Source organism: Pistacia vera, unplaced genomic scaffold (assembly GCF_008641045.1).
Source record: "Pistacia vera cultivar Batoury unplaced genomic scaffold, PisVer_v2 Contig733, whole genome shotgun sequence".
Lineage (NCBI taxonomy): Eukaryota > Viridiplantae > Streptophyta > Magnoliopsida > Sapindales > Anacardiaceae > Pistacia > Pistacia vera.
Window position 1 is genome coordinate 126,853 of NW_022196594.1, and position 65,501 is coordinate 192,353.

At 37.1% G+C, this 65,501-nt stretch overlaps 3 protein-coding genes, 1 non-coding gene and 1 pseudogene across 4 annotated transcripts in view; all 5 read left to right on the plus strand.

Annotated features, from left to right (window-relative positions):
- LOC116115213 (trans-resveratrol di-O-methyltransferase-like) overlaps positions 1-1,262 on the plus strand; it is a 1,342-nt gene extending 80 nt beyond the window's left edge. Inside the window, exons 1-2 of the mRNA XM_031401373.1 lie at positions 1-725; positions 803-1,262. The exon at positions 1-725 is cut by the window's left edge and continues 80 nt beyond it. Coding sequence (XP_031257233.1) covers positions 1-725; positions 803-1,108 — 1,031 coding nt within the window. The 3' untranslated portion in view covers positions 1,109-1,262. The remainder of the gene's footprint in view (positions 726-802) is intronic.
- Positions 1,263-19,248: 17,986 nt separating this feature from the next.
- LOC116115220 lies at positions 19,249-19,355 on the plus strand. Its single transcript, XR_004125638.1, has one exon. It is a non-coding gene; the product is annotated as a small nucleolar RNA R71 (small nucleolar RNA).
- Positions 19,356-32,827: 13,472 nt separating this feature from the next.
- On the plus strand, positions 32,828-48,760 carry LOC116115211 (annotated as a pseudogene).
- A 3,679-nt stretch (positions 48,761-52,439) lies between these two features.
- LOC116115214 (probable O-methyltransferase 3) lies at positions 52,440-53,850 on the plus strand. Its single transcript, XM_031401374.1, has 2 exons — positions 52,440-53,241; positions 53,365-53,850. Exons 1-2 carry the CDS (start codon positions 52,465-52,467, stop codon positions 53,665-53,667), a joined length of 1,080 nt encoding a protein of 359 aa, XP_031257234.1. The 5' UTR covers positions 52,440-52,464; the 3' UTR covers positions 53,668-53,850.
- Positions 53,851-57,376: 3,526 nt separating this feature from the next.
- Positions 57,377-58,786, plus strand: LOC116115212 (trans-resveratrol di-O-methyltransferase-like). Its single transcript, XM_031401372.1, has 2 exons — positions 57,377-58,150; positions 58,446-58,786. The coding sequence occupies exons 1-2, from the start codon at positions 57,377-57,379 to the stop codon at positions 58,749-58,751; spliced, it is 1,080 nt and encodes a 359-aa protein (XP_031257232.1). The 3' UTR covers positions 58,752-58,786.
- The last annotated feature ends 6,715 nt before the right edge of the window (positions 58,787-65,501 follow it).

A 65,501-nucleotide genomic window follows, 5' to 3' on the forward strand; every position in this document is an offset into this window, starting at 1 on the left:
TAGGTTTGGTGTGGAATTATTCCTTCAAATACGTAAATTCCATGTCCTTAAAATGTGCTATTGATTTAGGGATTCCTGATATCATCCACAAAGAAGGCCAACCCATCACTCTTTCTAAACTAGTTTCAGCACTGGGGGTTCACGCAAACAAAGCTCATTGCATTCTCCGCCTCATGCGCATTCTAGTTCACTCTGGCTTCTTTGCTCAACAACTTGACCAAAATGAGCAGGAAGAAGAGTTATATCTTCTTACACCCGCTTCTCGACTCCTCCTTAAAGATAACTCCATGAATGCAGCACCCTTTGTGCTTCTCGTGGCTGATCCAATATTCACAACTTCCTTCACTTTTTTAAGCACATGGTTACGAAATGATGATTCCTCAGTGTTTGAGACAGCTCGAGGGAAAAACTTTTGGGATTGTGTAGCCGAGGAACCTAGACTTAGAAACCTGTTTTACGAAAACATGGTCTCTGACTCTCGGTTGATATCAAGATATTTGATTGAAAACTTTAAAGATGTCTTTATAGGGTTCAAGTCTCTGATTGATGTGGGCGGTGGAACTGGAACTATGGCCGAAGCCATAGCCAAAGCTTTTCCAGAAATTGAGTGCACTGTTTTTGATCTTCCACATATTGTTGTTAATTTGCAGGGAACTAAGAACTTAGCTTTTGTTGGAGGCGACATGTTTCAGTCAATACCTTCAGCAGATGCAGTTTTGCTCAAGGTAAATTCAATATTTTTGTTAGCTCTTGTTTTTACCTGCCTGTCATCTTCAATTTTAAGGGTATGTAAAATATACAGTGGATTCTACATGATTGGGGAGATGAAGATTGCTTGAAGATACTAAAGAGGTGTAAAGAAGTAATTCCAAGCAAAGATAAAGGAGGGAAGGTAATTATTGTTGACATGATCATTGATACACAGAAGCAAGATAAGGAGTCAGTTGAGACACAGCTATGCACTGATATGTTCATGATGTCTGTGCTATCCGTTGCCAAAGAACGAAGCCTCAAAGAATGGAACAAACTCTTCTTGGAAGCCGGTTTCACCCACTATAAGGCAACTCCTATTATAGGTCATAGGTCTCTCATTGAGCTTTACCCTTGATTTCTTATTTCAAATCATATTTGTGTGTTAAGTTTAATTCTCGAATGCTTGGACGGACTTTGTTGTATTCCAATACAAATTTGTAATATTGTACCTTCGATCTCTGTTATCCTCAAAAATAAAATAGTATCAACATCTAAATAAATTATGAAAATTAAGAGTTAGATTTTTAAAATACTGAACTGCAACCTTCCTTGTTGAAATTAATTTTTGCACATAGTGGACATCAATCTCAAATTCTTTATCCGTGCCTGAAATACAGGATTCGCAGCGCATCAGCGCTTTGATTATCACACCATAGAATGGGAATTGTAGATACTGTAATATGGAGTTCTTGAAACAAATTTAGAATCCAAGCAACTTCTGTGGAACCCCCTGTAGACTTTCGATCTGTGAATTTACTGGCCCAGTCAGCATCAACAAAGCCTTCTAACTTAAGTTGCTTTTATAGCATGAAAATTTAAGAGCTAGAATTTAAGAGAAAAATCTGATTTTCATTAACAAAAAATGAAGTACATAAACTGTTTATGTTGGGCTGGGTTATTTCCTTTGTGGAGGAAACCGAAGCCCATATGGCTTAGGGTTTAGTGACTAAAATGCAGCAGTTTTTGGGTGGCTGCTTAGTGAGAAGAAATGGGGGCAGCCGAAAATAGAGAGTAAGAGAGGCAGAAAAACTGGGTTTTGGGGGGGCGACAGTTTCCATCAGACTGTGGATTGGAGATCGATCCATGGTCTGATTGAGCTGAAATTTGATCAGTATGCTCGTGACTCGTAGTTCTTCAATCTGATATGTGGAATTGTCATTTGGAGCTCCCTACATCAGGTTTTCCGTCAATGAACAGCACCTATAAGTGAATATCCATTGTGATACCAGGATTATTTATTCTTGATGATAGTACTGTTGTATGCCTCTAGTTCTAGCTAGAGAAGAACATTGTATGCCATTATTCATTTGATAGTGGAGTTTTTGAGGGGATTATGGTCCTATGGTTTTTTACTCTTCGCACCGAGGAGTTTTTCCACGTTACTGGTGTTGTGATATTTCAGTAGATACATTGCTCTACGTTGTTGCTTCCTGTTAGGATTAGGTAAGTGAAGGGAGAATTCATCCCGTTGTGCTGTTGTTGTTTCTTTCAACTGTTTATATATACATCTTAGTCTTCTTCTTAAACCACTTCTTCGCCTATCTCCTGCGAACACCCCCTCGATAAAATGATTATTAAAAATTCTTCTGTGGCCATTTATTATATCAGGTTTAAGATGAGAATTGCAAGAATCATCCAGCAGGTACAAGATATTAGCATTTTTAACATGAAAAAGCACTTGCTTCCAGATTTCCACAATTTGAATAGTGAATTTAATTTATACTGTCCATTCGACCCTTTTTGTATTGTTTTACAGACACCAAAAGAGCATCCAACCAAAACAAAACAAAGACATGAATAATGCTGACAATATTGCCAAAAACATGATACATAAAAATTGGTGAAAAATGGGCAAGTGAGATTTGTGTAAGTAGGACACTAGTTCAAGATTTTATGACTCAGGACAAAACCCAACAAACCCCATTAACTTTGATATGATATGATCAACAGGTTTTGGACCAAACCATCTGAAACATTCTTCAAAAAAACGTAACATAATTTCATCATCTCAATCAATATCCTAATCATCAACAACAAGATTTCTCCCCTCTTAGGCATATAAAATCAACAGACCAAACTAAAACATATATATTTGATTACTCCGAAACAAAAACATAACGCAAACAACATCACAAAGTATGGAAGTTTTTTAGTACACCACGAATAACAAGTTCAATAAAATTCCAACAAATGAGATATTGACACGGATGATTGATAATATAATAATGCAAGATTAAAATGTTTTTCAACATTTAAAGATGATCCTAGGACTACGACAATTTATAAATGTGCAACAGAGATTAGCCTATTGAAAGCTCATTTAATTAAACGACTCAACAAGACAACATCCATATATAAAACGTTTGTTATGTGATTGTCATACAAAAAGTAAAATCTCAACAACAAAACATTCGTATGTCATATTATTTATTCAAACAAAAATGTTTTACTTACAACTTAATTATACAAACAGATAAAAATTACACAAAATTTAAGTAAAATAACTACTCTGTCCTTTTTTTTTTTTTTTCCTGTTTGTATGACTCAGTTATAAGCATAGCATTGCTCTTATAACACCCTCCTAAACATCATAATCACCTCAAACACCTACATTCTTAAACACGACTACTTCCTACCTTAATTCTTTCAAATCTATTCAATTACATTTAAACATGTATTTAAAGAATTAGGAATACATAATCTCAATTAAATAGTATAAACATATCATTTTTGGTAAAACTATCCCATTAAAATTTTTAAATACGTATATCTAACTGTCTAAATGAATCCCATCTATCCACCATCAATGCAGTGAACAACAATTCTTCTTCTTCTTCATCTTCCGCAACGTTCACCTGTTGTTGCTATGGTTGACCAGCTTGTGCTTGTTGTTGGTTATTATTTCGATAACAGTCTTTCTCTAGGTGACCTAGTTTGTTACAAAACTAACATGTCTTCATTGATGTTTCATGTTTGAAAAATTTCACTAACTTGTTGATTGATGAGCAGTGGATATTAAAAGATTGAAGCGATGCAGAATGCATGAAGATTTTGAAGAAAGGTAAGGAAGCGACTACAAGCAATGGGAAGACAGGGAAAGTGATGATAATAGACAGGCATCAAGTCATAGAGTAACCATGTCGAATTTTGCTAGCATCTAGATTGCATAGTAACTATACCAAATTTTGTCGCCAAGATTTGAGAACCATTTCACCTACAACTTGAACTTCTTGTAGTTCTTCTCTTTTGTGCATTTACCATCTCAAAATAACCCATCTCCCAAGTCGCAACTTTGAGCTCTGATACAACTTATTAGCAGATCGCGCAGCGAAAAACATACATTCGAGATTAATAACATATGAACAAAATCACACTACACAAAAAAAATGATGTTTACATGGTTCGGCATAACACGCTTACATCCACGAATTAGAGAAATCCATTATAGTTTCATGAACACAATATACAAGAGTACACAACACCATAAACCTAATACAAAATTAGTAGAGCAGAAACAATCCTAGTTTCTAACCACGCTCAACTTAGTAGCTAGAGAGGAAACAATCCCAGTTTCTAAGACACTCTACCCATGGTTTTTAATAACCTTACATCAAATACTTTGTGTTCTCACATTCTCTCATAACATTAAATTGATTCTCAACTCTATATCTAGATACTTTATGAGACATTCTATTTCTAATAGGATTCATATTTCAATTCCTAATATAGGACCCCTATAATTCTATTCCTATTTACAATTTTATTTTTTATTAAATAGTTTTCTTAAAGATATACAATTTTACATCAGAACAAATAGAACGAATCACAATATCCCAACAAATTTTAATATTATATGTAGTGCATAATTAAAATGTGATATTTTCTCAAATGCATGTTGCATGTCTACAATTTCAATACATCTTCCTGGATCAACTCCTTTTTTGGGTCACTTCCTAGGTCAGTTATTAAAACATTGCTATATATAGACCTCAATATGTTACACAAATCACACAAACAATTACAAGTGGCCTTGGAATAAGCTTAGATAGATCCTTGTTAGGGGTGGTGAACTCTATTTTGTTAGAGTAGGTGTCCTAGAGCCAATCAATTATTGTAGAATTGATTCTTTGTAATAATGTTCATTGATCAATAAAAGGTATTTTATTCTATATCGTGTAAATCATATTCATATGTATTGATATATGTCCTTAGGATGATAGAACCGTGACGAGGGTATCAAGTGTTTCAAATCTTGATAGTGAAAATCCTATGAGCACATATGGTGATCATTCTAGAAATGTCCGTAGCCCTAGTATTATTCTGACCAAAGACACAGATAATACGATAAGCCTATCATAGTGTTGAACGACCATGTTGAAAGGCAGTGACTTATCTCACTTGTCAAGATTGTTTGCTGACAATTTGGTGCAATACATAGGTGCTTGTTGTAGGCAAGTTCACTGGACTGGCCCACCAGAGGATTTCATATAGATGGTAACCCCAGTGTCTATAGAATAAATCCTCTAACAAATGGTGGTGCATGTGATCCTTAGTCTTGAGATCATCAGAGTGTCTTGTGCATCGATTGGTGTAGTTTGACACTAACCCAACGTAGTTCTATTCAGAGCTATCAATATGGTAGTGATTAGCTGCATCGAAGAGTGTATCAAGACTATGATGGATCGACAAAGGATTCATCACTCCTGGGTACAGGAGAAGTTATCTTACAGAACAATTCAATAAATGACAATAACACTAAATTTGTGGCCACAGTGGGATTGAGTTGTTGCTCAATCTAATTTATTATTCTGGTCATTGGTCCAGTAACGAAATACAAACACATCGAGAGTAATTGAGGTTGACACTATTTATGTACCTCAGTCTCGATGAGATAACAAATGATGAAATGATTTGATTACACGGTAACCATATCGTCGACATGTAGTTGTTTCGCTGAATTCGAATTTATCGGGTGACCATGATGCCTTGCTGAGGGCCAATCTTGGTTTGTATGTAGTGAGACGATTGATTGGTATTAATCGCGATGCTGCTCACTGCCAGTATGAGGAGCCTACGGGTCACGCACATAGAAGATAATTTGAGAATCAGTTTGTGCAAGGGGCATTTTTGTCTTTTAGGATGAAAGGGTATTTTGGTAATCTCACAGTACAATTAAATTTGCTGAGGTTGTTGCCTATATTTAATTTAATGTTAAAATTAAATAAGTGAGATTATATTTAAATATATGTACACATATACTTAAATGAATTATTATTGTTAATTAAATGTTAATATATTTCATAACTATATTAATTGACTTTAATTATAATAATAATTAATTTAAAATAAAAATACCACAAAGAGGGTGTTTGATTACAAGGTTGGAGCCATGCCTATTCGTCATTGGAATAGGTTTTGACACATGCACTATATAAGTGCATGTGTGTTAGAGAATGAATTTTAATTCATTCATTCAACCAAAAGAAAAGGAGAAAAGAGGCAGCTCCTTTCTCTACTCCTCTCACGTTTGCCTTCCCTTTTGAATCAAAGATTTTTCTTTGATTTTATCTTGATTCTTGAAGCCAAAGAGGATCTACCAAATCCCTCTTTGGTTCTTCGGATTTTTTTCATATGGATCACCGTTCGTTCGATCCTATTCTTGGATCAATAGCAAAGTAGATTCAGAGACATTTGAAGGAGCCTCCAAATGTGCATAAGATCTCTGATCCTTGTCTGGATAAATTTTATATTTTTTCTTTTCAATTTAAGCATGTAAAATATATACATATCAGACCCTGATCTTGGGTTAATCAAAGTAATCGATGGAAAATTTTTTTGTTTTCCATTGCGTTTACCCCATCGATTTACTTTCATAGTTAGCATTTAGTTACCCATTTTTAAAGACACAGCGGAATTATTTACCAAGTTGTGTTAATATAATCAGGTTTGCAACAAATCAATAATAATCAAGCAGTAAATGTAAAGCACACTAGCATATACATGGTTTAGCTAAATCCACTTTTAGCCTACATCCATAGGACCTCGTCTAGATCAAAGCAAATCCACTAATCAACAAACATTACAAGATATAGTTCAAAGTTGATCTAAGATACAATAAAAAGAACTCCCTATTCAACTTTACGCTTAGCACCACACTTTGAATCTCTAATGTCTTGTTGCAGCACGGATCTCTTCACACCAGGTTCACTCTTGGAAAACACTTGAGCTCCACCCAAGCTTCAATCGCTAAAGACACGCTCCAGCATCAGCAAAGGAACTATGTTCCAGCTGCCATTCAACAGTGAAGATAAACAAGAAAGTTTCTAGCACAAACCCATATAAAAGAACCTAACCAAAAACAACTCTCTGAAAAGTTAAGAGCACCAACGAAATAGATATTCAGGTTCAAAAAGAAAAACAAATAAGGAAGAAGATGAACTTCCTTTTAGCTCAACAAAGATGAAGGATGATAAGTGTTTAACACAAAAACATATAGGGAACCTTTAAGGAAAAAAAAAAACTCTTTGAAAGTTTCAGAGCACCGGGCAAGAACAAACATAAAGGTTAGTTCACAAATGAGCAAGAATGAAGAAGATAAAGACCAATTTCATGCTCCCCAATTCTTGCCAAGTCAGCAAACAAGGGCTGACATATGTTGGTCCAAAAATGGAAAAGATTTCATCTATCTTTTGGGACCACAACCAAAAAAGGAAAAAGTTTATTTCCCTGGACCACAAAAGGATATTGGGACACCTATAGGTGGTCCTCATGAAAGCACAAAAGATGCAAAGAAAATATTTCAGCTGATAAAGATAAAAATGCAACTTGTGCAAAGTGAGTCAAACGTGTGATGTTAGCACAGCAAAAAAGTGTTCGTACACATGAAATGAAAAGTAAAATGAAATGAAACATGCATATGTCTGACATAAGTGTGCAAGCACACATCCATTGTGCATAGACGTGAAATGAAAAAGCAAAAGGCATAAGCTTGATAGTTGAACACGTGGAGGACAAAAAGAATTCCAACTTTTTGTTCGACCACAAACATATCTTTCCTCTTTCTTGGGGGACCACAGACAAAGTCTTACAACCTTTTAGGACCACAGACAAAGTCTTACAACCTTTTAGGACCACATAAGACACATGTAAAGTTAGGTCACACAAGAATATCATGAATCAAAATAAACTTGATGGCCGCAAGACAATCAAAAAGCAAATGCCACTTGGCAAAATGTGTCACCATAACATAAGTTTGACAAAAATATCAACAATCTCCCCCTTTGTCAAACTTATGAACAAAGCACTAAAATGATCAAAAGATCAATACATACTTGTCTCACAAAAACAATCAACATCATATAAAGAGAAACAAATATCAACCAACAATGAGAGTGTCATAAACAAATTATGAAAAGCAAATATGACAGTAAAAACCATAAATGGTTCAGCATATTTAACAAACAAGGAAAAACCAAACTGTTAGTGTATGCCCTAGGAACCAATCGTGTTGTCGGTTTAAGGACATTATATCTTGTAAATGTATTATGAATAAAAGAAAGTATTCTTATTTCACATGTTGATTTACTGCTTCATTTATATTATAATTAATATTGCATGTGAAATGTCCGAATGACATGGATCTTCAAAAGATTAGATCATCAAAGAATTCCCTACGCAAGTAATGTTAATTGGGCAATAACATTGCATAGTAGGCATGTTAAATGTCTCAATTGAATATCATCTGATGGTATTAGTGTAGATGATTATAAGAGGTGTGTCATTAAGACATTAGCATGGATAAACAATTAGTGAAGTGTTTATAAAAAATGACCAATTATGATGAATCACATGGAAGTGGTCAATGATGCATCATAGGATCGTGCTAGTGTACCACTGATCCTTAGACCTGAGACATCACGGTTGAATTCAACATAGGATGCATATGGTTCATATGGTGTATAAGCACGAGACTAGTCATGTCTTGTGTAATAAACCAATTTGGTCACATGTTATTCATGTGTGAGGACAAGTGATAGTCAAGATAGGATCCGTTAACTCAAAATAGTCCAATCTCGAGTTCCCAGACAAATGTCAATAAACATTGGAAAAGGGAAATCTCTGGCCAGAGTATAATGAATGTCAGATGAAAAGTAGTTTCATGTTGACGAGTTCCATTGTATCCATTGACAATTCAATTAAAGATTAAGTTAAGGGTTTTGACATACCATGAACCATTCTTAATTGGGATTAGATGACGGAGGGATTTTACTACACGATACGTACGATCAGAAAAGGTTCATTGGAGTTTACACTTCATTGTGGTTTAGGGGTTATGGAACATTGCTAGACGTCTACCATAATCAATGAGAGTTTCGATTATAAAGAGTTATAACGAACCATATATTGGGCCCATGGCTAGATCACAGGGAACCAAAATGGTCACACATAAAACCAAGCTCAAAGAGAGAGAGTAATACATATCATTAATCAGGTTAATGATGTTCAGACGTAAATAGTTGCATTCGAATTAACGTATTGATGAGAAATGATTATCCATGAATCACTAGCACTAACCAAGGGTAATAAGGATTTATTAAATATTATTATTGAATTGGATTCAATAATGGGGACAAAAGTGCATTGGTTTTATTCTAAAGAGTTAGAATATTTAATGGGATTAAAATTTGGGTTAATTATGAATTAACCATAAAACCAAGGACTTGACATAAATGTACTTTTCCAAGATTAATTTTAAATTGTTTGAGGACTTCCCAAGACAATTTAAAATTACACTTTGTGCCCATGGTATATAAACCAAGTGTTATACCACTTTCAAAGAATTTTGAATCAATTGAAACAAAATCACTCTCTCATTTTCTCTCTCACTCTCTCNACAATCAAAACATAGTCATATGAATATAACATGATCAATAATTAACCCATTAGAAATCCAAATTACAATCAAAACCCTAACCCAAAATGGGTTAGTTCATAGCTAAATTAACACTACAATTAAGAAAAACGAAAATAATCAAGTTCAACATAATGAAAAGTAAGAGAGAGGACAAGAAATCTCCCCAATTGATGAATCCTTTGGTTCAAAATCGACTCTTTACCCTTTCAATTGCTAAAAATCTCTAAGATTAATCCAAAAACAATGTAAAAGTTGCTAACCCTACTTCCTGCACGACCCCTGGGCAAAAAGGTTGAGTTTTTCTTTTATACCTCGCCCTAAATTTCTAAGAAAAACACGCACAACGTAAAACTGTGTGTTTTACAAAACTGAAAATTATGACTGTCGCCGCGGTGAAGAAGAAACGTCCCCGCGGCGAAGAAAGCCTCAAACTTGTTCGTGTCTGCCGTACTTCGCTGCGGCAAAGGACAATTCTTCGCCGGGGCGAAGCTACTTGAAAGGTTCTGAATTTACAAAACTGCCACTCTGCTTGCTTCTTTCGCTTTCTTCTTCGATTCTCAGTGCTCTCCCTTTGGAACAAGCCTCATCGTGCTTTGTCCTGCTTCAGAACTCTTCTAACTTCTGAGATCCGCTAACTTCTGAGTCAAAACTTCCAATTTTGTCCTTATTTGCTCAAAATGTCCATTTTAACCTAAAACACAAAAAGAATTAAACAACAATTCAGGTCAAAATGCACCAAAAAGTACCTGAAATCCGAATAAAAAGACTAATGAAAACTGTATAATCCGCGGATGATCAAATACCCCCAAACTAAAGTTATGCTTGTCCCCGAGCATACGGTACAAAACCAATGAAAACAAAAACACAGACAATGATGAAAACACAAACACACACAACAAAACTGGAAAATGAACAAAACTAGCAAGACTCAAGACTCAAATTCAACACACCAATTGCCTAGAAATTGCACAAGTCTCAAAAGTTTTTGAAAAATTATTATAAGGAACTGTTCAACACTCCAAGAAGTTATAAGCATTATCGACTGTCTTCCTCAATCGATCCACCAAGTAGGTGATCCCCACTTCATTCCACATCCCAACTTCCAGGATTATTTTATGCAAAAATGTAAAGTTCATCAAATGGTGGCAGACTCCATAAGCCTGAATATCGAACTACTCTCCACTAATGAGGACTAAACACAGATGAGAATCGAAAGGTCTTTAAAAGCTTGTAACGTTAGGCTTAGGTAGTAGGTTCCAAGAAAATGATAGGAAAAACAAAGTAGGAGAACTCGGTTTTTCTCATACAAACACTCAAGTCAAATCGAACTCTACTTCTTTTCATCAATGTGTCCAATTATTTACCACCCTCAAACTCGTATCCTTCTTATTTTTGATACCACAAATGCACGGGTCTAAGGTGTAAGTGGCGTTGTTAAACCTGAGGTCGCCAAGTACTGCTATGCAGTTTTTAAGGCGGTTACTGGTTTTCAGCCGATATACCCTTAAACCCAGCTAACAACAAATTTTTTTTTTTTTTTTTTTTTTTGAATATAACATGAATTTAGGTGAACTACCTCTTTTTATTTTTATTGCCCTTCTCACAACCCCTAAACTATTCGTTTGGCTTATTCGTATAACTCTTATTCCATTCTTTGTGTTTGCACTACGGCCGAATTCTTCTAAGGGTACGATAAAGTGTTTAGGATAATAGGATCGGACAATTTTCAGGTTGCCAAAAAAAATAAAGCAATACTGATTCATACGGCTCAAACGGGTGACTAGGGACAATTTCATTCATAGGTCGGCTAGAAAGGCTCAAACGTTCCAACAAGAATGCCTAAATCATCTCCTCAACCATGTCTAATCCTAGAATTTCGCCTCAAGCACTTCTCTACTAGGTTCTAGAGTCCACCAACATTATCAAACTTCGCCTAATCACATAAAATGAATCTAAGCATGCCGAAATAAATGAAAATTGTGGCTGAACCACTCAACAGACCTCAATCAAAATCCAGTCAATAAGATAAACTTGAAGCAATGCTTAACATTTCTCAACAATAAAATTGCAACGACCCTATTCTTATCATTGAATTATACAATTCATCATTGACAAAAACAAACAAACTAGAGAAAAATAACTACAAAAATATTATTATTATTATTTTTTCAGTTTAAGGTGTACGTGGCATTGTTATACCAGAAGTCGCCAAGTACTGCTAGGCAGTTTTTAAGGCAGTTACGGGTTTCCAGCCAATATACCCCTTAAACTAGGTTTTTTTTTCTATTTCCCTACCCCCAAACTAAACCAGACATTGTCCCCAATGTTCCATAATGCATTAATCAGGAATAGAGAATAATAAAAACAACAAAAGTACGAGAATGCTCCTTGGTTAACCCGTGAAATGTCGCTCCACAATGAACACCCGGTCTCGGACTGTTCATCACCCAAAATCTGTCAAAAAAAATTGAAACTGTGGTTTCCTTTATGTTAGCACAAATGCACAATTAACTTGAAAATATTACAACCTAATCTCGTCCTTTCAACAACAACAACTAAACAACTAAAAAAAAAAAAATTCAAAACCAAAATAAAAATGAGTTTAACGTTTAAAATGAACAACAAAACCAAATGAAAACAAATAAATAAACAAAAACAGGTGCTCCGGCTCAGTCTTCTTCCTCCTCTTCTTCCTCATCTTCATCGGAGTCCATGTACTCATCTGAGTTCCAGTCGGCCCATTGGTATGCTGAAGTGTCAACATAACATTGAGCTCCTTAAAGCTATTCTGCAGCAGCTCATGCATCATCTGAGTCTGCTCCACCACCCAGTCCTGACGTCTTTTCATATATTTCATTAAACTCATCATCTGTTGCATCATTTCTCTCTGTGTAGCTGTGGAGCTGACTGATGTGTTAGGGCCTGTTCGTTGCCTTTTTCTCTTGATCTTGGTTGTGCAGCTTCCGAACGTTCAAGGTGCTTCCGGTAATATTCTGAATCAAGAACTGGGGCAGCATGAATACGGTGCTCGTCATCCTGAACTTGGACTCTGGCGTTGAGGCATAAGGCTGTGATAAGATGTGGGAAACAGTAACTAGTTCGCCCCGTTCTGGATGCTAGCTTGATGCTGTTGAAAATCATGTCTCCCACATCAATGCTCTTCCCTGTGGCAATTGAGTAGAGCAAAACTGCCTTCTCGTGTGTCACAGTGTTGTAGTGCGATTCCGGCATTAGTTTCGCACAGATAAAATATTGCCACAGCCGAGCCATCGGTGTCAACTGCGTTCCCTTGAGTGTCTTCTTCTGTTTCTTTGACACTTTCCACTCTGCCTCTGGTTTTGCAATGACCGGAAGGATTAAATTGTCGTCAATCTGTGATCTCTTGAACTGCACATACTGATCAATGAGAATTTATGGCAAGTGATAGAAATTGTTGATCGCCTTTGCCGTAAATGGCACGTCGTCCCCTCTTACAAACACAGTCTCTTCCTTACACTCCGGGAGATTGGCATAGAACTCCCTTACTAGCGGCTCAACAGTCGCTTGCTCAGGAGCTCTCATAAACATGTCTCAACGTCGCCCTCTACTCCAGTCAAAGGCCTGAGTAGCGGTTAAACCGCGCTCTGGGATGATACCCTTATCCTTCCTTTGGATTGCCGCCTCATACATTTTGCGGGCTTCATCATTAACAAACCAGTTGTCAATATTCTTACCCTTACTCTTTCCCTTGCCCATGTATGGCTGTTTAACTCTTGGAGCCATTGTTCACGATTTAACTTTAATCCAAAATTATAACCCAATAACCAATAATTCAGACCTAGTTGTTCTACACAGCCACTTCAATCCTGCGCAAACAACCAAAACTTCCAAAAATTCGCAATTCACCCCCCAAACTTCAAATTTTCAATTCAACACAAACACTCCAAAAATTCAAAACCCACACTCCTAACAAACACCCAATGCACGAACTACCCTTCTTCGAACAAAATCAATACTCAAACTTACCCAAATTCCACAATTCAATCGCAACAACAATCTTCAGATCTACAAACTAAAACTTGAAATTTTGCAATAAACAGCTTTGGGTATTCGAGATCTTACCAATATGAAGGAGTATTCGCCACCAATTGAATCCGAAACAACCCAGATCGAAAAGCCCCAATTTTGGATCCAAAAAATTTTTGTGAAATTTTCGCAAAAATTGTTGTTGAAATGGGTTGTTTTGGTGTTTAGGAATGTTATGGAGTAAGAAAATTGGTTGGATAAACACTAGGGAAGCAAAAGATGGAAGTTTGAAAAATTCTCTCCCAAGTGAAAATGCAAGGCGGTGTGAAGAATGAAAAAGAAAAAGTGAGTATTTATAGAAAAGCGTCGTCACCGCGGCGAAGAAAGAGCTTCGCCGCGGCGAAGAAATTTTCTTAGCCAAGGCGAAACCTTCCCGAGAGCACAAGGCTTACTTCACCTCGGCGAAGAAAAATCTTCGCCGGTGAAGACAAATCCTTCGCCGCGGCGAAATTGTCCAACAGCTATCAACATTTTTTCAAGGTCTCTTCGCCATGGCGAAGAGGTATTCTTCGCCGCGGCAAAGTCTGGGACTTTTTGATTTCTTTCTTTTGCTGAAAACTCAACCTGAAACACCAAAAAACACACACATTAAAAATCATACAAACTAATATTGAAGTCAAACAAATTCAAACAACCAAAATGAAAAACAAACAATTAAAGATACTTGGGTTGCCTCCCAAGAAGTGCTTGTTTATAGTCGATAGCTCGACTCTCTCAATCCTTTAAGTTGGGATGTCAAGTCGGATTGGGATGGAATTGCAACTCATCACCCTATCAATGTATGGCTTCAATCTCTGTCCATTAACCGTGAACGTGCCTTTATCTTCATGTGTAACTTCCACTGCTCCGGATGCGTAAATCCTCGTAATAGTGAATGGTCCGGACCATCTAGACTTAAGTTTTCCGGGGAAAAGCCTAAGTTTGGAGTTAAACAACAACACCTTCTGCCCTACTTCAAATTCCTTTCTCCGAATATGCTTGTCATGCCACTTTTTTGTCTTCTCCTTATAGATCCGGGCATTTTCATATGCTTCGAGACGAAACTCATCGAGTTCATTCAAAGTCAGCATCCTTTCTTCTCCAGCTGCTTTTAAGTCCATGTTTAGCTGCTTGACTGCCAAATATGCCTTATGCTCGAGTTCAACCGGTAAGTGGCACGCTTTCCCATAAACCATCCTGAATGGAGACATTCCGATCGGAGTCTTAAAAGCGGTTCAGTATACCCACAGTGCATCATCCAGCTTCCGTGACCAATCTTTTTGAGATGCATTAACTGTCTTTTCTAGAATCCCCTTGAGTTCTCTATTCGACAATTCCACTTGCCCGCTCGTTTGTGGATGGTACGGTGTTGCAACTCTATGTGTCACTCCATATTTGCTCAACAGTGCATCCATTTGCCTATTGCAAAAATGAGATCCTCCATCACTAATGATTGCTCGTGGTACCCCAAACCTTGAGAAAATATTCTTTCTCACAAACTTAATCACTACCCTACATCATTAGTCGGCAATGCAACTGCCTCAACCCACTTCGACACGTAATCCACCGCTACCAAGATAAACGTGTTCCCAAAAGAACTTGGAAACGGACCCATGAAATCTATCCCCCACACATCAAAAAGTTCAACCACCAGGATGTTGTTCAACGGCATCTCATCTCTTTTTGAAATATTACCCATCCGTTGACATTGGTCACACTCTTGAATCATCCGGAAGGAATCCCTGAAGAGGGTTGGCCAATAAAATCTCGATTGTAAAACCTTGGCTGCTGTTCTAGCTCCCCCAAAATGGCCACCTACTTCTTTCTCATGACAATGCCTTAGAATGCTCTCCATCTCCTCTTCCGGGACACATATTCGTATCATTTGATCAGTACAGTGTCTGTATAGAAACGGTTCTTCCCAAAAGTAGTACTTCAAATCTAAGAAAATTTTTCTCTTTTGTTGATACGTCATACCACTTGGGAGCACCCTTGATGACAAATAGTTTGCAAAATCCGCATACCACGGTGCTTCTTCCACTCTCATCAGCTTCTCATCCGAAAACGTTTCTGTAATTGGCATTTCCTCCTCAATTCCCTTGCTTGGTCTCTCGATTCTCAACAAGTGATCAGCCACCAAATTTTTCGACCCCTTCTTATCTCGAATTTCCAACTCGAACTCCTGCAGTAGTAAAATCCATCTTATCAGCCGAGGTTTTGCTTCTTGCTTTGCCAATAGGTGCCGGAGTGCTGAATGGTCTATGTAGACGATCACCTTTGCACCTAACAAATAAGAACGAAACTTGTCAAAAGCAAAAACTACAGCCAACAATTCTTTTTCAGTGGTGGTGTAATTCAATTGTGCATCAACGAGTGTTTTACTAGCCTACTGAATTACATGTAACACTTTGTTTTTCCTCTGTCCTAAAACTACCCCTAAAGCAAAATCACTAGCATCACACATCAATTCGAAGGGTAGTCCCCAATCGGGAACTGCAATAATAGGTGCAGATACTAATAATCTTTTCAGAGTTATAAAGGCATGCATGCAATCATCGTTAAAGTAAAAAACAACATCTTTATTTAATAAATTGCAAAGGGGTTTAGAAATCTTAGAAAAATCCTTAATGAAGCGTTTGTAAAACCCTGCATGCCCCAGGAAACTTCGGACTGCTTTGACATTTGATAGTGGTGGCAACTTCTCGATTACTTCTATCTTTGCTCGATCAACTTCAATTCCATCCTTGGAGATCTTATGCCCGAGCACTATTCCCTCTTGGACCATGAAGTGACATTTTTCCAAATTAAGCACCATGTTTTTCTCCTTACATCGCTGCAAAACAAAAGAAAGATTAGTTAGACAGCTATCAAATGATGAACCAAAAACTGAGAAGTCATCCATGAAGACTTCTATAAACCGTTCCACCATGTCCCTAAAGATTGACATCATGCATCTTTGAAATGTTGCTGGTGCATTGCATAATCCAAAAGGCATCCTTCGGTAGGCAAAGGTGCCGTAGGGGCAAGTGAATGTCGTTTTCTCTTGATCCTCAAGAGCGATGGCAATTTGATTATATCCTGAATACCCATCCAAGAAACAATAATAGGCATGTCCTGCCAATCTCTCCAACATCTGATCAATGAAAGGTAATGGAAAGTGATCCTTCCTTGTCGCCTCATTCAACTTACGGTAATCGATGCATACTCTCCAGCCCGTCACTGTCCTCGTTGGTATCAACTCATTACTCTCATTTTTCACCATAGTGATACCTCCCTTCTTCGGAACCACTTGTACCGGGCTCACCCATGGGCTATCTGAAATAGGATAAATGATTCCCGCATCTAAGAGTTTTACCACCTCCTATCTCACCACTTCCTTCATCGAAGGATTCAATCTCCATTGTGGTTGTACCCTAGGCTTAAAATCATCCTCCATGAGTATCTTATGCATGCAAAATGATGGCGATACACCTCTAATGTCCGAGATTGTCCATCCAATTGCTAGCCTATGTTCCCTCAACACCCTAATCAACCGCTCTTCCTCTAATGTACTCAAATCTGAACTAATAATCACCGGAAAAGTTTCTGAGTCTCCTAGATAAGCATATTTGAGGTTGGAAGGTAAAGGTTTCAATTCAAGCTTTGGAGGTTCTTCATTTTTCTCCTTCTCCTTCTCTTTGTCAAAATCAAACTCCTCAAATTCTACATCCTGACTCTCATCAATAGGTTGAAGTGCTTCTAACATCCTAGCATAATCATTCCTCTCCGACTCTTCTACCTCTACTGTTTTTGATTTGGCTATACAAGCTTCTAGAGGTAACTGTGGTGTGTTTTCTTCCATGGATTCCTCAACCAATTTGTCCACCACATCTACACTAAAACATGAATCTGTTTCAGTCGAAAACTTCATCGCCTCAAAGACATTAAAAGTCACTGTTTCATCTTGAACCCTCAACAGTAACTTTCCTTCCTGTACATCAATTAGTGCTCTCCCCGTGGCCAAGAATGGTCGGCCCAAAATCAGAGGAATTTCCTTATCCTCTTCCATGTCCAACACCACAAAATCTGCTGGAAAAATTATCTTCCCCACCTTCACCAACACATCCTCTACTATCCCCCTCGGGTGTTTTATTGATCTATCCGCTAGTTGCAACGACATGGTCGTTGGCTTCACCTCACCAATTCCCAATCTCCTGAAAACAGAAAAGGGCATCAAATTAATACTAGGTCCTAGATCACACAAAACACGATCAAATGTAATATTTCCTATAATACAAGGAATAGTCAAACTCCCTGGATCCTTGAGCTTTGGAGGTAACTTCTTCTGGAGGATGGCACTACACTCCTCCGTGAGCATCACTGTTTCCTCATCGTCTAGCTTCCTTTTGTTCGATAAGATTTCCTTGAGGAACTTTGCATAGCTCGGCATCTGCTGCAATGCATCTGCAAAAGGAATATTAATGTGCAATTTTTTTAAAATTTCAATAAACTTTGAAAATTGCTTATCCTGATTCTTTTTCTTCAATCTCTGAGGAAAATGCACGGGTGGGATGTGATGTGCCAACTCTGGTGGTATCTCGGGGAATGGAAATTTCTCCTTCTTCTTTTTCCTTTCATTATGTTTCTTTTCTTCTTCCTCCAAACCACTTGGTTTCTCTTCAGCAACTATCTCTTCATCAATTTCTTCATCTGACTCTTCCTTTCTGGGTTGCTCAACCTTCTTGGTAGCTCGCTCTACCTCTTCCAAAACTGTCCCACTTCTTAAAGTGATGGCGTTAGCTTGCTCACGTGGGTTGGTCATTGTATTGCTTGATAAGGAACCCTGCAGTCTCTCATTCAATTTCTCGGCCAATTGGCCCACTTATACCTCAAGACTCCAAATGGACGCCCCTTGATTTCTAAAATTCATCCTCGTCTCACTCATAAATCCCGTGGTCTCCTGCATGAATTTCCCAAACATATCTTCCAACTTTGTCACTCTTGGATCTCCCGGTTGGTTATTCACCCCTGGTTGGTTATTTGGAACGTTCCTCTGGTTCCATTGCTTATTTTGTTGGTTCTGATTTCCCCAAGCCAGGTTCAGATGATTTCTCCACCCCGGGTTGTATGTGTTGGAGTATGGGTTGTTTGGTTGTCTCTGATTACCTGCCAAGTAGTTCACTTGCTCCGTTGATGAAGATGACAAAGCAAATGTGTTCCCAACTTTACACTCGCTGCTCACATGTTTCCCTGTACAAAAATCACACGTTAGTTGAGGTGCTTGAATAGAGTTTACCTGCATAGTTCCCAACTATTTCTGAAGTGCCGTGTGGGCTGAGATGGCTGTGAATGCATCAACGTCATGAAGACCCGAAGATTTCCTTGGTGTGGCTCTCTGATTTGGTCTTTGATAGTTGTTGCTTGCCAGAACCTCAAGCAACTTATAGGCCTCTTCTGGTGTCTTGTTCTGCAAGGCCCCTCCTGAAGCTGCATCCACCATGGTTTGTACATTACTCATCAATCCATTGTAGAACGTTTGGACTTGAAGCCAAACTGGTAAACCATGGTGTGTTCATTTCCTCATTAACTCCTTGTATCTCTCCCAAGCCTCATACAATGACTCGGAATCATCTTGTAGAAATGATGTGATATCATTTCTCAATTTTGCTGATTTAGCTGGAGGAAAGAACTTGGTAAGGAATTTTTATGCTAGATCATTCCAAGTTGTTATAGTTCCCGGTGGTAATGCCACTAACCACCCCTTGGCTTTATCTCCCAATAAGAATGGGAATAATCGCAGCCTAATAGTGTCATCCGACACTCCATTTGACTTGAAGGTGTCACAAATTTCCAAGAAATTTGCAATGTGCTGATTCGGATCTTCCTTCAAGTCACCATTGAATCTAACCGACTGCTGGATCATCTGGATGATTGCCGGCTTGATCTCAAAGTTGTTTGCTTGCACCGTAGGTCTAGTAATGCTCTACCCACTACCATTCACTTTGGGAATTTAAAATTCCTTCAGTGTCCTTTTTTCTGGTTCAGCCATTTCAACAACTATTTCTTCTGCTTCTACAACTAAATCCTCTCTTTCTCTTCTCTCTCTGTTACGTCGTCTAATGGTCCTCTCAAGCTCAAGATCAATAGGGATCACTGGTTGACGTCTCGTTCTTCGCATAAACTGCAAAAAAAAAAAACAGAAATGAAGGAAAGTGAGATCACAAATCAACTGAAAATTAAAAACAAAAATAAAAACTCCAATCTAGCTAACTATAGAAAGACTCAATGTTAACTTATAACTATCCCCGGCAACAGCGCCAAAAACTTGATGCATGTTTCCTACAACATGCATTATTTAGCAAGTATACTAATCGCACCAGTAATATAATGATGAGTAGAGATCGTTCCCACGAGGACTGTTAGCTAACCACTTAGTATTCTACTGTTCTCAAGTTGGAGCAATCAAAATCTTTGGATTGATGGGAGCTAATTATAACTAATCTGAACAATAACTTTTAAACTAAAATTCAACTAAAAATTGCAAGATGAAAACTCAGAAAATCAATTCAAGTAAAACGGGTAGGGTTTTGACTTCATTCGGATTTTATGGGTTAAACCTAAAAATTACACTACATTCACATTCAAATGCATTGATTGTAAACCAAACTCACTAAGGTGTTAAACATACCTTCTCAGGCTATGTTTTCCTATTCTTCCTTTTTAACCTTCCGCACCCAACAATTTGAAGGTTAACAATTCCAAACTCATTAAGCATAAGAATCCTACAATGATTTCATTAATTCTTGAATCTATCTCTAGCATCCAATACTATAATGGTGATTACCCAAGAAGCATAACATGATTCATTTCTCAATCTCATCATGTTCATCACATAAAGCATTAAAATTCAGAGTAAACACACAATCAAAACATAGTCATATGAATATAACATGATCAATAATTAACCCATTAGAAATCCGAATTACAATCAAAACCCTAACCCAAAATGGGTTAGTTCATAGCTAAATTAACACTACAATTAAGAAAAACGAAAATAATCAAGTTCAACATAATGAAAAGTAAGAGAGAGGACAAGAAATCTCCCCAATTGATGAATCCTTTAGTTCAAAATCGACTCTTCACCCTTTCAATTGCTAAAAATCTCTAAGATTAATCCAAAAACAATGTAAAAGTTGCTAACCCTACTTCCTACACGACCCCTGGGCAAAAAGGTTGAGTTTTTCTTTTATACCTCGCCCTAAATTTCTAAGAAAAACACGCACAACGTAAAACTGTGCGTTTTACAAAACTAAAAATTATGACTGTCGTCGCGGCGAAGAAGAAACGTCGCCGCGGCGAAGAAAGCCTCAGACTTGTTCGTGTCTGCCATACTTCGCTGCGGCGAAGGACAATTCTTCACCGGGGCAAAGCTACTTGAAAGGTTCTAAATTTACAGAACTGCCACTCTGCTTGCTTCTTTCGCTTTCTTCTTCGATTCTCGGTGCTCTCCCTTTGGAACAAGCCTCATCGTGCTTTGTCCTGCTTCAAAACTCTTCTAACTTCTGAGATCCGCTAACTTCTGAGTCAAAACTTCCAATTTTGTCCTTATTTGCTCAAAATGTCCATTTTAACCTGAAACACAACATGTAAAGAATTAAACAACAATTCAGGTCAAAATGCACCAAAAAGTACCTGAAATCCGAATAAAAAGACTAATGAAAACTGTGTAATCCGCGGATTATCAATTAACCATAAAACCAAGGACTTGACATAAATGCTCTTTTCCAAGATTAATTTTAAATTGTTTGAGGACTTCCCAAGATAATTTAAAAGTACACTTTGTGCCCATAGTATATAAACCAAGTGTTATACCACTTTCAAAGAATTTTGAATCAATTGAAACAAAATCACTCTCTCATTTTCTCTCTCACTCTCTCGGCTCTCTCTTCCTTGACTTGTGTGGATCACATTTTAAGGTTCTTCAAGTTCATTTGAAGAACTAAGATTCCAAGAAAGAAGATTCAAGTGTTGAATAACAAAGGAGTAGGTAATATTCCATCCTTACCTTGAAATTTTTTTGGGCTTATGTGTTATGTTTGTGTTCTACCTTGCATCCATCATCTTGTTCATCCATTTTACACCATTTCCATGTCCAAAATGCATGAATCCCAACACAAACTCCCCCTAAGAGAGTTAACATGAAACAAAAGTAACTTCATTAGTTCAACCAAAAAAAACGAATATGCAGTAAAAAAAAAAAATAACTAGAGAACTACCAACAAAGGAAGGAACAAATCACCACAAACATGGCAAAAATACTCCACTCCCCCTAAAATTTACATCTCTTCTACCCCTCTTTGTTCATAAGGTTTGAACCAAACCTCAACGGTGACTTGATCTGCAAGTGGGAAGAAAATAAGATTAGAGTAAAGACTTGAAAAAAAATTAGGGATGACGCAAAACCCTAAAAACGAGATTCACTTAAATAAGGACTCTACTTAAACAGATGTGCACATAGCACGACAGTGTGAGCACATAACAAGCAGACTCAGCAAAGTGTGAGCATTCAACAGATGTGAGCACGCAAGGAGCAGACATGAAGAAAACAATTCTTTTAAACAAGTTGTAAGCATAGCATCCCAATTTGACAGCAAATTCCAAAAGCATTAGACTTTATTTACAAAAAGAAAGACAATTAAATAAAATTGAAATAATGAATTGCTTCACATGAATTTTTGAAGGTCGTGACAATCAATCCATGCAAATCATCCTAATAAATCAAAATTTTCAATCTTCAAAGGCATAGAAACTCATACGGAAGTTGTTAACATAATGTAATCAAAACAACACTTCCTCAATCACACATAAGTGAGATAATTTTCCAAGAGCTTGTCTTAGTGCGTGATAGTGTCCTTAAGGGGGTTAAATGACACATTGGTCACTTTAAAAGATTTTGCAAGAGAAACTCCCCCTTCCCTCATGCCCTACTATATTTTGAATTTTTCTTTTTCAACAGGGAAGATAATGATTTGACGTATCTCTTTTCATTTTGAACAAAGGGCAAATAACTCTCATAACGTAACCAAAATGTAGCTTTCACACTTGTAAGAAGGTAGTCCTCTTAATGGTAGATTTTCCAAAATATAAGGGTATCTACAAATCAGAAAATGACTCAAAACAACTTTCACATTTCATGCAAGGTAGCTCTTTCATAATGGTGATAAGAATGGACAATCAACTCATGATGCAATAAGGTCATGTTATAGAGAGAGTTTCAGTGGACACAACATATCAGAGTTAGCACACAAATAAGAGAAAATGAATGACAATTATAGTGCTAGCATAGGTAAAGAAGTCTTGACAAACAAAAATAAAAGTAGCATGTTCATGCTTTATTCATCTATTGAAATGAAAAACTATTCAAGTTGAAGTAGTCCAGTGGACTTCCTCAAGAAAACAAAAGGATCATAGTCAAGTGCTTTTGTAAATAAATCAGTCAATTAAGATTTTGTGTTCACATGAACAGGTGCAATGATGTTCTCCATAACTAACTCTCTAATTAAAAGATGTCTAATGTCAATGTGCTTAGTCCTAGAATGCTAGACTAGATTCTTAGAGATGTTAATGGCACTCGTGTTATCACAAAAAATTGTCACACAATCTTGATCAACACCATAATCATTCAACATTTGTTTTAACCATAAAATTTGAGTGCAACAACTCCCTGCAGCAATGTATTCAGCCCCGTTAGTGGATAGGGAGATTGCATTTTGCTTCTTGTTGTACCGTGTGACAAGATTGTTTCCAAGATAAAAACATCCACCCAAAGTACTATTCCAATCATCCAAACTTCCTGCCCAATCCGCATCACTATATCTAACCAAACAATTGTTAGAATCAAATGAGTACCAAAGACCAAAATCACAGGTACCTAAAACATGTTTCATGATTCTTTTCACTACATTCAAGTGCAACTCAAATGGATTAGTTTGAAACCTAGCAAAAACACCAACACTAAAACAAATATCAGATCGACTTGCAGTTAAGTAAGAAAGACTTCCTATCATGCTTCGATACATCTTATTGTCTACCTTTTTACCATGTTCATCTTTGGATAGTTTAAGGGTAGCACTCATAGGGGTTCTAGCATGCTTTGCATTCTCAAGACAAAATCTTTTCAACATGCTTCTAGTATACTTTGATTGGGAAACAAACATGTCATTATTCATTTGTTTAATTTGAAGTCCAAGAAACATATTCAATTCTCCAACCATACTCATCTCAAACTCATTTTTCATCAGGCTAATGAATTCAAGTGCATGTTAATGAGATGTAGAACCAAACACAATATCGTCAACGTAAATCTGTGCACACATGATTTTATTGTTAGTACGCTTGATAAAGAGGGTTTTGACGACATTACCTCGTTCATAGTTATGCTCAAGAAGGAAAGTTGTCAACCTTTCATACCAGGCCCGTGGGGCTTGTTTTAAACCATAAAGAGCTTTCTTCAATCTAAATACATGATCAGGTTTATGGGGGTCTTGAAAGCCAATTGGTTGTTCAACATACACTTTTTTGGTGAGCATCCCATTCAAGAAAACACTTTTGACATCCATTTGGAATAATTTTATCTTGAGGTAGCAGGCAACAGAAAGCAACAAATGGATTGATTTAAGTTGAGCAACAGGTGCAATGATTTCATCAAAGTCAATTCCCTCAACTTGAGTATATCCTTGAGCTACAAGCCTAGCTTTGTTCCTGACAACATTACCAAACTCATCAGTTTTATTTTTGAAAACTCATTTGATACTTATTATGTTGATTTCCTTTGGTCTTGGTACAAGCGTCCAAACATCATTTCTTTTGAAATGTTCCAGTTCTGCATGCATGGCCTTAATCCAATTTTCATCTTCCAAAGCTTGCTTGGCATTCTTCAGTTCTGCAAGAGACACATAACAAAAATGGTTAATTTCATTTTGTCTTCTCCTTCTTGTAACCATTACCTCATTTGGATCTCTTATCACGGTTGAAGGTGGATGAGCTTTTTGAACCCATGTGTTAGTGTATGCTAGTGTATGCCCTAGAAACCATTTGTGTTATTGGTTTCAGAGCATTTTGTCTTGTATCAATATATCATAAATAATAGAAGAAAAAGTTCTTCAATTCATATTTATAAATTGCTTCCTTTATTCAGTCATGCATTTAAAATAAAGTATGTATATGAATTGTCCAGATGATTCATTTAATCAGTAAATGAATTTATCAAAAGGTTCCCTAGGGAAGCAATATAATTTGGGCAACTATATTGCATAATAGGCATACTAGATGCTTCTAAAAGATATCATGAGTTGATATAAGTACGGATGACGATAATAGTCATGTCACTAGGGCATTACTATGGATTAGCAGTTGGTGAACTATTTTTCGAACATGATCGAATAACGACAAATCACTTGGAAAAGCATGTCGTCAATGATTTATCGTTTGGTTATATCAGTGCACGATGTAGTCCTTAGACTTGAGACATTGTGGTAGGATTCGATACGGATGCGTATGGTTCATACGGTGTATAAGTATGAGACTAGTCATGTTTCGTATGATAAAGCCTATCTGGTCATGCGTTGTTCATATGCGGAAACGAACGATGGTCAAGAAGGGATCCACTGACTCAAAAATATAGGATCAGGAGTACCACTGACTCCATTCAGATTCGAGTTCTTGGACGAACATCGATAAATGTCAAAAATCAGAATCTCTGGCCAGAGTCTATTATTAGTCCTACGAAAGCAAGTTTGTGATGACAAGTTCCGGACATATTGATTGATGATTCGGTAGAAGATCGAGTTTAGGATTTTAACATTCCATGAATCCATACTCGATCAGGATATATCAATGGAGGGACTTTACTTGCATGGTACGTATGATCTGAAGAGGGTTCGATGAAGTATTTCTTCATCGTGGTTTAAGGACTGTGACACATTACAAGATGTTTACCATAGTCGTTAGGCCTCCAGACAGGTTTTTGGATTCATCCAGAATCGGTTCACGGCTAATCCACGGTGGACCTACATGGTCACACCAAAAGCCTTGAGAAGTTAGAAAAGGATAAGAGAGAGAAATGATTATCCGAAGAGGGCTAGCACCTTCTGAGGGTAATTTTAGGATTTCTATGGTAATAGTTACATGGAAAATTATTTGTGACATTTTAAAGGTTAAAATGGTCAAGCAATAATTAATTGTATTTCATTATTATATCTTAAAGCGTTAAGATAAATGAGATGAACTAAAATAACATTTTAATAGTTAAAAGGCAAAAGGGTAAAGTTATGGTTGTTAATTTAAACTAGTTTAGTTTACATGGGCCCTTGAATAATATTGATTATTCAAAGGGCAAATTAATAAATGCTTGGGCTCCTTTTAGAATAAGATTTTATTGGGCCATGCAAGTGAAAAAAAAAACTAATTACAAAATGACCCGTGTATATATAAATGCAAATGGTTGCATTTTAGGTTAAGTGTTCATTTTGTTCACTCGAAAGAAAAACAAGCTCTCTCTCTTAGGTTCGGCCACTCTCTCATTCTCTCAAGGTGGTGTTAAAGTGTGGAGGATTCATACTTTTGAATCTTGGCTTCATCAAACCTAAGCACTAGGAGAAGGTATAATGTTTCTATGCTTTATTTGCATTTTTGAATCCTATTAATCCATATCTTTACATGCATGTCTTGTTTACATGCTTCCAATCAACATTTTCCGCCACCTCTTCATGGTTCTTTCACCATGTTGGTTGATATTTTCTTCTTTGGTTTCTCCTTTGAATGCTTTCATCAGAAAGATCAACAACCAACTCTATCCCTTCATTTTGTAATGATAAATCAGCAGATGATTCTTTGCATCGAGTAGATCCTATTGCTGTAGCACCGGAAGTAGGTGACAGTACATTTGACGAAGGTTTAGGTTCAGGAGATTTAGTAGTGTTCACACCATCTTATGTGGGCACACAAGGAATAGATATGTCTTGAATTTTGCATTCTTGAGAATACTCTGAAAAATCTCCTGCATCACTAAACACAACATTAATGGACTCTAAAACTTTTTCAGAACACATGTTATAGATACAAAATGCACGGCTATTGGAAGAATATCCAATAAAAATTCCTTCATCACTCTTAGAATCAAACTTACCTAAATTCTCTCTATCATTCAAAATGTAACATTTGCATCCAAAAACATGAAAGTGAGAGAGATCAGGTTTCTTACCTTTCCACAGCCCATAGGGAGTTTGAACAGTACCTTTTCTGAGGTAAACTCTGTTGAAAATATGACATGTCGTGTTAATGGCTTCTGCCCAAAGTCTTATAGGAAGCTTTTTGGCATTAAGCATCACCCTAGCCATCTCTTGAAGCACTCTGTTTTTCCTTTCCACAACACCATTTTGTTGAGGTGTTTTTGTTGCTAAAAATTCATGGAATATGCCCTACAATTCACAAAAATTAGCAAAATCAGCATTCTCAAATTCTTTTCCATGGTCACTGCTAATTCTCACAATTTTTGTAGCCTTTGAACTCTTCTCAACAAGCAACCTTTTAGCCAGTTTCTGAAATGCATTGAAGGAATCAGATTTCTCACGCAAAAAATCAACCAAAGCATACCTTGAAAAATCATCAACACAAACAAACACATACCTCTTACCTCCCAAACTCTCAGTTTGCATAAGACACATTAGATCCATATAGAGCAATTCCAAAACACATGAGGTATCAAAGTTAGATAAAGCTTTATGAGATATTCTAGTTTGCTTACCATGTTGACATGGACCACGCACATTACCTTTTGGAAATTCAAGTTTTGGTAGTCCTTCAACCATTTCCTTCTTTGAAAGTCTCACTAAGTCCTTGAAATTCATGTGACCAAGTTTCTCATGCAACAAGTTAGTGGAATCAATTTTTAAACTAAAACATGACACACGGTTAGAAAGCAAGTAATAATTGTCATTTGACCTTTTTCTCTCAAGTACAGAAACACCTTTACCATTCAAGATTTGACACTTGTCCTTTGAGAATTGAACCACAAAATCTTTGTCACAAATTTAACTAATATTAATCAAATTAGCTTTCAAACCATCAACAAGTAAGAAATTTTTCAAAATAGGAAAATCAAGAAGCACAATTGAGCCTTTGCCAAGAATTTTACCTTTCTTTCCATCTCCATAAGTGACATGCCCACTGTCAACCAATTCAAGTTCAGTCAAGAGTGATTTATTACCTGTTATATGCCTTGAACAACCACTGTCTAGATACCAAAGATCATTTTGAAATGCAAGCAAAGAAGTATGAGACACAAAATAGTTCACATCAGCCTTAGGTTTCCAAACTCTTTTGGAAGAAAAATCATTGTTAGCATTATGATTTACATTAGCAATAAAACTATGGTTCTTAAAAACTTTCTTCAAATAAGCAATGAACGTAAAGCATTTGGGTCTGATATGACCTTTCCTGTTACAAAAATGACGAATAGGAATGAATTTTTATACCTTCGTAACCTGTCTCACAGCAGTTCCTTCAATAGGAGTTTCGGTGGCTCTCATAAACATGCTTACACCAGCTTTCGATGTGCTAGCACCAGGATTGAAACCCAAACCATACCGATCTCCGAAGGATTTTCCTTGACCAAGCACTTCATCAAGCTTAAGAGAACCTACATTCAACTTATCAATGATGGCCTTAGCCTCAGTTAGTTCAGTAGTGAGAACAATAATCTTTTCGAACAAGGCTTTCTTTTGTTTCAACAAGGTATCATTCTCAATAACAAGAGATTGCAACTTTTTCAAAGCCTTTAGCCATTGGTCATACATTTTATCATATGTCTTTTGTTGTTCAACATAGATATCAACAATGTCATCCGAGACCTCACTCTTACCATCTTCTTGATTCAAAAATGAAGGCTAAAACATTCTCATCATCACCCGAATCATCATCATCACTCTCATCATGCTCATTCTCATTCAAAGTGGCAACCATGGCTTTACCTTTCTTCTTTTTCAGTGTGTTATCACACTCAGATTGTATGTGCCTGAAACCCTTGCATTCAAAACACTTGATACCTTTATTTTTCTTTTCTTTGTCTTTTGAAAACTTCTTTATAAAGGTACCAGGGGTTTGATGGTCATAAGGCTTTTTCACAAAAGGTTTTCGGCCATAACCACTATTTTGAGGTTTTTTGATGTTTTTCTTTAAAAACTTTGCAAAATTCTTTGTAAGAAAAGCACAATTTTCATCATCCAATGAACTTAAATCACACTCATCAAAACGATCAGAATCGACCTCATGTTTGAAAGCCAAACCTTTGCTTAGTTTCTATTTTTCCCAGCGTTGCAGATTCAACTCACAGGTTTGGAGAGAGCCAATGAGTTCATCGATGTCCATGGCATCCACATCTTAGCATTCTTCAATGGTGGTGACCTTTGACATGAACCTCTAGGGCAAAGAGAAAAACACTTTCCTAACAAGTTCAGCATTAGAATATGTTCTTTCCAAAGGAAAACATTCATTAGAAATATCACAAACTCTACCATAAAAGTAAGTTATAGTCTCATCCTCTTCCATGTTCAGATTTTCAAAACCAGTGACAAGTCTTCTAAGCCTATTTCTTTTAATAGTACTAGTTCCCTCATTCTTGACTTAAAGCCTATCCCAAGCATCTTTAGCAAGCTCACAGTTAGCTATGACTTTCATTTGGTTCACATTAATAGCATTAAAAAGTGCATGAAATGCTTTAGAGTTATAATTAGAAAGAGTTATCTCATTAGCAATCCAATTAGCAATAAGTTTTGGTCTAGACACTTCATTTTCAACAATAACCAGGGCTATCCAGCCATTCACAACCGTGGACGAGACTCTTTCATCTATAGATTTAAGAAAAATGCGCATCCTAGGTCTCCATGTGTAATAGTTAGGTCTTTCTAACGAAGGAGGTCTCTGAGTAGATTTGCCTTCAGTGAAAAAACTCATGATAAAAAAAAAAAAAATCAGACAGATGCTAACACAACTAACGGCAGTGCACACACAGACAAACTGCAGATCTAAAATAAAACGCAACAACAGATCAGATTTCAACTAACAACCAGATCACTCAGATGCACACAAAAACAAGTAAAATGGGTAAGGATCTACTGAAGCAACTTATCAAAACTGCTCTGATACCATTTGTTAGTGTTGGTGAACTTTATTTAACATTTAGGCACCCATTTTTAAAGATGCGGTGAAATTATTTACCAAGTTGTGTTAATATAATCAGGTTTACAACAAATCAATAATAATCAAGCAGTAAAAGTAAAGCACACTAGCATACACATGGTTCGGCTAAATCCACTTTTAACCAACATCCATGGGACCTCGTCCAGATCGAAGCAAATCTACTAATCAACAAACATTACAAGATATAGTTCAAAGTTGATCTACGATACAGTAAAAAAAACTCCCTGTTCAACTTTACACTTAGCACCACACTCTGAATCTCTAATGTCTTGTTGCACCACAGATCTCCTCACAGTAGGTTCACTCATAGAAAATGCTTGAGCTCCACCCAAGCTTCAATCACTGAAGACACGCTCCAGCATCAGTAAAGGAACCATGTTCCAGCCGCCATTCAACAATGAAGATAAACAAGAAAGCTTCTAGCACAAACCCATATAAAAGAACCTAACCAAGAACAACTCTCTAAAAAGTTCAGAGCACCAACGAAATAGATATTCAGGTTCAAAAAGAAAAACAAACAAGGAAGAAGATGAACTTCCTTTTAGCTCAACAAAGATGAAGGATGATAAGTGTTTAGCACAAAAACATATAGGAAACCTTTAAGGAAAAAAAAAATCTCTCTGAAAGTTTCAGAGCACAAGGCAAAAACAAACATAAAGGTTAGTTCACAAATGAGAAAGAATGAAGAAGATATAGACCAATTTCATGCTCCCCAATTCTTGCCAAGTTAGCAAACAAAGGCTAAAATATGTTGGTCCAAAAATGGAAAAGATTCCATCTATCTTTTGGGACCATGATAGCGTGCCAAATGCTCCAAATTAATAACCTTACTAACCTAACTCCTAAATTGCATATAGGGTGAGCAAGGGTCGATCCCACAGGGAATGATTCGATTAAATCCTATGTTCTAACCAATAACCACAACGAAAACAATAGAAAAATAAAATAAAATCCTAAACAGTAAACATGACAACAAAATAATGAAAGGGGTTATAGACAATGCAATCTAAAGTGAAACGAATAAATCTCCAATGGTAGAAAATATCAGATTAAAAACAACTAGTTCTCGGTTCAAGATCCACCTAAACATGCATTGGATATGAACTAACCGTAACATTATTCTATCTCGTTATTATGGAATTATTGACCCTAGGAAACAAGAAGCTCTGTTACCCGAATTTTTCCTTAATTGCCACTATTGAAATAAGCTCTTCAAGTAGATCCTAACCCTTGAACAACCTAGAATAAGCTCTCTAAGTTTAATTCAATGGTAGCCTTAAGAATTAGGAAAATAGATCAATCCAAGCAACAATCACGCAAGTTTAGATTATTTAACTTAGGTTCTGTTATTCAAGATAACAGACTGAAAACTTGTCCGTAATCATCTATCATCATGTGTTACTCATTGAATAGAAAGAGGACAATTACGTATCACACTTCCTAATTCTAATAGATAAAATTCCGATTAAACAATTCAACAAGCCATTACTAAATAACCCAAACAGAAAATTATAAACAATTAAAACAGAATAACATAAACAATTCCAATAAAAACGAGATTGAGAACAATGTTACTGAAGTTAAGTTACACCAACGACATGAATTCAAGCTTCGAAAGCCCCTTGAACTGAAGAAGAAAGATCAACCGCACATCTTGACGTAGAAAGTAAAAAAAACTAAAAACTAAACTCTCCTGTTGTTCTCTCCCTCCGTTTAACCTAACAACTCCCAAATAAATAATGCGTTTTTTTCCTTAATTCTCTCCCATGAAAAACGGAAATTAATTTCCTAGATCTTTGCTAAACGATAGACTTCCAAAACTGTCAAAATCTTATCAGATATGGAAAACATAATTCGTAATCCAGCTTGCACCAGGATTCTCGCAATGTAAAAGAACCTCTTCTGGGCTTGTTCACTTCATAAAAGTTGTAGTCCTGGATGTGTAGATGAATTTGGGCTTTTGAATCACCTGCTTTCGATATCTGAAGCTCCGGTTAGGCCCATTCGAAGACTCAATACACAGCCAGGAAATCCTTCCGCAAGTAGGATTCCAGGTTCAGTTTTGCAACTAATGGGGACCCAAACGAACTTGGATTCTCGTCCATAATACCTTCCTAGAAAGTTTGATTCGTCTACTTTACTTTTTCTGAAGAACACTTTTGCAATCGAGAAATCTAACTCCATAAAAAACCTGAAAAACGCAGCATTGGTTAGAATAACAAAAATCTGGAATTTCCTAATCTTTTCTCAATTATTTCATAAGGCATAAAACATAACAAAAAACATAATATGGAAGGAACAAAAATATATAAATTACTCTTTTATCAGACCACAACCAAAAAAGGAAAAAGCTTATTTCCCTGGACCACGAGAGGATATTGGGTGGTCCTCATGACAGCACAAAAGATGCAAAGAAAATATCTCAGCTGATAAAGATAAAAACGCAACTTGTGCAAAGTGAGTCAGACGTGCAATGTTAGCACAGCAGAAAAGTGTGCGCACACACGAAATGAAAAAGCAAAATGAAATGCAACATGCATATGTCTGACATAAGTGTGCAAGCACACATCCATTGTGCACACACATGAAAGGAAAAAACAAAAGGCATAAGCCTAACAATTGAACACGTGGAGGACAAAAAGAATTCCAACTTTTTGTTGGACCACAAACATATCTTTTCTCTTTCTTGGAGGACCACAGACAAAGTCTTACAACCTTTTAGGACCACATAAGGAAATTGTGATACATGTAAAGTTAGGTCACACAAGAATATCATGAATCAAAATAAACTTGATGGGCAAGATAATCAAAGAGAAAATGTCACTTGACAAAATGTGTCACCATAACATAAGTTTGACAAAAATATCAACAATCCTAAAGATGCATTTGGTGAATGGAGAACATGATAGCGAGCTTCTCAAAGCTCAAGCTCATGTTTGGAACCGCATTTTCAGCTTCATAAATTCCATGTCTCTTAAATGTTCTATTCAATTACGCATACCAAATGCCATCCACTACCATGGAAAACCCATGACCCTTAACCAGCTAATTACTGCGTTACTTGTTCACCCCTCCAAAACCCTCTTTGTCTACCGCCTCATGCACATTTTAACTCACTCTGGTTTCTTCACATTACAAAAAGTTAGTGAAAATGATGAAGAAAAGTACGTTTATGCTATCACCACTTCTTCACAACTCCTCCTTAAGGACAACCCCTTGAGTGTAAGTCCTTTCTAATGGCTATGCTCAATCATGTGTTAACAACACCATGGCACCATCTCAGCACTTGGTTTCAAAACGGTGATTCTACTCCTTTCGATACAGCTCACGGGAAGAAATTTTGGGAGTATGCTGAGAAAGAGCCAAAGGTTAACCATCTTTTCAATGAAGCCATGGCTAGTAATGCCCGATTTGTTACTAGCGTGGTGATTAATTGATAAGTGTGAGCATGTGTTCAAGGGGGCTGAAGTCGTTGATCGATGTTGGTGGTGGCAATGGAATTGTGGATAAGGCCATTGCTAAAGCTTTTCCTAACTTGGAATGCACTGTATATGATCTTCCACATATGGTTGCTGACATGCAAAGCCATGACTATAGACGAAAAAATCTACCTGTACGGAGGGGGGGTCTGATTCCATGAGGTTGAGGCCACTAGCGATCCGCTGCACCTGCACACGTAGAGAAACAAGCGTGAAGTGAACGAAAAACACAAGGGTGGTATTTTCCGTAGGCACTCCGACGCTCAAGTCAGCAAGGCTGAAAGAAGCTAGTATAGTGAGGGCTAGGGAGTAGAGACATTACTGGAAGTCTAATCGGGGATTGTGACTACGGCAGTGATATGAAGCTTTCAAGTAGGAGCTTTGAGTGTGAAGGTGTAATGTAATCTAATCTCCCTTGTGAGAGGGCTGGCCTCTGCTTATATAGTGATTGTCTGGTCTCCCAGTCCAAGTGGAGTAGGAGTCCTAGTGTGACTCTGATACAAACCCTAGAGGAATTAGGGCAGTGGTGAGCTGTCTTACCAGTGTTAAAATAGGAAGGTGATCCCGAACAGGAAAGTAACCTCGAGTAGGAAAGTGACCTGAACAGGAAGGTGACCTCGAATAGGAGACTAATCTGGAATAGGAAAGTGATATGTAGGTGCCATGGGCTTTGGACTTGCTCATAGGTTCATGAAGTGAACTGGGATTTGGAGGCCCGGACCTGATGGTTTGGGTCGACTGTATCTCGTATCAAATAGGCCGCATCAGGATTGGGACTGGTCTCTTTCTCATTCAGTCTCGTTCTTCTATTTGGGCCAATGATGATTTTCTGCCCTAACAGTTTGCCCCCTACTCTCTAAGTTAAGTTTTTCTTAAATCAGAGAGTAGGAAGCGATCGAGGCGCGCTCGGTCTCCCTTCTTGGATGGCCGATTGTCAGCGTAGCTAACCAATTTGATGTAGGTGATTCGTAGTCAAGGGTCGCTCAGTATCAAAACTGATCCGGAATGTGCAATCACCCCAAGAGGGTGTGCCCAATTGGTGTGAAGGGTCGAAAGGACTGAGATAACGAGACTTCTAGGGCTCATGTGCTCGTTCAGTGTGTCCTGTCGACTGGAGAAATGAACTAAAATCCCATGACAAGGGTATCCGCTTGGCATGCCGGGTCGAATGAGTTGGAGACGATGTTAAATTAAAGGTTCGTTCGGTTGGGTACTCGGGTGATCGAGTGGGATGGAATCGGCTTGGCCAGCTTGTTGGACCGTAAGACTTGCGCTTGTGATTCCACGGCGCTCTTTACTGGATGCCAAAGGGCCAAACAAAATGCGCAAACCTTTGACCTATGGCTGCCCACTCGTCTGCTATGGAAGACTGAATGGTTGAGGCCCCGTGGCTTGATCGCCTTGAGGGTGAACAAGTGCTAGACTGCTCCTAGCCAATCGCCCCGATTGGGAGAATCTCCTGGACGTGAAGCATGGGAGTGTTAGCTTCGTTGCGGGAGCTGACCTAATGCAATGTGCTAGCTCGGTCGGGTAGGAAGGGCGATTGAATCTTTAGACAGGTAAGTCTGTGTGTTGATCGGTGGCGTGGGGTGGGGTGAGTGGTGATAGTCAAAGTTTGAAAAGACCGGGTCGGTCGGTCGGTCGTTGGCATAGGGAGAGTGGTGATCCAATACTTGGTTCTTGGGGAGTGAGGATGGTGGAGTTGAGTCGGTCAGTCGGCTGGGTAGAGTGGAGATCCAATACTTGGTTCTTGGGGAGTGAGGATGGTGGAGTTGAGTCGGTCGGTCGGTTGGGTAGAGTGGAGATCCAATACTTGGTTCTTGAGGAGTGAGGATGGTGGAGTTGAGTCGGTCGGTCAGTTGGTCGGTAGGGTAGAGTGGAGATCCAATACTTGGTTCCTGGGGAGTGAGGATGGTGGAGTTGAGTCGGTCGGTCGGTCGGTCGGGTTGAGTGGAGATCCAATACTTGGTTCCTGGGGAGTGAGGATGGTGGAGTTGAGTCGGTCGGTCGGTCGGGTAGAGTGGACATCCAATACTTGGTTCCTGGGGAGTGAGGATGGTGGAGTTGAGTCATATGCTTGTGTTCTGATTTTGGTGCAGCCTAGTGGTTGAGTCGTGTGAACTCTATGTTGGTTGGGTTGGGTCGATGACTTGTCGATTTTGAGGTGTAAGAACCCTTCACTCGGTCTGGCCAATTGAATGTGTAGATTCATAAATCGAGTAGGGCCAATCGAAGGTGTGGATCCATGAATCGGGCAAGGCCGATCCAGAAGTGAAACTGTGGATCGAGCAAGGTCGATTCGAAGGTGTAAGTACGTGGATCGAGTAGGGCTGATCCGAAGGTCTAAATCCGTGGATCGGGCAGGGCCAATCCGAATGTTTAAATTCATAGATCGAGTAGGGTCAATCCAAAGGTGTAAATCCGTGGGTCGAGCAGGGTCGACCCGAAGGTATAAATCCGTGGGTCGAGCAGGGTCGACCCAAAGGTGTAAAAAATCCGTGAATCGTGCAGGGTCGATCTGAAGGTGTAAATCCTGTTAGTAAACGGTCCCGTATACGCAGCGGAAACGAAAAATAAAATAACAGGATCGTTTACAAGAGCCAAGATCAAGGGTATGATTTTAACAATTTATATTAAATAAAATCTGCATAAATATACAACATGAGTTAAGAGAAACAAACGCACGTTGAAGGCTCCTCCAAATTCGTCGTCGAACGTTTTGCTACCGATCCAAGTGTAGGATCGAACCTGCGTAGTCCGCCAGATCCTCTTTGGCTTCAAGATTAAGAAGAAAACAAAAATCAATTAAATTGATTTTAGGCTTAAGATGTTACTGCCGTGGGAGAAGCAAAAGGGCTGCTGTGTGTATTTTGTTTTACAAAGAAAAAAACTCTTTTTAAAATCACACACACTTTTCCTTTATACTTAAAAAACAATTTGCCCTAATCCCATACGGAATAGGCTTGGGCTCCAACCCAAACGCCCCATGTTGCCAAAACACCCAATTTGATTTATTTTAATTTCATCATTATCTCAATTAAAATCAATTATATATATATTATATAAATATATATTAACATTAACAATAATGATAATATATTTAAATATGTGCGAACACACATTAAACGTAATTTCACTTATTTAATTTTCTAACAAATTAAATAAAGGCTACGACCTCAGCAAATTTAATTGCACTGTGAAATTACCAAAATACCCTTTCGCTTAAAAGAAGAAAACGCCCTTCTTTCTTCTTGCATCTTAAATTGTCTTATATGTGTGTGACCCTTAGGCTCCTCATCATATCGGCAGTGTATAGTATTGCGATTAACACAATTAATCGTCTACTAATACACAGACCAAGATTGGCCCCTAGCAAGGCATCATGGCCACCCGATAGATTCGGATTCAGCAAAGTAGCACCTGTCAACGATATGGTTACCGTGCAATTCGATCCTTCATCATACGTATCTCGACGAGACGAAGGCATAGAAATAGTGTCAACCTTCGGTTACTCTCGATATTATTTATTCAGTTTCTGGACCAATGACCGTATTATAAACGGATAGAGCAACAACTCAATCCCACTGTGGCCACAGTTTTAGTGTCAGCCATATACTGAATTGCGCCGTGAGATAACTTTCTCCCATACCCGGGAGTGATAAATCCTCTGTCAATCCACCATAGTCTTGATACACTCCTTGATGCAGCCAATCACCCACGTATTGACAGCTCTGAAAAAACTGCGTTAGGCTAGTGTCAAACTATACCAATCGGTGCACAAGCACCCGGTGATCTCAAGTCTAAGGATCACATGCACCACCATTCGTTAGAGGATTTGTTCCATAGACACTGGGGTTACCATCCATATGGAATCCTCTGGTGGGTCAGTCAGTGAACTTGTGTGGTGTAATCGCCTACAACAAAAACACCATGTGTTGCACCAGGTTGTCACCAAACAACCTTGACAAGTGAGATCAGTCACTGCCTTTCGACAGGGTCGTTCAACACTATGATAGCCTTACCGTATTATCTGTGCCCTTAGTTCAGAATAATACGGGGCTGGACGTTTCTAGAATGGCCACCATATGTGCTTATAGGGTTCTCACTATCAAGATTTGAAACATTGATACCCTCGTCACGGCTCTACCATTCTAAGGACATATATCAATACATATTGCAATAATAATGGTTACGCGATATAGAATAAAAAGCCTTTATTGATTAATGAACATTATTACAAAGAGTCAATTCTACAATAATTGATTGGCTCTAGGGCATCTACTCTAACAATCTCCCACTTGCACTATAGCCAATCATTCATGCCCTCAACACTGAATGACCCAAGTGCCTGCACTATAGCCAGTCATTCATGCACTCAATGAATGACCCAAGTGCGTGCACTATAGCCGTCATTCATGCACTCAACATTGAATGACCCAAGTGCCCATCATGCTTCTGCTACAACAGAAACTTTAATAGGGGTGGTTGGTATTCTGCAAATCTGCACATTCCCTTTCATATCGATCCTTCAGATCAGATGAATCAACTAAGTAAGTGTTGGATTACTGGTGAGACCGTGTATCCTCAGCCACAACAATGGCTCATTGTTATCGCAGTACAACTATACTGGATTAGCAATGCTTGAAATCACATCAAGTTCAGTAATGAAATCTTGATCCAAACCGCCTGCACGGCTGCATTAAATAAGCGTTACACTTAGCATCAATTGTAGAATCCGTAGTACACCAATTTGAGCTCTTGCAGCTCACTGCAGTTATATTGAGACAAAAGTGTAATCCCAAATTGCGAACTATAATCATCCTTTTCCGTTTGGAAATGCGTTACTGTATTCTCTTACAGTGCGCTCATCTTTCCTCCAAATCCAAGAAATATATATTTAAGCCCTTTCAAGCACTTAAGAAGTCCATTGACACTCACCCAGTGTCATTCCTTGGTTAGTTGTATCTTCTACTAGTGCTGAATGAAATAAGACATCAATCTAAGTACATAACATATTGCTCACTTGAGCCTGATGACATCCACTACAAATGCTGAAGCACATTAGATATCAATTGAACATATAAGATGGATCCACTTGCTAAAGCATGTGGGATCCTCTTCATTCTATCTCTCTCATTGTGTGGTTAAAGACACATATCCTTACAGGATGACAATATGCCATCAGAAGAAATCCCTTCTTGGATTTTTCATACTGAATGTGTTCAGTACCTTGTCTATGTATTTGACTTAGTTTGAGCAACCTACACGATCTATCACGATAGATCTTTATTCCAAGGATGTAGGCTGTTTCCCTAAGTCCTTCATGGAGAAGCACTTGGATAACCAAGTCTTTACCGACTGCAAGTTCGGTATATCATTCCCGATCTATTGTATGTCATTGACATACAACATAGGAATGCTACTGCGCTCCCACTCACTTTCTTGTAAACACAGGGTTCATCTTCGTCTTGATAAAACCAAATTCTTTATGGCTTCATCAAAACGAATGTTCAGCTCCTTGAAGCTGCTTGAGTCCATAATGGATCTCTGCAACTTGCATACTTTTAGCTTGACTACAAGAACGAAACCATCAGGTTGTGTCATATACATCCTCCTCAAGGTTTCCATTCAGGAAAGCAGTTGACATCCATTTACCAAAACCATAGTCATGATATGCAGCAATTGCAAGCATAATCTGGATGGATTTAATCATGGCAACCGAAGAAAAGGTTTCTCATAGTCAATGCCATGAATTTGTTTGAAACCTTTGGCAACCAGCCGTGCTTTATAAGTATGCACGTTGCCATCCATGTCAGTTCTTCTTGAAGACCCATTTACACCCTATGGGTTTTACCCCTTCAGGTGGTTCCACCAGAGACCACACTGGTTCTGGTACATGGAGTCCATCTTAGATTCATGGCTTCAAGCCATTTAACGGAATCTGGATCCGATATAGGTCTTCGTAGGTTCTGGGTTCATCGTCTGGTGACAGTACGTCACCATCTTGAGTCACGAGATAACCGTATCTCTCGGGCTCATGGCATACTCTCCCAGATCTACGTAGCTCCTGTGCACTTGAGGTAGTTCACTTTGATCCACAAGTTGTGGAGTAACCTCTCATGATGCTAACCACTTCTTGTGGCACATCATCCCGCCTTCATCTAGTATGCCTTGTGGTTCTAGAATCATCGAGTTCTACTTTTCTCCCACTAGTACTTCTTAGAAAATATTCATTTTTAGGAAGACACCAGATCGAGTAACAAAAATTTTGCGCTCTTCTGGGTGATAGAAATAGTATCCTTTGGTCTCCTTTGGATACCCCACAAATATACATTTACAGGATTTTGGGCCAGCTTGTTCGAAGTCAATTTCTAACATAAGCTTCGCAACCCCAAATCCTTAGATAAGACAAGTTGGCTCTTCGCCCACTCCATAGCTCATATGGAGTCTTATCTACAGACTTTGAAGGCACACGGTTCAAAACGTGAGTCGCAGTCTCTAGGGCATAACCCCGAACGATGCAGGTAAATCACTAAAACTCATCATGGACCTAACCATGTCAAGTAAGGTCATATTCCTCCTTTCTGACACTCCATTGTGTTGGGTGTATAAGGAGGGGTGAGTTGTGATACTATCCCACATTCCTTCAGATATGTTTAGCTCAACTTGCCAAAGTTGGCATAGTAGTCATTTTTGAGATTATCCTGTTGTCTTTCTTAAGAACATATATTATGAAATAGTTCCATAAAGAATATTATTTATACTCAAGGACAATAAACATTAGTAAACTAATATTCTCATTTGTCCTATGTGGACACAGAAATATATATTTAGAAAAAAAAAAAACATAATAATCCACAAGTTCCAAGAAACAAGTCCATCGGTAAATCAAACGATAAGATCCTACAGCAAATGTAGCAGCACGTGCTTCATTTCCAACTGGTAGGTCCACCTCTCCCTCGGCGAGCAATTATACTCTACCGTAGTTCCTACACATCAATCAAATTGAGTACCACATCTTGTGTCAACTAGATGTTTATGGGAGAAGTTAATCTCAATAACATACCTGACGAAGAAGTAACATTCTTCTTCCCTTTTGCTAGGAAGGCCTTGCAATGTTTCCTCCAGTGACTGGGATTCCCACAGTGAGGACAAACACCTTTCTTTCTGCAACAGTCTTTCCATCGACTTCGAGCCCTTTCCTTTTCACTTGAGTTGGCTTCAACCAACGTCAATGTTTCTGACATTTTCATGCCTGACTCAGTAGTCTCACACAAATCCAGAAGCTCGGAAAGGGTATTCTTCTTATCTTTCTCAATAAAGTCATAGACAAATTGAGAATAAGAATCCGGTAATGATGTAATATTAGGTTTATTGCTAAACCTTCCAAGTCCACATCCCAAAATCTCAAGCTTGTTCATATACTCGATCCACTTGAGTATATGATCGCCAATTTTGGTACCCTCTTCCATCCTACATCTGAATAATGACCGAGACACCATATGCTTCTCATTTCTTCGAAGAAAATGAAGAATAGAAGCTAAACCATTTTCTGGCACTGCTGTCGCAGTAATGGTGCCATTGATGCAAGCACAATGTATCTAGTTATTTTGTTTGCATGGTTGCTTCACATATACATACCCAGTCTATGGATAGAACTATCAGCAGGCTCTGGTGATAGAGCTTGCTCAATGGTGTATAATCTATCGCTTGACTGAAGTATATTATTTATACTTCTATACCAGTCAACGAAATTTTCACCATTCCATTCTCCCAGTTCGATGATTTGTCGCAGTGATGTTGGGATCATTTTGCCAAATTTAAGTGAATCTACAAGTGCAGAAAAAATAACGTTATTACCATGTTCATTATTATTGTTTAATAGGTCTTTATTAAACGAAGCTCCCACTATTTTACTCAAGCCAATAGCCCTTACTATTAACTCGGGAAAGCCCGTTGACTTTCCTAGTGGACCGAGATCCCATCCTGCCCATTTCAAACCTTCGCTTGGCGAACAAGCCAAAATGAGTTGATAGGTGGCCAACAAACTAATCCACACCAGTTGATAGCTCCCACTACAACCTCAAATGTGAGAAAGCCAACAAGCCAATCACACAATCCAATGGACAGTACATGCCATCGTCCTCAAGTGTGATTTCAGTATCAGTAGAGTGGACACTACATGTCACCACGTACACACAATATGTGTATGCTCTACTATGCCTATGACGCAGTGTTATCAACCTTCGCTTTGGGAACAAGCAAAACCGTCATTTTAAGTCGACCCATCACCATTAAGGAAAACTCCAATGCATTTTAACCTCCACTGGTAGAAGTGTACCCTTCGCTTTGGCGAACAAGGTTTCGACGAACAGTGGTTTGATTAAAACCATGGTGATGGAAGGCTTTCGTGACTTAATATACTTTAATTGAGGGTTTTGTTATTTAATGTCTCACCAAATTATTATCTTGTTAGAATGACATTGTTGGCATGTTATCAAACATTAACCTTAGATGCATTCTAAACAAAATTAAATGTGCCGGTACATGGCCCAACTAAAACCGATTCCTCGAGTAGAGGAATCGGTGGGTCACCTAGGGGTCTGTAATAAAAATCTTGAGTCTTCAAGTATGGTTGCCTCGTCCTTTGCCGACTTCAAGTGCATACAAAAATATCTTTCTAAATTTACAATAAATAATTATAAAAATTCTTTACATCAATAAATTTAAAACCTCGATTTACATCGAGGGGAATTAGATGAGAAGAGAATGTACATCGAGAAGAGGAGAAAGGCAGGACACGCAGGCCTATTTAATAAAATACACCATACAACCCAAAAATAATTAAAACATTCACCTTAGGTCTAAGGCCATGTACCGGGCACCATGCAATATACAAACAAGTACAAAGCATACATTTCAAAAACAATCAATTTCTGAAATTTGTGGGTTAATTACAATTTACCCCCTGATAATTTGCAGATTTACAGTTTGGTCCAAAAGTTTTGAAACTTTGCATTTACCCCTGCACACTTGGAAGTGCGCTCGCTGCAGCGATGAGTATATCGCCGCAGCGACGACGATCGCCGCGGCGATGGATTATATCGCCGCGGCGACGACGATCGCTGCGGCGATGGTTTATATCGCGCGGCGAGCGTACACAGATCTGTAGCTCCGGATCTGTTCATACAGCAACCAAAAACATTCTAACTGGATTTTGCAATCAATCAAACACATTGATCTCAACAAAAACATCATGCATTAACCAAACAAGCAAATCATCAACAAATTAAATTAATCGATAATCAGTTTCTTAAAAACATATTTCAAGACAGATTTACACAGATTCAATATGGCAACATATATCATCAAATACATGTTATCAACCATACACATAAAATTGAAAAATTCAGTACCCCAGGCTCTGATACCACTGTTAGTAAACGGTCCCGTATACGCAGCGGAAACGAAAAATAAAATAACAGGATCGTTTACAAGAGCCAAGATCAAGGGTATGATTTTAACAATTATTATTAAATAAAATCTGCATAAATATAAAACTGAGTTAAGAGAAACAAACGCACGTTGAAGGCTCCTCCAAATTCGTCGTCAAACGTTTTGCTACCGATCAAGTGTAGGATCGAACCTCGTGTCCACACGAAGACAATCTCAAAAGAACCAAAGAGGGATTTGCAGATCCTCTTTGGCTTCAAGATTAAGAAGAAAACAAAATCAATTAAATTGATTTTTAGGCTTAAGATGTTACTGCCATGGGAGAAGCAAAGGGCTGCTGTGTGTATTTTGTTTTACAAAGAAAAAAACTCTTTTTTAAAATCACACACACTTTTCCTTTTATACTTAAAAAACAATTTGCCCTAATCCCATACGGAATAGGCTTGGGCCCAACCCAAACGCCCCATGTTGCCAAACATCCCAATTTGATTTATTATTTTCATCATCTCAATTAAAATCAATTAATATATAATATATATAAATAATATTAACATTTAACAATAATGATAATAATTTAAATATGTGCGAACACACATTTAACGTAATTTCATTATTTAATTTTCTAACAAATTAAATAAAGGCTACGACCTCAGCAAATTTAATTGCACTGTGAAATTACCAAAATACCCTTTCGCCTTAAAAGACGAAAACGCCTTCTTTTTCTTGCATCTTAAATTGTCTTCTATGTGTGTGACCCTTAGCTCTCCATATATCGGCAGTGTATAGTATTGCGATAACACCAATTAATCGTCTCACTAATACACAGACCAAGATTGGCCCTAGCAAGGATCATGGCCACCGATAGATTCGGATTCAGCAAAGTAGTACCTGTCAACGATATGGTTACCGTGCAATTCGATCCTTTCATCATACGTTATCTCGACGAGACGAAGGCATAGAAATAAGTGTCAACCTTCGGTTACTCTCGATTATTTATTCAGTTTCGGACCAATGACCCGTATTATAAACTGGATAGAGCAACAACTCAATCCCACTGTGGCCACAAGTTTAGTGTCATTGCCATATACTGAATTGCGCCGTGAGATAACTTCTCCCATACCCGGGAGGGATAAATCCTCTGTCAATCCACATAGTCTGATACACTCCTTGATGCAGCCAATCACCACCGTATGACAGCTCTGAAAAGAAATGGTTAGGCTAGTGTCAAACTATACCATCGGTGCACAAGGCACTCGGTGATCTAAGTCTAAGGATCACATGCACCACCATTCGTTAGAGGATTTGTTCCATAGACACTGGGGTTACCATCCATATGGAATCCTCTGGTGGGTCAGTCCAGTGAACTTGCTGTGGTGTAATCGCCTACAACAAACACCCATGTGTTGCACCAGGTTGTCACCAAACAACCTTGACAAGAGTGAGATCAGTCACTGCCTTTCGACAGGGTCGTTCAACACTATGATAGCCTTACCGATTATCGTGCCCTTAGTTCAGAATAATACTGGGGCTACGAACGTTTCTAGAATGGCCACATATGTGCTCATAGGGTTCTCACTATCAAGATTTGAAACACTTGATACCCTCGTCACGGCTCTACCATTCTAAGGACATATATCAATACATATTGCAATAATAATGGTTACGCGATATAGAATAAAAAGCCTTTTATTGATTAATGAACATATTACAAAGAGTCAGTTCTACAATATGATTGGCTCTAGGGCACTTACTCTAACAAATCCATGGTCGAGCAGGGTCGATCTAAAGATGTAAATTCGTGGATCGAGCAGGGTCGATCCGAAGGTGTAATTAACATTTGATCGAGTAGGGTCGATCCGAAGGTATAAATCTGTGGATTGAGCAGGGTCGATCTGAAGGTGTAATAAACATTTGATCGAGCAGGGTCGATCTAAAGATGTAAATTCGTGGATCGAGCAGGGTCGATCCGAAGGTGTAATTAACATTTGATCGAGTAGGGTCGATCCGAAGGTATAAATCTGTGGATTGAGCAGGGTCGATCTGAAGGTGTAATAAACATTTGATCGAGCAGGGTCGATCTAAAGATGTAAATTCGTGGATCGAGCAGGGTCGATCCGAAGGTGTAATTAACATTTGATCGAGTAGGGTCGATCCGAAGGTATAAATCTGTGGATTGAGCAGGGTCGATCTGAAGGTGTAATAAACATTTGATCGAGCAGGGTCGATCTAAAGATGTAAATTCGTGGATCGAGCAGGGTCGATCCGAAGGTGTAATTAACATTTGATCGAGTAAGGTCGATCTGAAGATGCAAATCCGTGGATCGAGCAGGGCCGATCCGAAAAAGGTGTAATTATGTGGATCGAGCAGGGTCGATCCAAAGATGCAAATCAGTGGATCGAGCAAGGTCGATCCGAAGGTGTAATTAACATTTGATAGAGCAAGGTTGATTTTGAAGATGTATATCCGTGGATCGAGTAGGGCCGATCCGAAGGTGTAATTACGTGGATCGAGCATGGTCGATCCGAAGATGCAAATTTGTGGATCGAGCAAGGTCGATCCGAAGGTGTAATAAACATTTGATCGAGCAGGGTCGATCTAAAGATGTAAATCCGTAGATCGAACAAGGTCGATCCGAAGGTGTAATTACATGGATAGAGTAGGGTCGATCAAAAGATACAAATCCGTGGATCGAGCAGGGCCGATCCGAAGGTGTAATTACGTGGATCGACCAGGGTCGATCCGAAGATGCAAATCCGTGGATCGAGTAGGGCCAATCCGAAGTGTGAAAGCTCATGAATCGGGCAAGGCTGATTCGAAGGTATCAGTTGCTGAATAATGCTTCATTGAATTCAGGTCGTGAGACCGATTGTCTATGAAGGCAGTGGATGGGCCCACTCATCCTTTTTAAATAAAAAATGAAAAGACAACAAATATTTAGATTGATTTCACCTAAAAGTAGTAGCATGTGGGATGGATTGCGTTCCAACTGTTGCTCATGTCTTTGCCTTTGGGAGTTTGGAGCAGGTAGGCACCCTTCCCTGCTTCTTTGGTGACCTTGTAGGGCCTACCATCGATCTGAGCTCTGGCCTCCTATCGTTCTGCATTCAGTATACCTGGCGTGAATTGCCTGATTCATCTCATCTTCCTCCCACCTTATTTGAATCGTTGCTCTGGCCAAGGCGTCTTCCATTATGGTGCAACCTAGCTTCGTCAATTCTTTGTATAGTTCGCCATCCGGGAAGAGACCTTTTTTGAAGGCGTCTATGGCTGTCTCAGGGTTACAAGAAGGGATGCAAATCTTCTCTTTGTTGAATCTGCTGACATGCTCTCTTAGTGGCTCTCCCCTCCTCTAGTATACTCTATATAGATCGACCGACAGCATCTCGAGTTTCTTGCTGCTGGCGAACTGCTCCACAAAGGTGTCGGTGAGCTGAGTGAATGAGTCAATGTAACCGTTCGAGAGATTTGTGTACCACTGGAGTGCTGGACCGGATAAGCTTGAACCAAAACTCTTGCACATGCAGGCTTCCCTCAGCGCTCGGGATATTGAGACAGTGAACATCCGCTACTTGTATGAGGCTATGTGATCATCTGGGTCGGTTGTGGCGTCGTAGCGTTTCATGCTGGGAATAGTAAACTTCTGGGGCATGTCGGCTAGGGCGATCTCGTCCACAAAGGGTGAATCCGCGTAACAGTGAGGCTTGCTCTTCTTGGTCGGGACCGACATTCCTGGGATGCGCCTCATCACTGCCTCTACATTAGCCAGCCTCTTGGCCAGTACCTGTTTCATAGGAGAAGGGGATACCACTAGGTCATCCCGTTTGACTGGGTCAACCATCGCATTCGTCCTTGGCATATTCCGTTGGGTCATCCCACGCGGTATAGTCTGGTGGATCATTCCTTCGTGCACACCCTGGTAACCCGGATCTCCGTTCATTCCCTCTGGTCGGATGACTCCCATGGTAACTGATTTGGTTTTTCGCCCTACATGAATGGTCAAGGGGGTTGTTTGATATTCGTTCGATCTGTTAGGATGGGTGGGCTCGAGTGCTATAGTTTGGTTGGGTTGGCCGTTCAACCCGTGAGGGTGAGCCGAGCCGAATGGTGTTTGTGTGGGGATGGTTAACTGGAGGTGAGGCTGGATGGTAAGAATGGGTTGGTCTTGCAGGTGTGGGCTCTCTGTCTCTTAGGCGTCTTGATCTCGAGATTGGGGTGGACCGGATGAATGGCATTCTGTTGGCAGATCCTTTCCTCCATGAGTCAGGATCGAGTCGTCGACCACCGATGAACTTAATGGACGTGGCCTTTTACCGGAGGCCGAGGGTCTGTGCTCTGGGGTTTGGAAAGGTTGCATGGATGGAACTGGGGCGCGGAATCAATTGGGAGGTACCTGGCAAGGCAGAAGCTCCAGATCATAGAACTGACTCACCTTCTCTTTAAGAGACTGGTTTTCGGCCATGATGGATGCGTTTTCGCTCCGGAGTGCATTGTTTTCGGCTTCCAGTGCGGCCATCTTGTCTGAATTTTGTTGCAAGAGAGCGACCAGAGCCTCTAGTCTAGCCTCGAGGCCGGAGTTAGCGTTGTCCGAAGGGTCAGCCATGAAAAATTCCTCTACGTAGCAAGGTTCGTCGAGTTGAATGATTGCTAGAGGCCCTACGATGGGCGCCAAACTGTAGATGTAAAAATCTACCTGTATGGAAGGGGGGTCTGATCCCGTGAGGTTGAGGCCACTAGTGATCCGCTGCACCTGCACACGTAGAGAAACAAGCATGAAGCGAACGGGAAACACCAGGTGGTGTTTGCCGTAGGCACTCCGATGCTCAAGTCAACAAGGCTGAAAGAAGCTAGTATAGTAAGGGCTAGGGAGTAGAGACATTACCGGAAGTCTAGTTGGGGACTATGACTACGGCAGTGATGTGAAGCTCTCAAGTAGGAGCTTCGGGTGTGAAGGTGTAATATAATATAATCTCCCTTGTGAGAGGGCTGACCTCTGCTTATATAGTGATTGTCTGGTCTCCCAGTCCTGGTGGGAGTAGGAGTAGTGTGACTCTGATACAAACCCTAGAGGAATTAGGGCAGTGGTGAGCTGTCTTACCAGTGTTCGAATAAGAAGGTAATCCCGAACAGGAAAGTAACCTCGAGTAGGAAAGTGACCTAAACAGGAAGGTGACCTCGAATAGGAGACTGATCTGGAATAGGAAAGTGATATGTGGATGCCGTGGGCTCTGGACTTGCTCATAGGTCCAGGAAGTGAACTGGGATTTGGAGGCCCAGACTTGATGGTTTGGGCCGATTGTATCTCGTATCAAATGGGCCTAATCCGAATGGGGCCGCATCGGGATTGGGCCTGGTCTCTTCCTCATTCAGTCTCGTTCTCCTATTTAGGCCAAGGACGATTTTTGACCCTAACAATGACCAATCTCAAATATGCCAGAGGCAATATGTTTGAGGCTGTTCCTTCTGCAGATGCAGTCTTACTTAAGGTAATTTTGAAGTTATTACTCCCAATATCTTCTTCAACGTAATATTTTTCTATCCTTGATAATATTTATTAGTTGTTGTTTCATGTTTGAAAAATTTTACTGACGTTGTGATTGATAAGAAGTGGATATTACACGATTGGAGCGATGAAGAATGCGTGAAGATTCTGAAGATATGTAAGGAAGCGATTACAAGCAACGGGAAAATGGGGAAAGTGATTATAATAGACATGTTGGTAGAGAAGAAAGAAGGGGATAATGAGTGACTGAAACGCAACTCTTCTTTGACATGATGATGATGGTGTTGGTTACAGGGAAAAAGCGAGATGAGAAAGAATGGGCCAAGCTTCCCCTGGAAGCTGGTTTCACTCGCTATAAAATAACCCCAATATTAGGTTAAGGATATCTCCTTGAAGTTTATCCTTGAGAAACTGGCTAGTTTTTTTCCATGAAAACTTGTTCTGGTTTGTGATCAGAGTGTCTATTATTTTGCAATATTTAAAGAGTTCTGTGTGGAGAAAAAGTATTTTATTTTAGATCTGTGTTTTTAATTTAATTCATGCCCTCTAATGAGTGGAAATGTTATATGAAATAAATTCAAGCAATAATTACCGATTTTGAGTTTTTGTTTTCCATTACTGATCCAAAATCCCTTTATTTACTAATATTAGGATTGATATTAGAATAATTAAAAAGATCTCCATACAATTGTTATACATCTACTTAATTTATGTAATTAATACTATTCTGAAGATGCAACGTAGTGAAAAGGATTAATAGAATATATACAAACTTACTTTGACAAATTGATTTATTTAAATATAACTGAATGTCTTAAAATTAGAGATAAATTAAATAAACTAAAATAATTTGTTAACATATAGGATTGTCACATTAATTATTAAGAAACAGTTTAAACTCATCTACATCAACTTGTGTGATTAATTTTTATACATTACATTATTCATAATAAAAGTTCTGAGTGAAACAATCAATAACTACCCCAATATATTATGTGAATTCTTATGACAAAATCAATCCAATACTTTAATTATTAATTAATTAATTAGAGTTTTAAATATGTATGAGACTTAATTATTGCATATATACGACTGTTATGGAGACCATTATAGTCCCACCCTAACTAGATTAAAAAAAAAAGTAGAGCCACACAGATAGAATCAGTCGGCCTTGAGGTCATTTCGATGCACAGCCATCGAAAGTTATATATCAAATTTATACACCGAATGACGTGATAGATTCCTGATCGTCGATTGATATTAAATTAAAATTAATCAACGATCAGGATTTTATTACGTCATTCGGTGCATGTAGTATTACTCTTCGATGCACTACTCTTAATAATTGATGTGCACGTTTAAACTCATTTTAGATAACCAGTCCAATCATCATCATGCATCATTTCTATATCAATTTAATAAATTCAATCAGTTAGGTTGTGTATGTTTCCCTATTAAAACCTATTATCTTATATTAAAAAAAAAAAACATTTTAATATTCTTAAAATTTAATTATATTATACTCAAAAATTTTAAAGCTTTAAAATTAATAAAAATACTATCATCTTTCTCAATAACAGTTTTAAAATTAACCCAAAAAAAATCATCCATCCAAGCCACTACAGTCTCCATTATAGCCACCATTAGACTCTTATGTAGATCTGTCCATTTCTAACAAGATCTATCATATATCTAATTGAAAATAGTTAAATTTATTATCAAAGATCTAACCATTGTAACTTAATTTAACTTTTTTTAAAATATTATTCTAATTACTAAACAAATACATTTTCAACTTCTATGAAATGGACAAAAACAATGAGTTAATAGTTTGATTGTGCTTCTTTTCTCTCCAAATTTTCTAATATCAATTAACTTTTGTGAAATGAACAAAAACAGTGAGTTAAGATCTCCAAATTAGACTGGACAGTTGAATAAATATTGTGAAAGATCACAATAATTTCGGGACTTTCAATGTTAGATTGGACAGTTGATTAAATATTGCGAATGCTCACAATAATTTCGGGACTTTTATGTTAGATTGGACAGTTGATTAAATATTGCGAAAGATCATAATTTCGGGACTTTTATGTTAGATTGGACAGTTGATTAGATATTGCGAAAGATCACAATAATTTCGTGTTAGATTAGTTGTCATCTTTTCTTTAACGTGCGTCAAAGAGTTAATTAGAATTTATTAAGGGAATTTTATCACAGACAAGATCTTGCAAATCTTAAAATAGCAGCATCGTGTAACCACTAAGCACCAAAACCCTACATGAACTAGAAGTCGAGAATATATATATATATATATATGTGTGTCTGTGTATTTGTGCATTGAAGTAACAAGAATTGACAAATTTCAGTGACTCTTCATTTTTACTGTAACTATATAGGCAGATTGATCTTAATTTTTATCTGGCACATCTATATAATAAGGAGTGACCTCTTTTAAATTGTATATATCTTTTTTAAGGAAAATATTATCCTTATAAAGACAATACAAAGAAAATTATAAAGTGATATCAGAAAGAAAAAAATAAAGAAAAAAAAGAAAAAGAGGGAGAAAGAGTAAGAAAAATCATAAAAATAAAGAGTAAAAATTATCTTTGTATGTCCTCTTTATTTTTTTCTTTGTAAGACTAGTATTACTCTTTTTTTAATTAAAATTTTAAGAGTCCACTTGCCGATTTTCCTCATCCACAGTTTACTTGATAAATTAGCTTGAGCCACATAATTTAATTATTATATAAAAAGTACCCCACCAAAGGGAAATTGGATATAAATCACATGAAAGTCATTTTAAAAATTAAAACAGTAAATCTTTTTTATTTGAAAACATGTAAAAGATGATGAAATATATAAGTAAATAATATGAAGCTATGGGCCAAGGAACATACAGAGGAGAGTTAGTTTCACGGCGCAGCTGAAAATTATTATAAAAGAAGATATTATATTGCCCCTATTTCAATCCCTATTCGAACCTCATCCTGATTGCCATAGTTATTATGTAAAATTACTTATTTTTACTTTATAATGATAATATGATTAAGGAGATAAGATGAAAGATTGAAGAAGGATGAAAGTGTAAAAAGAGATGGATATGGGCTCCCATTCCATTTGATATGATATGAGAGAAAAAAAATCTCCATATACTTTTAAATGCCCACTCTAAAGGCTTAGGTAGCCTTCAAAATATCTTGAAGAAAATTAAAGAGAGAAACATCATCTTTATCCTAATACTGTCACTTGTCGTTCATGAACTGACACATACAGTATTCAATTAATGACCTTCAGTATGGCTTCTATGGATAAAGGGTCCACACCATCATTTAACAACTTGAACTTGTTGTAGGTCATCTCTTTTGCGCATTTACCATCTCGAAATAACACATCTTCTAAACTCGCAACTTTGAGCTATACCACTTATTATCTACGATATTTACGTACAAACAAAAAAAATTTATTATAATTTCATAAACATAATATATATCAATACATAACATCATCAACCTAATACAAAATTAATAGAATAAAAATAATTTTAATTTTTAACCATATTTAACTTAATAATTAAAATAAAAATAATCTCAATTTCTAAAATACTTTATCGATAGTATTTAATAACCTTACATTAAATACTTTATGTTCTCATATTCTCTCATAACTTTAAACTAGTTCTCAACTCTATATTTAAAATTATCATATGAGATATTTTATTTTTAATAGAATTTATAATTCAATTTCTGATAAAGGCTTATAATTCTATTCTTATTTATAATTATATTTTTTATTAAATAATTTTCTTAAAAATATACAATTTTACATCAAAACAGAAAAACCAATTACAATATCCCAACAAAAAAATAACATTATATGTAGTGCATAATTAAAATGCGATATTTTCTCAAATGCATGTTGCATGTCTACAATTTCAGTACATTTTCCTGGATAACTCCTTTTCTGGGTCGCTTCCTGGGTGGGTCGGTTACTAAAACATTGCTATATAGAGACCTCAATATCTTACACAAATCACACAAACAATTATAAGGGGCCTAGGAATAAGCTTAGATAGATCCTAAAGATGCATTTGGTGAATGGAGAACATGATAGCGAGCTTCTCCAAGCTCAAGCTCATGTTTGGAACCACATTTTCAGCTTCATAAATTCCATGTCTCTTAAATGCGCTATTCAATTAGGCATACCAGATGCAATCCACTACCATGGAAAACCCATGACCCTAAACCAGCTGATTACTGCCTTACCAGTTCACCCCTCCAAAACCCTCTTTGTCTACCGCCTCATGCGTATTTTAACTCACGCTGGTTTCTTCACATCACAGAAAGTTAGTGAAAATGGTGAAGAAGAAGAGTACGTTTATGCTATCACCACTTCTTCACTACTCCTCCTTAAGGACAACCCCTTGAGTGTAAGTCCTTTTCTTATGGCTATGCTCAATCCTGTGTTGACAACACCATGGCACCATCTCAGCACTTGGTTTCAAAACGGTGATTCTACTCCTTTCGATACAGCTCACGGGAAGAAATTTTGGGAGTATGCTGAGAAAGAGCCAAAGGTTAACCATCTTTTCAATGAAGCCATGGCTAGTGATGCCCGATTAGTTACTAGCGTGGTGATTGATAAGTGTAAGCATGTGTTCAAGGGGCTGAAGTCGTTGATCGATGTTGGTGGTGGCACTGGAACGGTGGCTAAGGCCATTGCTAAAGCTTTTCCCAACTTGGAATGCACTGTATATGATCTTCCACATGTGGTTGCTGACATGCAAAGCCATGACAATCTCAAATATGCCGGCGGCAATATGTTTGAGGCTGTTCCTTCTGCAGATGCAGTTTTACTTAAGGTAATTTTGAAGTTATTACTCTCAGTCTCTTCTTCAACGTAATATTTTTTCTATCCTTGAAAATATTTATTAGTTGTTGTTTCATGTTTGAAAAATTTTACTGACGTGGTGATTGATAAGTAGTGGATATTACACGATTGGAGCGATGAAGAATGCGTGAAGATTCTGAAGAAATGTAAGGAAGCGATTACAAGCAACGGGAAGATGGGGAAAGTGATTATAATAGACATGTTGGTAGAGAAGAAAGAAGGGAATGATGAGTCGACTGAAACGCAACTCTACTTTGACATGCTGATGATGGTGTTGGTTTCAGGGAAAGAGCGAGATGAGAAAGAATGGGCCAAGCTTTTCCTGGAGGCTGGTTTCACTCGCTATAAAATAAACCCAATATTAGGTTTAAGGTCTCTCATTGAGGTTTATCCTTGAGAAGCTGGCTACTTTTTTTTTTCATGAAAACGTGTTCTGGTTTGTGATCAGAGTGTCTATTATTTTGCAATATTTAAAGAGTGCTCTGTGGGAAAAAAGTATTTTATTTTAGATCTGTGTTTTTAATTTAATTAATGCCCTCTAATGAGTGGAAATGTTATATGAAATAAATTCAAGCAATAATTACTGATTTGAGTTTTTGTTTTCCATTAATGATCCAAGATCCCTTTATTCACAAATATTAGGATTAATATTAGAATAATTGAAAAGATCTCCATATACATCTACTTAATTTATATAATTAATAGTATGCTGTAGTAAAAAGGATTAATAGAATATATACAAACTTACTTAGACAAATTGATATATTTAAATATAACTGAATGTCTTAAAATTAGAGATAAATTAAAATAATTTGTTAACATATAGGATTGTCACATTAATTTTCAAGAAACAGTTTAAACTCATCTACATCAACTTGTATGATTGATTTTTATACATTACATTATTCATAATATAAGTTATGAGTGAAACAATCAATAACTATCCTAATATTATGTGAATTCTTATGACAAAACCAATCTAATACTTTAGTTATTAATTAATTAATTAGAGTTTTAAATATGTATGAGACTTATATACGACTGTTATGGAGATCATTACAGTCCCACCCTGACTAGATTAAAAAAAAAAAAAAAAAGTGGAGCCACACGGATCGTCGAATCGGTCGGCCTTGAGGTCATTTCGATGCACTACTCTTAGTAATTGATACGCACGTTTAACTCATTTTAGATAACGGGTCCAATCATCAGAGTGCATCTTTTCTATATCAAATTTAATAAGTTCAATCAATTAACTTTTATGAAATGGACAAAAACAATGAGTTAATCGTTTGATTGCGCTTCTTTGCTCACCAAACTTTCTATATCAATTAACTTATATGAAATGAACAATGAGTTAAAGATGTATAAATTAGATTGGACAGGTAATTAAATATTACAATAATTTTGTGACTTTTGCTGTTAGCTTAGTTGTAATCTTTTCTTTAACGTGCGTCAAATAATTAGTTAGAATTTATTAAGGGCATTTTATCACAGACGAGATCTTGCAAATCTTGTTTATTGATTTTTTTTTTGACTAAGTGACACTATACATATAATTTATAGTGTCATAGCAGCATCGTGTAAGCACTAAGCACCAAAAATGCCCAAGCCCTACATGAACTATAATATATATATTTTATGTGTTTGTGCGATGAAGTAGCTAGAATTGACTCTTCATTTTTACTGTAACCAGATATAAGATTGATCTTAATTTTTATCTGGTACATTTATATCATAATAAATCACCCTTATCTTTTTTTAATTAAAATTTAAAAGCTCAACTTGCCCTATCTAATTTTTTTTTTTTTTTTAATCACTTAAGGATATTCAGACCCGTTTGCGTATATCTCAATTAATCTTTCAAGGCTTTAAAACTGTCGATTTGATAAGAGTCTCAATGATCACTTTTATTAGTATTTGAGAAGACTCAAACTCGAGAGCTCATAAAACACATTTTATTGTTTTATCATCGTGCCACTAAATGATAGTTAACTTTCCCATCTTCCTCATCCATAATTTACTTGATAAATGGGCTTGAACCACATAATTTAATTATTATATAAAAAGTATGCCACCAAAGGAAAATTAGATATAAATCACATGAATGTCATTTTAAAAATTAAAACAGTATTTTTTTTCCCCGTTGGATGGTCAAAAATATTAATTAATGTCACTGGCTACATATGGTAAATCTTTTTTATTTAAAAAACATGTTAAAGATGGTAAAATATATAAATAAATAAATAAGATCGAGCAATGGGCCAAGGAACAGACACAGGAGATTTGTTAAGATTCACGGCCCAGCTGAAAAATATTATAAAGGAAGATAAATGCCCCTCTTTCAATCCCCATTCGACCCTCATCCTGATTGCCACGTGGATGAATCGACCAATAAAGTTATCATGTAAAATTACTTATTTTTACTTTATAACAATAATATGATTAAGGAGATAAGATGAAAGATTGAAGGAAAGAGAATAAGACTGTAAAAAGATGGATATGGGCTCCCATTCCCATTTGATATGACAGGAGAGAAAAAAATCTCCAGAACTTACCAGAAAAAAATAAATAAAATAATCTCCAGATACTTTTCAATGCCCTCTCTAGTCTCTAATGGCTTAAATAGTCTTCAAAATATCTTGAAGAAAATTAAAGGGAGGAACGTCATCATTATCCTAAGAGCAAGGGCTAATTTTAAAAAATACATATAAACGAGCATACAAAGTCAATTTTTCTCATTGATTTTCATGATTTCTTTATCTCTCTTTCCTTTTTTCTGTTTTTTTTTTAATGATATTACTGTATAATCTTTTTTATATGGGTCTAGCATTTTCTTATCCTAATCCCATCATTTGTCATGCATGAACTGACACATACAGTGTTCAATTAATGAGCTTCACTATGGTTTCCATCGATAAAGGTCCAGACCGTCATTTTAGTGGAAATTTATATATAATAATTATTACATAATTTCTCTCTTATTTGCACAACCGTAGGCATTTTGTATTGAATAAAGCTATATTTATATCATTCTTTTACACTATTTTTATTACAATATAATATGTATTATAATTATATAAATTTTATTATAATATTAAAATTTAAAAATAATTAAAAATTTATGTGATTATAACATATGTCATATTATAATATAATAAAAATAGTATAAAAAAATGATATAAATATAATATTATTATTTTATATTAGTATCTAAAAACAATAATAGAAGCATAAATCATGCTGAGTTCCGTTTTACTTGGACAATTTTGGTATCCTCTTCATTTTCTCATATGCCTACATATATACCTGTGATAGAAATTGAGGGTGTTAAAAAACGGTTAACCAGTTTTTTGAACCAAAAAAATTTCGAAACCAAAATCGAACCAGTTTAGCAGAAAAACCGGTTTTGAGCTAGTTTTCCCTTTTTCTTTTATAAAACTTTTTTTTTATTTTTTCCTAAATTAAATTGTAAACATAAACAATACATATCCAAATAAAAATTAAACATTCATACATATCATTGACCAATACTAACAATACATTAAAAATATTATTATTTTTTATTTAATATATAATATTTATTTTTATTTAATATATATATATAACCAGTTCTAAAAATCGGTTTCAGTTAACCGCTTTATATTTATATATATAACCAGTTCAAAAAACCGATTCCGGTTAACTGTTCTTTATTTTTTTCCAAACCAATAACCGAACCGAAAATTTAATTTTTTGAATTGCAATCAAATTGTTTTTTGGCTAACTGATTTTTTTATTCAGTTACCGATTCAGTTCGACTTTTACATTTTTTTGAACACCCTACTAGAAATCACTAAAATTCCAAATCTGGTGCAAGGATCCGAAAATGATCTAGAAATAATTAATTATTGATCTTAATTTTGATTAACATCCACGTGAAAGACAAGGAACAATTCTACTAATGCTCGTTAAACAAAAAGTGAGATTCAGTAAAATATGTCACATCTTCAACAACCATTAAAGCTCCCCATTTACACTACCATCAACTACTATATATGAAGAGTTCTTTCCTGGCAGAATTATCAGGGTCTAAGATTTTTCCATATCGATCACCTTCAATATTAATTATGGGTTCGATTCCTGTTGAGAGTGCTAGTGAGCTTCTTGAAGCTCAAGCTCTAGTGTGGAATTATTCATTGAACTATGTAAATTGCATGTCTCTGAAATGCGCCATTCAACTGGGCATTCCAGATATCATCCACAAACATGGCCAACCCATGACTCTTTCCCAAATCGTTTCCGCACTTGGCGTGAACCCAAATAAAGCCCACGGCATTCACCGTCTTATGCGTGTCTTAGTTCTTGCCGGCTTCTTTTCTCAACGAAAAGTCGGCAAAATTGATCACCAAGAAGACAAGTATTTTCTCACACCCTCTTCTCGACTCCTCCTTAAGGATGCACCCTTCAGGGCTGCACCATTTGTGTTTCTCATTCTTGATCCACTCATAGTTAGTCCCTTCCATTCCTTGAGCGCTTGGTTCAAGAATGATGATTCCACACCATTTGAAACAACTAATGGGAAAAACTTTTGGGGTTGTGTGGCTGATGAACCTAAATTTAAAAACACTTTTTATCATGCCATGGTCAGTGACTCTCAGCTGGTAGCGAGAGTTTTGATTGAAGACCATAGAGAGGTGTTTAAGGGGTTGAAGTCTCTGGTTGATGTGGGTGGTGGCACTGGAACTATGGCCGAAATCATAGCCAATGCTTTTCCAGAGATTCAATGCACTGTTTTTGATCTCCCACATGTTGTTGATAATTTGCAGGGGACTAAGAACTTGAATTTTCTTGGAGGAGACATGTTTAAGGCAATACCTTCGGCTGATGCAGTCTTACTCAAGGTAAACACTTGTACGTAATTTTCCATTAATTTAGTTTCTTCATGCTTAATTTAAAATCAATCTTAATTAGTTTTTGTCATACAGTGTGACATACACACTATATTATATTATTATTCTTATTTGTATCCAGCATTCCTACCCTACCAATGCCATATCAAATTAAATTGCAGAGAACTACTCTCATAATTCATAGCATAACATTTTCACTACTAGCTATGTTGATTTGCATTCAGATTATAGGTTTTTAACAGCGACTAACAGTGAATATATAAATTAATAATGGGAAAATATACAGTGGATTTTGCATGACTGGGGTGATGAAGAGAGCTTGAAGATATTAGAAAGGTGTAGAGAAGCAATTCCAAGCAAAGAAAAGGGAGGGAAGGTGATAATAATAGACCTGGCCATCGGAATGGAAGATCAAAGTGAGCAGTCAACGGAGACACAACTATGCTTCGACATGTTAATGATGTCTCTGTTCAACACCGGCAAAGAACGGAGTGTCGAAGAGTGGAAGAAGCTCTTCTTAGAAGCTGGTTTCACTCACTATAAGATAACTCCTATACTAGGTCTAAGGTCTCTCATTGAGCTTTACCCTTGATTTATTTTCTGCTAGTATTTGTGTGTAATAAGTTCATTTCTAATGAGCATGTTTCGTGAGTGGTAATGTACTGTATTAATTTTCATGGAATTGTATTGTGGCAGCGTGTATTGCCGTCATGTTATTTATCTTTTGGTGTGTGATTGTAGGAAATTGTAATGGCTTTCAAAAGAATAGAAATAAATTAATTAATGGTATCTGTTTGCAATTTGTCTGTCAAATCATGAGATTAGAGCAGAAGTAGCACTAATGCAAGACAATTAAGAGCCGATTTTACAAACCACCCAGGAGGTTCGCTCAAATTTCTGATAAATACTTTTTTTGAACTTTTGATCAAAAATCAACATATATAACTATATAAGGTTGGTTTATGAAAAAAAAAAAAAAGTGATTTGTGATAAAAATATTTTAAAAACTGAATATCATATGGAATTTGAATAAACTTTTTTGTTTTATCATCAAATGTATTCGGATAAGTTTACGTGTATCTTAACTAATCTTCGAGGATATTGAAACTATCGATCAGATAAAAACTCTAGTAGTTATGCGTATTAACAACCGAAGAAAGACTCAAACTCAAAATCTCTTGAATAATACATTCAAGAGTTCCTTGAAATGATAAAAATATGAATTATCTTCTATAATAATTTTGAATAAGTTAATCAAATATTGATCACAATTAGATTAGATAAAGTCGAATGCTTTTATCGAGATTTAATTTAACGTATTAAACCTTCTCTCAAATTTTGTTTTATTACTTTATGTCTTTTTGTCCAGTGTATTTATGGATTTGACTTGGGCATTATTGCAGAAAAAAGGCTGAAGATGATTGATTCCACAATTAAAATAGCATATACAATGTAATATGTACAGTTTCAGCAACTAGATCAAGATTATTACTCATGCAGATCATTCACATATAAAACTTATGTAATGTGATTGTCATATCAATCTATTTTGCACATAATATTAACATTTTAATATATATATATAAATATTAAACTTTCTGTCAATTTTTACGATATGACATGCCAGTTTTTATAGTTTGATTAAGAGATATATACAGTTAAGAAATAAGAATGATAACATAAATGTTAAATGTAATTACCAGACATTGGTGGTCGAGAATTCAGCGTCCACCTGCTGGAGACAAATAATTGTGTTTGTGACTACAATTGAGTGACAACTTAAAGATGAGTAGTTGACAATAATTTTATGCCTTTTTAATTTTATATACCTATAATTTCGACAAACCACAGCACGTCTACAACTTCATAAACATCATAAATGTTTAATTTTATGTTTCTGAGCAATATTTAATTGCTTAGAAATTGTTTAAATACAACTACTTCCTACCTTTAATTTTTATTTTTAGCAAATTAATAAGAAGAAGCCTTGTCCTTATCCTAATCTATATTCTACACAAGAGATAAATTAATTAGTTAACCTGATCATTAAGAGCTTAACTAATCAAGTCCAGGATATTTTTGCAGTCTCTCAAGTAACATTAGTGGTAATTTAATAAGCCATATTTGTTAATTAACCATGTACCATCCTCCACACATAATATAAGGTGTGTTGATATCTATCTCAAAATCAATAAATTTAAGTGTTGACAATGTTATCAAAATATTTAATCTTACTGGGCAAGCTGCCAATCACATCCATCCATATGGCAAATTAAATGAAAAAATTACAATTCTGGTGTTTTAAAACCTGAGCTAAATTAGTACTTAATGAAATTTGGAAAATCAATAGTATCTTTTAACCTGTGAATTGGAGATCGATCTGTGGTGGCAGAAAAACTGGGTTTTGGGGCAGCGACAGTTTTCATCAAACTGTGGATTGGCGATCGATCTGTGGTCTGATTGAGCTGAAATTTGGTCAGTATGCTCGTGACTCGTAGTTCTTCAACCTGAATGGTGGAATTGTCATTCGGAGCTCCCTACATCAGGTTTTCCGTCAATGAACAGTACCTACAAGTGAAATTCCATTGTGATACCAAGATTATGATTCTTGATGATAGCGCTGCTGCATGCCTATAGTTCTAACTAGAGAAGAACATTGTATACCGATTATTCATTTGATAGTGGAGTTTTTGAGGGGATTATGGTCCTATGGTTTCTTACTCTTCACACCGAGGAGTTTTTCCACGTTAAAATTGACTTGTGTTTGTGTGTGTGACTGGTGTTGTGATATTTCAGTGGATACATTGCTCTACATTGTTACTTCCTATTAGGATTACGTAAGTGAAGAGAGAATTCATCCTGTTGTCCTGTTGTTGTTTCTCCTAACAGTTTATAAGGGGTGAGCATGAAAATAGGTTCTACCTGGAACCGGCGGATACCCAGGGTCCCAGTTTCGGGTAAGAACTGAAACTGGCCCTTATAGGATATGTTTTGATTCTAAAAAATGGGAACTAAGACCCCCCAATTCCGATTCCGACTCCTTCATTCTAGGAACCAGGAACTAGAATCGAAACCTGGAATAGGGTACCCTGCTAGGAACCGATAACAGGGTATCCTACAAGGAGTCGGGAAAAGAATCGGGATTTATAAAACTAATATACAACATCGGGGGGTTTTAATAAATTTTACCCCTAACTAAACCTAACAATGAAATCCCCAAGTCAATTTTAATTTGTCATAGGCTATATATTGAACACTTTGGATTTTGGATTTTGGATATGAAGAAGCTATGAATAATTTTAATATATAGTCTTACACTATATATTAAAATTATTTGAAATATTAAAATTAATTAAAAAGGAAAAAGTTATGGGTGCGTTTGGTTTATTATTTTGGATAGGATTTTGGGGATAGTATTGGATAATTGAATATGAGAGTATTACGAGGTAAAATTTAAAAATTTATAAAAAAACCTCCTAAGTTTGCTAATTTAATAAATACCCCAACATGTAAATTGACAAAAATACCCCCACCACCTGCAGTGCTAGATTCCGACCACCACCGTCGGAATCTGGTCGAAAAATCGCGTTATGACACAGACCGGTCGGATTTGTGTCGTAACATATCGTTATGGCCTTTTCCGGCCAGATCTACTGCCTGCCGTGGCCGGAAAATGCCAAAACGACGGCCAAAGATATGGTCGTCGTTTTCGGTCAACGATGGCCAAGATTTGGCCGTCGTTGACCTCAACGACGGCCATTTCTTTGGCCATCGTTCACTGCCAGATCTGGCCTTTTCCGACCAGATCCGTGGTGGATCTGACCGAAAAAGGCCAAATCGGTGAACTTCCGGCCATTTATGGTCGGCAGGTAGGCCGTTGTACAGATCCTGGCTACCACCGACGATGGTTGTCGGAATCTGGCGAGTATGGGTTGCGGGGGTGTTTTTGATAATTTTTTAAAAAAAAATTTAGGGTGTATTTGATGAAATTAATAACCTTATAGAGTCTAAAAGTAATTAAAAAAATAGGGTAATATTTCTGGAATAATGTGCCAAACATTATTTGGAGAATAGGATTGGGAATCTAATAAAAATAATAAGCCAAACATGGCCATATATTGTTATGGAATATTTAAACAAATGGTGGTGTATTTGTAAATTTTACAGGTTTTTTTTTTGTCATTTGTAAAGTTACACCAGGTTCCAGTTCCAGCAATGGAGTAAAACTAACGGAGTTAAAACTTAAACGGACTTAATCTTCCAAAATGCACACAGCCTTGTGAACTAACGAACTTGTAACACCCAGGCAGTTAACGGACTTAACACCCTTCTGAATATCAGTTCTTCAGGCATCTTCTTTGTTTCAGAACAGAGCTTTCTAGGCTATTTGAATTAATTGCACAACAAATTAAAATAATTTGACAAATGCTACCAGTCAGATGAATGGATTGGGGTCTGAGTTGTTTAGAGCCTTCAAAACAAATGATAATTAAAAATTCTTCTGGGGCCATTTATTATATCAGGTTTAAGATGGGAATTGCAAGAATCATCCAGCAGGTACAAGATATTAGCATTTTAACATGAAAAAGCACTTTCAAGATTTCCACAATTTGAATAGGAACTCTTTAATTTTTACGGTCCATTCTACCCTTTTTGTATTATTTTACAGACACAGATCATCCAACAAAACAAAGAAAGAAATGAATAATACTGACAATAACATGATACATACAAATTGCGTAAGTTCAAGATTGTATGACCCAATTAACTTTGATATGATATGATTAACCATCTGAAACATTCTTCAAAAAAACGTAACATAATTCATCATCAATATCCCCTCTTAGGCATAAAAGTCAACATACCAAACTAAAACATATATATTTGATTACTCTTGAAACAAAAACATAACGCAAACAACATCACAAAGTATGGAAGTTTTTAGTACACCATGAATAACAAGTTCAATAAAATTCCAACAAATGAGATATGATAAGGATGAGTGATAGAGTAAAATGCCTAAGACTAAGACAATTCATAAATGGCAACAGATTCTGTTCATTCGCAAGATCATTAGCCTGTCAGAGTACTATGATACGCTCTTTGTTTCAATCATCCTCATGTTCTCAAGCTGCCTCTTTAACATGATCTTCATATCTTGTTTCTCAGAACCTTGATACTCTGCCTACAACTTCTCCCATATTTCTTTAGCGGTACTACAAGCAATGATTCACAAAAATTGAATCAGTTATAGGTGATGTAGATACGAAAGAGCCCTTGCTTTCTTCCTATTTTCGTGCTTTATGTAATTTCATCAGAGCGATGTTGGATCCTCTGGTAATCTTGAAAGTCACCACCAATTTTTGTAACTTCCACAAGTCTTAAGTTTGTAAAAATGCTGTCATCTTCACTTTCCAGATATGATAAAGTTCTCCTGTAAATACAGGAATTTTGCCGCATTGAATTTTATGGAGTATCTTCCTCCACTCCGATACCAATTGTTGGAATTGGGAGTTAGAATTTTAAATCACACAGCAAAAACTTGATAAATGAAGGAAGAAATCTGAAGTTTTATTTCACTCGTAATTGACTGAATTACAAAAAATAATATTTTCCATCTTTATAGTAAGAGACAATAATATTAAACCTAATCAAAAACTAACTCCCTAATTCAACTCAAACTAAGGATAGGAAAACAATTAATCTAAACTCAAACTCTTAAAGCAGGAAATAGCTAATGTAACAATCTTCTAAAACAAGAAAATAATCAAATACTAAACGGAAGACTAACGGAAATTGAACTGCTTGGAACAACGCACGCCACGGCATAATTCTTTTTCAGAGCTTAATTTTCTCCTTAGTCGCGGCCAGCTTTTCCTTCTTCCGTGGCAAGCCTTTTCTGCCATAATTTCGACTTATCCATTCCAACACTGCAATTTTATTTTTTTTTTCCCCCCCAAAAAAAAAAAAAAAAAAAAAAAAAAAAAAAATTCTTTATTTCTTCGACCATAGCCAAGTTTAGATTCACCAAAATAGGTTCAACTCTTAACATATTTCTTACAACCGCTTCTCGACTCCTCAGTCCTCCTTAAAGATAACTCCATCAACGTTGCACCGTTGTGAATTTCGTAGCTGACCGATTCTCACAACCCCTTTCAATTCTTTAAGCACATGGTTACGAAATGATGATCCACCAGTCTCTGAGACAGCCCGAGGGAAAAATTTATGGGATTCGTAGCTGATGAACCTAGATTGAGAAACCTTACAATAACATGGTCTCTGACAGTCTGACTCTCGGTTGATGTCAAACATTTTTTATGGAAACTAGAAAGACGTGCTTAAGGAGTTGAAGTCTCTGGCTGATGTGGGTGGTGGAACTGGAACTATGGCCGAAGCCACAGCCAAAGCTTTTCCGGAATTCAATGCACTATTTTTGGTCTTCCACATATTGTTGATAATTTGCAGGGGACCAAGAACTTGACTGCTGTCAGCAGATGCAGTTTTGCTCAAGGTAAAATAAATATTTCTTTTAGCTCTTGTTTTCACCTGTCTATCATCTTAAATTTTAAGGGAGTATTTTCTCTAATTTTATGTAAAATATACAGTGGATTCTACATGACTGGGGAGATGAAGATTGCTTGAAGATACTAAAGAGGTGAAAGAAGCAATTCCGAGCAAAGATAAAGGAGGGAAGGTGATTTAGTGATTATTTTGGACTTGATCTTTGAACACAAAATCAAGATGAGGAGTGGATTGAGACAGCTATGCACTGACATGTACATGATGTGTGTGCTATCCGGCCAAAGAATGCGACCTCAAAGAATGGAACAAACTCTTCTTGGAGCTTGGAAGCCGGTTTCAGCCGCTATACAGTGTGAATAATTGTTTGGTGCAACGGATGCACCAACAAACCACCCAATGAGGCGGCGCCTGTTGTGGATTAAGTTTGTTTCTGAATATTTGTATTTTCCTGTATTCCGATACAAGTACAGATATTGTATTCGGTAGTGCAGCAGATTTGAAAGAGGGACTGTACCTTTCATTTCTATCATCCTTAAAACAAAATAATATCAACATCGTAATGTACCAATCCGATATGATACATTACGTCATATACAAAAAAACCATTGAGATTGCACATGTTTTGAATTGCGTCATTAGTCATCGTCTTAAACCACTTCCTCGCCTATCTCCTGCATACATACAAGAAAATTTACTCTTGACAAAAATGCAAACAAGTTTATAATTCATTGAGATCTCAATATTTTAAAAATTCCCACCTACAAATCAAAACTCAATATGCTTCGATTTCCATGTTATGATTGGAACCCTTTTTATGTGT

What these genes read in the sequence shown, in the direction of transcription:
- LOC116115214 (XM_031401374.1), top strand. Translation starts at nt 52,465, where the DNA reads ATGCATTTGGTGAATGGAGAACATGATAGCGAGCTTCTCCAAGCTCAA. An exon ending in CAGATGCAGTTTTACTTAAG is followed by an intron (nt 53,242 to 53,364) that starts GTAATTTTGAAG and finishes ATTGATAAGTAG; the next exon opens with TGGATATTACACGATTGGAG.
- LOC116115212 (XM_031401372.1), top strand. Translation starts at nt 57,377, where the DNA reads ATGGGTTCGATTCCTGTTGAGAGTGCTAGTGAGCTTCTTGAAGCTCAA. An exon ending in CTGATGCAGTCTTACTCAAG is followed by an intron (nt 58,151 to 58,445) that starts GTAAACACTTGT and finishes GAAAATATACAG; the next exon opens with TGGATTTTGCATGACTGGGG.